Source organism: Populus euphratica, unplaced genomic scaffold (genome assembly GCF_000495115.2).
Source record: "Populus euphratica unplaced genomic scaffold, PopEup_1.0 scaffold120.1, whole genome shotgun sequence".
Classification (NCBI taxonomy): domain Eukaryota; kingdom Viridiplantae; phylum Streptophyta; class Magnoliopsida; order Malpighiales; family Salicaceae; genus Populus; species Populus euphratica.
In genome coordinates, this window is record NW_011499918.1 from 751,309 (window position 1) to 822,736 (window position 71,428).

Below are 71,428 nucleotides of genomic sequence, written 5' to 3' on the forward strand. Positions count from 1 at the left end.
AAAAAAAGAAGAAGGACGAGACAAAATTAGAAGGACTTCGATGTCAATTTCCTTAATTATGTGCGAAATATATTACTGTATGATAATGGAAGCGGTAACACATGGTCATGGCTCCAAAGAGAGAATACATATACTTCATGGTCTGATTTTTAAGCCGTTGATCGCAATGATGTACTATATATAGTAGGCAACTCATGAACAATATGATGTCCTCTTCCTTTCTTTCTTTTTTTGTGAAGAAAGGACTTTGGTAAGGTTGCTCTTCAAATGAAGTTTTTCTTTTTTCATGGGAAGTATTCAAAAAATATATAACATTTAATGACAAGCACATAATTGAAAACTTATGCAAACACCAGTATTTATAATTAATTGAAGTAGCTTCGTCAGGTATTATTATTTAAATTATGACAAGGTACACTTTTTTTGGGTATAAATCCAATGTGTAGTCTTATAAGACTCTAAGTATATTTCTTTATCGGATCATTTAATTAAGCTAGAATTTTGCTAGGACATTTTAAACATATTAGTACTTTTAAAAATAAGAAGAAGACATCATCCATGTTCGGGAATACGACTAAAATCAACATATAAGTTACTAGTGATTTTTTTTAATTTTTATTATTGTATTTGAAATCTTTTTTTCTATTTAATTTACAACTTTCAATTTAATTAGGATTTTAGTAATAATATGGAACTCTATCCATATTATTGTTTTTGGTAATTTTCCAAAACAATATCAAATCATTGTTTTCAAGGTGCTTGAACATATGCAATTTTTTTCCTCGTAACTTAGTTGTGTGGAAGTTAACATAATATTAATTTTCCAATTAACATGAAAAAAAAATTGTTGTTGTCACAATTAATCAATAGAAGTTGCCGATTTTATATACCATTACGAATTGTTTTTGAATGAAAATTGATACCATTGTTTCCCTTCATCCCCCAAACATTTTTTTTTTAGATTAATGTAGGTGTCCGAGCCAGCTTGCGTGCACCACAACTAATTTCACGGGCCCTGAAGTTAACGACCATATAATCCTCCAATGGCCATCATATGAGTAACTAAGGACTCGAGTCTGAAACCATAAAGGGAGTAAACCCTTTAATTCTAAATTCTTACTACTTGACCACCATCTAGATGATTCTATTTCTGAACACTTGTTTACGGAACTAGTGACATCAAGCAATGAATAAAAAGCTTGTGGCCACACTAATGGTCCATTTTGTATTAATCTAGAAAACAATGAATGGAATCATCATTTAATGTTTTGTAATTTATTATTTTATATCAAGTCTTGTTTCACTTCACTCGGCCAACCTAGAGCTCGATTTCTCCAAAATCCTCTATATATTAATTAGGAAGTAGCCCTTCTTGTACCGCAGATGATAGGTTGCTAACCTTGAATGGAGGCTAGGTTAGCAGGCTACTGTCCGCCAGCTTGGTGTGCTTTTAAGTTAAAACCTACCGATCTTGACTTTTTTTAACTCCACCCTGTAAGTTCAGCTATGCTATTTGTTTAACTTTACACTATACCGCTGCTACAATAAATTTTTTTTAATGTAAAAGGAAATTCAAAACTTGATTAATTTAATAATATGATATAAAAATAAATAATAATAATAATAATAATAAATAAATAAATAAATGAATGAAATGAAATAAAATTAGCATGTTAAATTAGATTAACATGTGAAATAAATAAATCAACATATAACATTAGAATAACCTCATATACTATTAAAAATTTGCCGAAAACCAATGAAATTACCAATAGAATCATTATGGTGGTAACTTGTGGTGATAATTACCGATGAACACTATTCTATCTGTAATATCATGGGTATATACTGAAAAAATTAGTTAATTGATATATACCGACAACATTACAGACGGAATAGATAGAATTTGAAGAAAAAAACAATTTGATGACATGGAAGTTTTTACGGGTGATTTTACCAACAGACTGAACGAGAGATTTAAAACAAGATCTCCGTATAATAAAATGACCAATTCTCAACACAAGTCATATTTCTTTAAGTTTTGTAATTATAGCATCCATGTTCTGATTTATTATGGATTTTATCATTTTTTATAAGTAAATCTATCTTTTTAATTTTAACATTTAAATGTTAATTTTATTATCTTTTTAGTATATGTATTTTGTTAGTGTATGTACATGTTTTATTGTTATTTCTGAAATAAATTTGTAGTATGAATGTATAATTTTGTACTTGTAATAATTTGTTTTAGATTTTATAAAATTATATTTATTTGTAAATTGTTGAAACTTTATTAAATTGCTAAATTACATGTGTTGTGATGAAATAATTAATACCTTATTTAACAAGTCAACTTTAATTTCTATCAATACTATTGCAGAGTTGTAATTTCCGTAAATTGATATATGTATGAATTTGTATATAGCTTGTTAATTGATAATGAATATTTATGAAAAGTTTTAATTAGTTCGTTGGATAATCTCGAGGTTAACCAATATTTTTGTAAATTTATTTACCTAACATAGTTAATTAATACATGTTGTCATTATAATTTTTTAGAGGTTCTATAGAATGGATAATTGTTCATGCATGTATCGAGATTCACCTTAAAGATTATAGAGGATAGATTATTGTAATGGGGTTCAGGGGTTTATTAATTTCATAATATCTATTCCTAGAAATTTTACTGGAGGTGATATTGGGTGTTCATACAGGAAGTGTCAAAGTAAAAAGTATATCCATCCAGATGTTATAATGATGCATCTTCTACACAAAGGGTTCATGCAGGATTATCTATGTTGATATGCACATGGAAAACTATTTATTTGTAATAAAAGCATGAGAGAAAGAGTAGTTGGTTCAACTTCTAGTACTAGCAATATGCATAGAGTTGCGAAGTAATCTTTATAGGAATATGGTTATGGATATAGTGAGAATGAATCAAGGTAATGTCAGTCAATATCCAATCGTAGAAGAAGAATCTAAAGTAGAAGCAGCAAGGTTTTTAGATCTATTAAAAGATTCTAATAAACCATTATAGGATGGCTGCACAAACCATAGTAAATTATCAATCGTAGCACAGGTGTTAACCATCAAGTCAAATCACGAGTTAAGTAAGGTCGATTATGATAAAATTATTAAATGAACGAAAAGCATTTTACCTGAAGAAAACAGGCTGAAAGAAAACTTTTATGCTGCAAAGTTTATAATGAACCCCCTTGGTTTAGGATACCAGGAAATTAATATGTGCCTTAACTTCTGCATGTTATAGTACTTTAAAAATGTTAAGCTGATCAAGTACGAAATCTTTCAATTACAAGATGAACAATTTACCACAAGTGGTTTAGAACATATGTAAGTACTATCATAAACACATTATTTCTTGCAAAGTTATTGTATGTCATTACAAAATTCTCGTTTATACAAGGTTTATCCAATGGGAAGGAGTGCTGCTATTTTATTGTCTTTACTAAGCTTAGACCCTAAAAGAAAAGTTAAATGCTACTGAAGAATACGAGCATGGAAGAAAGACATTCAACAACGATGTTTATGTTAATGGATAGACTTGTAGTTAGTTTGAAATTGATTACTTTGATCAATTAGAAGAGGTAGTTGAATTCCAATATCATAGCGAGTAAAATATAATGTTTTTATTCAAATGCTATTAGTATAACACCACTAACAGAGGAATCAAAGTAGTTCCTCATTATAGTTTGGTTGAAATCAACCTAAAAGCTAGACTCCACAATGTAAACAATATTTTTATTTTGCAAAGCAATATCAACAAGTTTATCACATATATACCCCTTCCTTTAAAAAGGATCAATCAAGAGTTGATTATTTATCTATTTTAAATACGAAACTCGGGGGTCGTGTTGAGGTTGTTTAGGTTGAGAATAAATACATAAGTGTGTGGATAAAGTCTTTCAAGTTAGTAAATTGGTTGAACCATATCGAGTTGCTTTTTTAATTGAGTTAGAAGAAAATTCAAATTTTTGTGTTTCTTTCAAGTTAGTAAGTTGATTGAACCATATTGAGCTGCTCCTTCAATTGAGTTGGAAGAAAATTCAAATTTTCATGTTTTCGATTATAATCTTATTGATATTGACATAGAAGAGTTGAATGTTGTTTTAAGCTCTAGCGGAAAAGCAAATGTCAATGGAGATAATGATATTCTTATTAAAGATTATGATGGAGCTGATAACTATTCAATTGACGATGAAGAAGAAGAAAATTCTGACCAACTATTAGAATCACGGAAAGTGCGAAGCATTTTTTTATAGCATAATATATATTATGGATGATATTTTAATAGTAACACAAAATATTTATTTTATAAGTGTTAACTGTTGTTATTGTTTTTATGCGATGATCAGTTTGTAATTTAAGTATTTGCAAGAAAGTAAATAGTTAATACAAACATAATCTTTCATGCACAGTGCATAATCACCGATGTCTATACTGACTGATTGTATTGTCCATCGGCATTTAATAAAGAGTTGTAAAAATATTTACTAGAAATGTCACAATCACCAACGACTTTACAAACAAATACATTCCATCAACATTTTACACAGAATTGCAAAACATCTACTGGAAATGCCATAATAATTGATGTTTCTATATACAAATACTGTTCGTCGGTATTGGTCGGCGCAACTCACAATTACCAACAAAATGACTAACGGACAATACAAATTTCAAAATATGGGTATTAATACGACCGCGTGTATTTACTGACAGACTATAAAAATTATAGAGTGTCATTTAAAAATTTTAGCGTGAAATTCAAAATTTATCGATAGATTTTGAAAAATACACCGACTGAATAATTAAAAAATAATATTATTTAAATATTCTGTCGGTAAAATTGCGCTATAAATCCCAATGACCTCCTTTTAAGTTCATTTTCTCATCTGCTTCCTTTCAAAGCTTTCATTTTCATTTTATTTCTCTCATTTGCTTCAAAACTATTGTTTGTTGCTTGTAATCTCTAATTCTATCTTCAACAAATTAATGATATGTATTCCCATTTAATATGCTTAATGATTTTATTTTTTTATATTTTCTTTGTTTTAGTTATTATTATTTTTATTGTGTTTTTTGTTTTGGTGTATTTTTATAAGATAGATAAAGTCTTGAAATAAACACATTATTAAGGTAAGCATTTTTCATTCCTAAAATCTATATTTTTTTAATTTGTTGAATATATTTTATTGTTTGTATTGCCATAATAATTGAATACTTTGGTGAATTTACCTTGTAATTAGTAATTAAATATATAGGAATAAATTTAATTATTATTGTTTAATTGGTATTGCATGATATGTGTTTAATTATTTGCATTAATTTTAATTGTTATTTATATAGATGTTAGGTTATATATAAGATTTTTGAATGGGGTCAATTCATTGTGGCTATTGTCAATATTTGCAGATTTGAGAACTTTGGGTAGTCTCCAGTATAGGGGAGTGCTGCTGAATTTTTTTAATAATCAAATTTAATTATATAATTATTCGTATAAAATTATATAGATACGTAGAACGAAATCAACAGCTTGTCGCTTATATATGATCACAACTAGTTTTTCTAGTAGTGAGGATGACAAGTCATTAGGTGTCGATCAAGAAGAGGCACCTATACAGTCTTGCAATACTACCTCTTCTAGAGTAGTTTCACAGCGCAGAGGCGGTATGCATTCACAGCAAAATCAATTCACCGGCAAGTACGAGGCATATTGGAAGGATGACCTTTCAATGTAATTTTTTTTTATTTTAGTTTTTTTCTTAATTATAACATAATTTATAAATAACTAATCAATATTCCATGAATTTAATTTATTTTTAGGTTCATAAATATTGATGTCATTTGAGTAATATCATCGGTGTTTAAATCGTCCATAGAGATTTTATTATTTCAATGGAGTCAAGTTTTACGCAGCAACTAGGTAACATCGAAAACAATATGATATTTAAAAAAAAATGTTTTGAAATCTAATTTATCACTATGAAAGTAGGTTGCATGATTTTTGGTATAAAGTACAAAAAAGGCAAAAAAAAAAAAAGAGATAGTGGTCTCCAAAGATGGAACGATGTGGCGGTTTTTAAAGGGATTTCCCACTATACATCTCAGGAGATATGTGGCCATAGTATATTGAGCACGTGATGTTTGATCGGTTCACACAACACTCATAGTCTGGTGTTGGCAACCAAAACTGACAAATTCATGGTTTGATGACAACGCACATCAGTAACTCCATTCTGTTTGTTGCACATGCGAAACGGATAGTAAAATTAATTTAAATGAAATATATCATTTAATTAATTTCTTGTTACTTAATTAATGTTTTTTCTATAGGTTATGTCTTTTGGACTTGAGCCGAGCCCAATGGAACTGTTTGTATATACGTACATGCGAAGTGAAGACTGCTAAAAAGGGGTGCAATAGTTCGTTGACAACCGCACTCAACATTTCATGGTATATTCATTCAACTATTTTATTTTGTAAGTTATTATTTTTCTTAAATTGAATATGATAATTTCTTTTTTATTTTCAAGAGATCTATAATAACCAGTTGAGAGAAAGATATGAGGACGATCCTTTAATCTATCTAGATTTCAATCCAGTTTTATGGATAGAGATAGGATCGTCCGATAGACCTAATAAAAATCAAGTGTACAGGTTCTCTAAAACTACAGCAAAGAACTTGCAGATGACCTGTAGTGTCTCAACTGTCAGGAGCTTCCAATCAGGATCAAGCACCCAGTCTGAGGAGTTTATGGTTTTGAAACAACAATACACTCAACTCTCGATGGATTATCAACACCTTTATCAAATGATCATGGACATTAGATCAAAGAGGGATGATGATACATGTAAGCCTCTTTTTTAGACGTTTCATCTCGGGAATGACCAGCCTCTACCACCTCCTCCTCCTCCTCCCGCTTCGTCATTGTTCTAGTTTTTTTTTTTTTTGAAACACATTAAATTTGTTATAAATATTATTTAACTTTATTTTTTATTTTTTATGTTTAATACAATTTTATTTACATAATTCGTTTTTTACTATTAATTTATATAATTTTATATTATTCATTCAACTTTTTTTTAAATTTAAAAAAAAAACATCACAGATGAATTTCTAGACCGAGTGTTTCCGTCAGTACTTTACAAAGTGTTAAAAAAATATTTATTGAAAATGCCACAATTATCGACGTCATCATAGACAGAAACATTTCATTGATATTTTACCTAGAGTTGATAAACATTTACTACAAATGCTATAATCATCGACATCTTCATAAATTGATGTCATTTGTCGGTATTCACCGAGAGTTGAAAAATATTTACTTCGTATGCCATTATCACTGACGGAATATTTTTGTTGGTATATTTCTAGCAAAAAAAAAATTTTGGTGTCTATTTTTCGTGTATAAAACCATCAATGAATTTCTTTTTTCCAACAATCTTATCAACGGAATGGAAAATTGCCGATGAAAAACATGCCGACAGACACTTTCTGTCAGTGATGATAATGAACATATATGGATGATATTGATTTAATTTGCTTGCCTTTTATTTACTATCATTATTATTATGTAATTTATTTTCCTGTTTGAACTCTTCTCGAGTTTAGCCAGAATTCCTTCATTGTATTTATTGAAGGGTAAGTTTAAAAGGTTGGTTCGATGGAGTTCACTCCATTCTTAACTTTTTTCTTTTACTCGACTCGAAAAATTTAATAAACTTTTCTTAATGCACCATATTGATGTAAGAGGTCTGCTATCAAAATTATTCAAGAATACATTTACTCCCGGCTGATGCTAAATATCTGACCTAATAATATCCTTATATATATATATATCAAAGATACTTTTCGCTATAAATTTCTAAACCAATTTTTCTTAATGCACCATACCTATTTCTATAGTTATCACGTTTTCTAGATACAAATTTAAAATACATTGAACATATGAAGTAGATTTCAATAAATAATGTAGGTGAAATTTATAATACATCTCTGTTAACGGTTGGTATTTGGTACTGGAAGAATCAACTGATCCATATATATATATATATATATATAATTCTCTTTTCTTCTTTTTATTATGTGAGTTAAGAGAACACATGGGATTGTATGTGGAAAATATTCCATCAAAGAGAGAAATATCTATAAATACATAATTCAAACTCAAGAGGTTTTTTTTAGTTTTATTCTTTCATTTTCATATTTGATTGGTTGAAATCTCAGTTTCATTGGTTTTTTTTCTTTTTTTGATCCTTTTCTCAGATTTTTTTTATTTAGATTGGTCCATTTATATTTTTTTATTATTTAATTAAATTCGGGCCCACAAATTCATTACATCTGTTTGTGTATGCGTGTGTGGGTTTTTGACTAACCACATGCTTTGCGCCATTTTATTAAGTGAGATTGGATTGGATTTTTAGGCTTGTTAAGTGGTCCAAAATGGATAAGAAGATAGCTATGGCGATCTAAGGCCCATAAGCAACATTCATATCATGCACAGAGTGCAATTTAACAAATCAGGATCAAATGTCATAGAATTAAAGTTTTTTTTTTTTTTTGAAACTAAGTGATCAAACGTCAAAAGGGACAGTTCAATCCAAGTTTAATTAAACCATTAGATGAATGATGGTGGACTCTATGTGATTAAGAAAAATGAATCGTTTATCTGTTAATATATTGAAAAACTAATCAATAATAATATACTATCTATTAAATCATCATCGCATATAATGATTTTCTCTTGGCATGCATGGAGATAAAAAAAAAAATAGTTCCAAGTTAAAGAATATAAAATTTTTCAACTAAATATATACTTTGAATCACAATTTCATAACATAGATTTATTATAAATTATTTTTACTTAAATAAATTTAAAGCTCACATCATAAGTTTTAATTTAAGATGGGTATTGAATATTTTTTGGATGAAGTACAAAAGCAAGAAAATAAAAAAAAAAATAATCTATTATACTATATCAATGCACATCAAAATCCTTTAAGATCAAATACTTATGATAGTATAAGAGTTGCGTTATATATTATTCGATTCCTTATTAATTTTTAATTATTCATATTTTCTTAATAAAATAATGAAATCAATGGTATAATAGATTCTTTTTTTAATAATCAAAAGTAATTAAGAATTTAAAATTGATATTCACACACACACACACACACACACACATATATATATATATATATATATATGAATTTAAAATTGATATTCACACACACACACACACACACACACATATATATATATATATATATATATTAAATTTTATTGTCTTTTGATTTTATTTTTAGAATAGAAATTTTCTAAATCCAATTTCAATTAATAAAAAAGTTAAAAATTAATACCAAGTGAGAAAAAATAAATGCTATAAAAAATCATAACAATCCCAATTCAAATTGAAGGTTAGTCACATTTCAGAGTTAAGTATAAAATATAATTAGCAATGTTAGGAAGAAAAGTCCTTCTCTTGAAATGAATCTGGTTGGTTAGAACCTCATCGCTGCTTATCTTCCCTTTCTAATAAATCTCATTCTTATTCTAATATTATTAGAGATATTTAGGATTTACATTCCTCTAATTATTCACATAATTTATTTTATTATCATTAAAGAAAAAACAATGTAAAACAGCCAACAATAGGCCGCAATTGTTTTTAAAATGTGATGGTTTTTCAAAATTTATAAATAATAATTATTTAGTATTTAAGATAGTGATTAATCAACAAGCGAAAATAATTGGATTTCTTCTCTTTAGATCAAGGGACACGAGATTAATAATAAAAACTTAAGCACTTGTAAAAATAGTCTTAATCAAGATATTTAAAATGTCAAATTCAAATATCTTGGATGTGATGCATTTTCCAAACTCATATTACCTTGAGTTTAATTTGATTGTCAAATTCAAGTATTCTAAGTCTGACATATTCACCGGACCTATATTGCCTTAGGTTTTGCTGATTTTCAAGTTTAAATGTTTTAAGTTTAATATGTTTGTCAAACTTAGATGTCATAGGTTTAGCATGTTCACTAAATCTATGTTACTATGAGGTTTAGTTGATTATTAAACTCAATTGTTTTGGATCTATATTATATTGGGTCTAATATGTTTTTCAGACCCATATTACTTTAGGTTTGACTAATTATCAAACTCAAATGCTTTTGAATCTAATATGTTTTTAGATCTATAATATTTTAATATTTTTTCAATTTATAAAATTTTTAATAGTGTAAAAATTTTGATAAAAAATGCGTACTCATAGTTTGTTTTCAATTTTGGTTACTATATGCAATCCACTGTAATATTGTGATAAGCTTTCAAATATTAGACTATATAGTTATTTCATTATTAATCCATTGATTTAAGTTTAATAATGTAGATTTTATATAAAAAATACCCATCTATTATATTCCAGTAACGTTAAAGGTCCCATTGTTTTTATTTTCAAAGATAAGAAGTAGGAGATTTATTATTATTTTTTTTTAAAAAGGACATAGTTTTAACTTGATTTAGAAAAAAAAAAAAACGCTTTGTGAAATTACATATTCTAACTTTCTGACAGGAGAACCTTCTCGTTTTTGAAATCTGGCCTCGCCACTTTCTCTGAATTTTATGACAGGCCTTAACGTGAGGAGTGAAAAGAGAGGCTTATCGGCAGTGCATGCTCTATAGTCTGTACACCTAAGCAATCGGTCCAAAACTCTGTATTTTTCATCATCATAGCCGATAAGTGGGACCCATACAAACACCATATAAACCACACGATTATTATACTATTTTTGGAGACCACTTTCCACGCAGATACACTTTGACTTTCCAGTTTCCCCTCCTCGGGAAGAACATAGTTTTGAAGTGTTTGAATTTTGATCTCAGGGTTGCTTTAGGCAGCAAAGTTCAAGACACATTCAATGTTAGATCTTCAATACGGGCTTGGTAACTGATTTCTTAAAGAAGTACGTACGATGTTGATGTTTGGCTAATTTTACCGTAGTTTTAAAACTATATCAAGTAAGGTGCGGTTTTAAAATTATATCAGGTTAGGTTTAGATTATAAATGAATAAAATTAATCTGAATTAATTATAAAATAAAACCTTTCTAAACTTTTTTTTCTAAATAATGAAATTGATATTATTTTAATTAAAAATATTTTAAAAAAAAAATTAATAGTAAATAACTAGATTTGGACTGAGTATAATTGATAAAGCTTTTTTTTTTTTTTCAATTAAAACTAGATCAAGATTGAAGCTAGCCAAATCTCTAGTAAACTCATCAAGCTTAACAAGTTTTGAAACAATGAATTTTATTTACATAGATATATTCTTTATTAATTTTTATCTTGAATATATAAGATTTTATTAAGCCTATCTAGATGTAAAACGACAATGTTTCATATTAGTTATAATAAGTATTTGATAAATCTATTTACATATTTTATTTAATCTTTTTTTTATTAAAAAAATATTTGAAATATATATTGTTCATAGCAATCTTAAGAGCTTGAGATAAGAATTAAATTATATTTATCTCATCGACTTATTTTTGAATTTACAATTAAATTTTCAAGATGTATGTATTGTAAGTTTGGAGGAATGAACACGCTATTGATGAATGCATCAATTGTAAATTATCAGCTCTATATTTTATTAACCAATCCTAAAAAAATATATGTATAAATCTCAGTCTCATTCCTAAGTTTGATTTGATTTTAAAGTGTATTTTAGCCTTAGAAATGGAGTTTGAGGTTCTAAGGATGATTTTTGTATGTGTTTCTAGCTAGGAAAATAAAATAAAGATTGAAAATTTAGTTTTGAAGTTCCAAAACTCATATTATAACTTTTCAATCACCTTTCTTGATCAAGTTTGTTGCAACACAGCAATTCATCTTCCCGAGTAAAAAACATATTATTCATCATTGAAAAGAAAAAAATGACAAGTACGTACACATGCTAGGCATCTCAAACCCAAGCAAGCTCACAGGCCATAGCTACTCTAGTCCTTTTCTGTAAAAAGGCCAAGGGTGCATTAGCCTTCCTTTTAGATCAGCACTCTTGGGCTTGGTTTTTTTATTTTTGATTTTTTTAATATTTTAAAATAAAAATTATTTAAATAAATAATTAAAATAATATTTAAAAATAATTTCATTATGGCATGCTTTTTAAAATAAAATTTGAGCTTTTACTATAATATTTATATATTTTTACATAATTATGTATAAAATTAATATGCATAGTTTTCCAAAATAAATTGCACGCGAATACTCAATAAGAATAAAGTATATGTTCTATATTTTTACTCTGATTAATGATTATTTTTTATATAGTTATATAAAAATATCAGAGACATTATTTTTTATTTATTTTTATTGAGAATTGCTTTGCAAAATGATACGTTTCTATATGATAAAAAATTATGTTTTTTATATAAAAAGACATGCTCTCATCAAAATTTTAAAAAAATCAATACAAAGAGGGATTTTTGGCTAAATTAAACAAATATTTTTTTACCTTGAATTTAAATCGTTGTTACAAATAATTTTTTTAATTTTTTAATTTTTTATTCAAAAAAACCATGTTGTTAATAAAAGAGACATGACTTTATCAAATAAAAATAAATTTTAATTGAAGAAATACATTTTTATTCTAGAATTCAAATTATTGGAACTTTAAAAAATATTTGTTTTCATTGCCACAAAATTAAATAAAACTAGGTTTTGAAAATAACCCCACGGCTCACATAAGTCTATAAATAAAATAAAATGAAATGAAACGATATCTTAAGTTCGGGACAAGTAGTACATCATGTGGAGATCGTGTTCATGCGAAGGTTCGAAATATATAAATACAAGTTCCTAATCAAAAAGTCCTACTATGTTCATGCATCAACTATCTCTCCAGCCTCGGAAGCAGCAAGCACAAGCTCTGGCTGTAGACTGAATGTTCCATCTAGGGCATTTGGTTGCCCCAAAGCCTTCAATGCCAAGTGTGCAGCCTTCTGCCCTGAGATCATCATTGCCCCAAATGTTGGACCCTGCAAAAATTAAGTTAATGATCATCATTAGTTTATGATACAGTATGATTTTCACATGAACTTGATATGAAAAAAAAAATTATGGTAATCGAAGATTTACCATTCTTGGTGCTCCATCAATTTCTGCAACTTCCATGCCTGTAACAATCATGCCAGGCACAATCTCTCTTGTAAGTCTAACAATTGCATCTTCTGCCGCGTTCATGTCAAGTGCTTTCATTCCTGGAACACTGTCAATCATGCCAATACTCTTCAATCTCTTCACTCCAGTGGCACCAAAAGGCCCGTCGTGTCCACAGGAACTAACCACAACCTTAGCCTCCATGACATTAGGGTCCATGCAAGATTGAGTGTCATGGTTCATAGACACTAAAGCCCAGTTAGTAACCACACCAGAAACTCTGCCTCCTTTCACTATTAAATCCTCTGCTGCCACAGCATTAAACAGCTTCACATTAGGCCTAGCCAAGAGTTTGCTCATGATTGTTGAAGTGAACAAAGCTGCATGCTTGATAACCACATAGTTATCTGCCTCGTCATATTCAATTTCGAGCTCATCGAGAAATCTATGAGCTGGTTTACGCACAATCATAGCTGAAAACAGCTGGCCACCAAGCCATGCACCGCCTCCAGGGCTAACCGATTGCTCAATTATAGCAACGCGAACTGAAGGGTTCTTGCTTAGCTCATAAGCACAAGAAAGACCAGCAGAGCCAGCACCAACAATGACAACATCAGTGTCTGCATAAGTAACCATGTCTGTCATGTAACGACGAGTCATTTCCCGAGAGACGATGGATTCTTTGATGGGCTGGAACTTAAAGGACTGAAGATCATATGAAGGTTGTGCCAAGGACATGGTAATGGCAGAAGAGGTGGATTTGATTGGAGTGAAACGTCCAGTAGTTGTGATAGGTGTGCCATGGAAGGATGATTTGTGATCCAGGAAAGAGGATTTGAGGTTTATAGATAGAGAGGAGGTAAGGGTAGAGGCCATGGCTATAATTGAAGGAGTTTTTGATAAGGTTTGCTAAAGGGTTTTTGACTGTGTAAAAGAAATTGGAGAAAGCTACAGAAGAGGGCTTGAGAGATGAGATTTTAGATGATGGGTATTTAAGGATGTGTAGCAAGTGGAGGGATGTGAAAATATCTGGAAAAAAATCTTCAAGAAGCGAGTATGATGGGTCACAAAATAGCTAGATAGAACTTGAACGGTTCATAATGCTTGTAGTTTTGGAGTCTGGATATAAAGACTGCACTAAAATCAAAGTCATAGACAACTTTCCTACAATAATTAAGATCTGTGAGGGATATTTGAATGGCCTAATTCATCGATCATTTTCGACATTATGTAGTAGTAGTCTCATAATTAACCGATACAGGATTAGTTTAGTAATCCAACTGAAGTAGATACGATGGCTGTATATCAGATTTAGCATGCTGAGAGGTGAAACTTAATTACTGCAATTTCTCTTAGGTCATTGCTAAGAAACTATGATCAATCAAATAAATTGAATTAGCAAAACTTTCCAAAAGAAAAACATAGCAACCCACATTTCTATATGCTCATTAGTCACTGTAAAACCAAAATATTTCAGCTACCTACACTAACATCGGTCGTCTTTGAACCGTGATTTTTTTCTTTATACCTTCACGTTTTTTCACCCTTCCTAGTTTCTCTTCTTCAATTCATAAATGAAATGCAGTTTTAATATTTTACAAAAGCTTTGATCAAACTTCCACGTTCACCTTGAATTTTTTTTTCTAGTGTAACATCCTGGATATTGAAAAGGGGACTCGAATCTCGTTGCCAGTACTGTAGCATCCAGGACGTTGGAAAGGGGACTCGAAATTTCTGATATGCACTTTAAGATCTTTTTCTGCTCTTTGCACCACGTTCATACTCTTACTGTACTTGTACCTTTGGTGTTGACTCAAGTTCATACTGCATAGCCTTCTGCTTCGTTTTCCTGGAAGATCTTGATGTCGAAGATGAAGATTTGGGAGAGGAAGAACTTGTCTTCTTCTTCCTAATTTTTGGTTTCTTGGGAACATTTGGAAGATCTGAAGGTGGAATGTCATTGAAAACATTTGGCATAGTTTGGCTTCCCATAGAATGATCAAAATCTGTCACAAAAATAGGATCATGTCATCTGGAGATAATTATGGAAAATCCTAATAGAAAATAAAGAACATGCATCAAGGAGGTATTTCCCAATCGAAGAGGAAAAACATTTCAGAATTGGTTTGAAAAACAAACTCAAAAGGAGCCTAAGGATCTAAGAGTAGCCTTGAAAACTTGAATCATGTGTCACAAGTTCTTTGAGCTGGCCTCCAGCCGATCCCAAATAACTCATAGTAACTATCAGGAAGATTTCGAAGTGGGTTGATATGGTTCCAATTATGTATTACCACCTCATATGGATTTTGAAAAGTATTCCAAACAAATTCAACCAATCCAGCAGAATTTCAGCTTTCAAAACCATGAACAAAGGATCAATGCCTCCCTCTCAACACTACTGCCCAAAAATTCTCAATAATATTCTCCCAAAATACCCTACAGATATTATTATTACACCACTGTATGAATGGCTTGAGTAACAAAATCTATGCATGGTCCACCCAGAACTGTCCTTTACCAAGGCAATCAGTTCCATAATTTGGCTCGTGACACAAAAACCAAACTCCTGCCACTTTGAGGGCAATAATCTCAACTTTCAGTGTACCTTCAAGATTAGCTTTGATAAATTGAGGGAGGCATTCCTATGTGTTGCATTTAACTTCACACGTGAAAAGGCCCTACTTTTACTTGTCAGCTTATGCCATAGACCCCCACATGGTATCAATTAATTATTGTTTAAGGGAACATAATTTTGAAGTGATAAATTCAAGCTTTGGCATTTACTCAAATGGCATCCAAATGGGAGCAATCTTTGCCACATATATGGGTGTGTCTTATTCGTTGCTATGAATCTTGAAAAACTAAAGAAATGTTTCTTATTATGGTTCGCATAAAAAGCAACGTAATTCGTCTAGGTTTTGGCATAATTACAGTGCTCAACAGTTCTCTATTCTGTATGTGGTAGCCGACTGATAGCTAGTTTACCACCACACAAGAATTCATAAGGAGTTTGATGGAAATTTATTTAGTCCAGTGTTTCTCTCCCACCAAACAGTATATGGCTACACAGCAATGGCAAAAAAGAAAAACCAAGTCGCCAAAAAGGAAAAATAATTTGATGAAAAGATTTTGGAAAACAACCTTGAGAGGACCATGGGGAGAGAATAACAGAGCTGGAATCTCTTGGATTAGCAACTGTGGTTGTTGAGAAATCAGGAGGTGTCTTGAATTCATTCATCTGCAATATCGTCCCACCATTAACATATCATTATAAAAATCGCATGATGAGCCATCACTACACGCATTTTGGTGCAATTACTAATTAATATGATCATTTTATTTTTGTATTATTGATAGATGAAGTTCATAGGATTCATGAGATGATGGAAGGCCAAGAATTGCAGATAACATACCCAACTGGGTGCACTGCCAGAATGACCATCCCACCCTATATGGGCCACATGCTTGACATCTGTGGGATACCCAATTTCCATCTCTCGTTCTTTTACCACTGCAAGAAGGTACGTACACCAAACAAGCAATAATTACATTACGAATTTCAAATGATTGTAGTGTCCTTTCTTGTGGGAACTTTATACATATTTTTTAGAGAAAGAAATCATGTAGCAGATTATGTGGCAAAGCAGGGAGTCTATAGAAAAACAGATTTAGTTGCTTGGTTTTAGTTTTATTATTTTCAAAGTTTGGTTTATACGTTGTGAAGAAAAGAAAGATGTAAAGGCTTACCAAAGATTTGGGAGATGTACTTGAAACCCTTATAGATCCCTTTGATTTTGGTTGCCATGGAGAAAATCTTTAGAAGCTAGCCAAATGCAATAGCACTTGATGAATATATTTATTTCGAAAATGAAGGAAGAGGTACCAAACGAACGTGGAGAGATGGTTCTTTTGCCTGATAGAAAACAAAGATGAACTTAGACATGTGAGATTATGCAATCCACACCAGAATCTTACAGCACAACAAGTCAAGAAAAGCAAGGTAAAAACAGATAAAAAAGCTTAGGAGCTTGTCAGAGAAGATCATAAATGCATGTTATTTACAAACTATTTCCTCGTGAAAGAAGTGGAATCTATGAAGGAAAAACACACTGCATTAATCTGAAATCAGAGGAAAAAAAAACAGTACAGCAACTATACCTCAAAGGATTAATGGCCAGGAATATGACGGTCAAAGATTAATTCAAGAGAGAAACAACCTCTCCTCTCTTTTATCCAACCAATATTGCTCCATATATATATATATTCTATTCCTATTCTTGATGAATAGAAAAGGTACACACAAGAATTCTAAATGTAAACTTTATCATGGGAGAGCTTGGTGGGCATCAAAGAGACCTCATTAAAGCCAAAAATTAAGAAGTTGAACCAAAAGAAATAGCTAGAGAAAGTATTGTGTGGATGTCATAAATATAGAAGAAGAAACAAGGCAGGCAAAGAAGGGTTTGGAAGACTAAAGCCGAAGAGAGAAAGAACGAAGAGAGGGTGATAAAAATTGGGTGGTGGCTTCGTTGGTTTTGGTTGATGGGAAATGTTTTCCGACAAAGAAAATTGTGAGGGTAAAGCGCGGGCCTCAGACGCATTTATCTGTCTTATTAGGACCCTTGTCTAAAAAAATGCTGGAGCTCTCTCAAAATGCGGGCAATTTCAGAAGAGAGAGGACAGAGCAATTAAAGATAAAAAAATTATGATTGACTTGTAAAAAGAGTAACTATGCCTTGTAAGCTGGCAGCTTGGACTTGATTGTTTCTTGTAAAACTTAGCTGTCATGATCTAAAGGATTGGCCTACTCTTGGAGAAAAATTACACTAAACTTTAAAGGTTAGGTCTTGTGGTGGGAGAGACTTCTTCTCCCTCCCCCCCTCTCCCTTTTTATTGAGATTTTTTAATTCAAATTTTAGAGTTAATATATTGTTTTTAAAATATATCAATTTCATATAGAAACAAGGGGTATTCACTTTAATTATAGTGATATGGACTTGATAATAATTGACAAGGGGTGCAAAAAGTATTATGAAATGGGCAAATTAAGCAGTACGTACTCTTTTTTATTCCCTTTTTTTATTTTTCTTTATTTTTTTCACTACACATGTATTTTGTTTACCAGTTTGCCATGATTCGGTGTTTTAATAAAAAAAAACATTTTAAAATTGTTTTGATTGACGAGCAAGTAAAATCCTCATAATCATGAATTTCTCTTTTTAGAGGATGTGTATTTGATTAGAATGGGAAAATAGTTTAATTTCTTAGTGCTAGGGCGTGCTACTCAATGATATTGAAAAAATGGGAATTTTTAAAAGGAAAAAATGAGTTGAAATTAAATAACAATTGATCCCAAGATAAAAAAGAAATTGTTATTGATAGTTTTTGCTTAAAAACAGATTATTATTATTAGGACACACAAGCAAATATTGATTTTTATCATATATATATCATAAGCTAGTTTAGAGTAGTAAGATAAATGTGATAATTAGTGTATGCTTCAAATTATCTGTAAAAAATATTGATTTATGTGTAAGTTGATTTTAAAAAATAAATTGTCGACCTAGTAAAATTGAGAGGATTCCTATAATAAACAATAAAAAGAAATTAATTTTGATGTAACACAATATCCATTATTAATTAAATACTTGAAAAATCTATTTACCGGTATCAGAATTTCATCAATTCTAGTCATTTCTCACCAACTCGGGCCCTGAAAGCAGCCAGCTAACCTACAAATATTCTCTCTCTCTCTCTCTCTCTCTCTTTCTCTTTTGATATGATGCAGGTCCTTAATTGCCCAACTTATTTTATCTGTATATCATAAAGATGGCAACAGGTGAAATATCTGTTGCCATACCTAACCCTTCAAGCTTATTGATGATGAGCGAAGGCTAATATTTTAATAACAAAACAACTCGCTTGCAATTGCTTGTCTCTACTTTTATATAATTTGCTTTAATTTCTAAAAGCTCTCACCTAACTATTTGAGTTTTTATTTTATTTTTTTAAGCTGTTAATGCTCTTCTATATATATATATATATAATCATTTTAATTATTTGAGACGGGAGAGGATTAGATTGTAAAATCCTCAACTCTTAAGTTCTTATCCATATATTTAATTTCCTAGATCTTTTCATTATCCAAAAAAAAATTGATTAAAAAACAAGGATATAAATAAATTTTATTAGGTAAAATACATAACAGGAAGAGTTTCGGCTGGTCTTTCGTGCCCCCCACATGGATATTCCCTCACTATCATCCATTTTTATAATGTTAAATCTGATATGGCACCATGTGTGCTTTCTGTTGAAGCTATAAGTAATTCATTGTATGTTCTCAATAGGAAAAAAAAAACACATTAATTATATTTTTTATTATATCTGCAACTACTGTAATGGTATCATCCTGTAATCTACTAGTATTGCCGAAATTCCTATGCTTTTCTGGCAAATCCCACAAAGGGTTTGGGTGTTTTGATGACATGCTAAGTATTTTCTGATAATTGGAGCCACGTTTGTGGCAGCTGTTTCATTGAAGGAAACATAATCATAAAATTAAATCAAGTTGATATATCTACTATTTTTATTTTTATTTTTAGTAAAGGTGATGTTTGACATTCTCTCCAATGTGCTTTGAATAGAAAAATCTTTGATTGCATTTAGTAGTTGGGGGATGATTAGAGTGATTAGTGTTGTGGTAAAGGGGTGAGGGTTTAAGGATATGTTTGCATTCAGGCAAAAGACAAAAAAATTGGATTTTCATTTTTTTTATTTTTTTTCCATTAGTTCTAAAATAATCTTTCAGAAAAAACTTGTTTATTAGTTCATGTTTTATTTTCGAAACATGGTGCATTACATGCATTCCTTAGTTTCAAGAATTTTTTTTTTAAATGTGTATATTGGGATTTTTGATAGCTTGTTATTAATTGAAGAGCAGTAGAGTAGAATTCGACTAGATTTTCATCGAAGAAAAATGGTAGGTGGGAAAGAACTAGAAGGGAAATTAAGTACTTTTCCACTAATAGGAAGTCAATGATGATTTCCTTTTATATATATATATATATATATATATATATATATGATTCAATGGACAATCTATCGAGATAAAGCAGAAGGCAAGAAGTGATTTATGTAAACTAGGAATCTAACATGCTTAATTTGAAAGAAAGTGTTGATCTAGTCAATGAGCCTATGATTCAATTGATAACTTATGTCCTTTCTCCTTCATTATATCTTATAATTGAATTTTAAAAAAATAGTATAAAATGTCTTATAATAGGAATGATATTGAATTTAACATAATATAACAAGTTCCGAATATATTTGTGGATCATATAAATAAAAACATGCCAAATTAATGTAGCTTTAACAAAAATAATTATAATTTTAGATTTAATTATGGGATTGGTTGGGGTTTAAAAGGCCTTCAATTTAGATTAAAAATGCTATTTTATTATTTTGATTATGTCGGTTTTTACCTTTAATTATATAAACTATTGGTATATTATTTTTTAAAAAAAAATATCATAGTTTTTTTCCATTTATTATTATTTTTTTTAAATATCGTAGTTTTTTCCATTTATTTTTCTAGCTACACTTTAGGACTGTAATATTATTATTTAAAAACTGTAATTGCTATTTATGCAATATGTTGTGTGACATTTATCTCCTCTTATAATTATCATAAGATCGAAAACATATTTCTCTTATATATTAAACATAAAAAGCAATATCATTTCGAGATTTGGGATACAAACATGTTCGTTAAAATGGTTGACATCCTGACTTATTTTTTGTTTTAAAAAAAGAAAGAGTACTGTAGATAAAGATCTGCCATCAAATTGCGCTATGAGAATCTATATATATATATATATATATATATATATATGGTAAAACTGAGCTATCATGTAATATAGTTAATGGCCCCTTCTTTTCTCATGTAAGCTTATCGTGTTCAAGTGAATGAACAGGTAGGTATGATTGCATAGTTTTACCTAAACGAACTAAGCTCTTGTCAATATCCCCATCCTATTTTTCTCTACCTACAGTGTTTCACAAGATTACTCATCAATTTAGGATTTATCCAGGATTATATTTTAAATTAAATCAAATAAATATTGACCCGGTTAATTATATTAAATTTCACTTATTTCTAGAAGACATGATAAGTACACAAAAACCCAATCCATTTTCACAGCCCTCCTGTACAAGCAACTCCAGTCACCCTCAGCCATGTCACCTTGTATCAGCTCAGCCACTGTGAATTTCATGGCCTCGTTAGCACTAGTAATGACATGATAACCAGCCCACTTCACTCTTATACCAGCACCAGCTCTGGTCCCTGGTTCAAGTATTCACCGTAATACAAAGTCTTTAATGGAAACTCCCCTTCCCACACTGACCACCCAGCTGGATTCACCATTGCGATTGCATTACAACAGTCCTAGAATACTCCTTCCATGGTCGGCCCAGGTATGATTTGAATGAGCCCTTAACAGGCTGAAGATCCGAACTTGCTATAAAGTCACGTTTTTGGATTGAAATCCCTGCGTTTTGGTTTGGGTCAGTTCTTCCTTGGGCTGTTACCATGTTATTTTGTCCACTCATGGGCTTTCGTGGTACAAGCTTGCAGTTTTGAGCACCACAGAAGTCTACTGTGCGGGTATCGCAGCCATCTCTGTAGAATTGCCAGAGGCTGTGGGCATTGAGGGTGTCTTGGTAGGCATCAATGCGGCATCGGTTGATGACGGATTGATCAGCTCCGACGCGAAGTGCCACGGCTTGATGTTTCTGTGGCCTAGCTGTGTTTGGGAACCAAATATCCTGGGCTATGAATCCATCACCATCAGCAGCTGCATTCATGGATTATAAAACATGATTTCCTTGATGCATTAAGAAGGAGATAGACATAATTTGTATAGAAACTTCCACCAAAAAGAAAGAGATCTTTACCTACTGTTGCAGGCTTGAATGTCGTATAGCCATCAATGATAGTGGAATGCATGCCATTACCACCAAGCATCACATTCGTCTTTTTCTTTCCAACTTCTACGTTCTCCTTGTACATCCCCTTTTTCACATAAACTATGCTATTGTCTCGTAATATGTTGCAAGATAGACTAATTTTTTTAAATATGAAAAACGATATTAAGAGTGAAATTTATTTTAATTGTGTTATTAAAATTAATTTAATAAATCAATTTTAAAATCTCACAACCTTTACCTAACTAAAATTTCCAACTACATCACTCACTAACTAAACCAAAATAAATTAATTGATTTTATGAATTTAAATGCAATATTAATCACTCATAAAAATATGACTTGCTTTTAAAGAAATTTTAAAATAACAACTTTTAAGATAATAATAAATTAAATTAATTTTAACCCCCAACAACCTAACAACCTGTATCATAAACTCTATTAAGTTTAATAAAATTTTTAATTATTTAAAAAAAAAATTATATGATATAAAAATTATAAAAAATATTAATTTAATATTTTTTAAATAAAAAATGCTTTTAAAAAGCTTCTAAAAACAGAAGTTATACAAAACACCCTTTTAATCTATAATATCCTGTTTTCATGTATGTGATAAGAAAAGTCGAGTTACTACTTGCGAGCAACATTAGAAGAAAAGAGAAGGAAAAAAAAAAAACATTAGAATATATTGAGCTACTACTAGTTTTTGTTGAGACGAGAATAGTTACCTAATAACGCAAATTGAAATAAGATTAAAAAAAAAATAGAAAGTATAAATAATATAAAATTTAGTCAATAAAATCTTCACATAAAAACTCAAAATAAAAAAAAAAAACAATAATAATCTTAAACAAAAAAAATCTAAAAAAATAAAAAAACCAATCCCAACAACACTATCCAGATCTAATTTGAAAATCTTCTCATCTCATCTGATTACAACAAGCTAATTTTTTATAAAATTAGAGAGGAAAAATTTCTTGATAAAATTTAAATATAATTTAATAGTTAAATAAAAAATTATAGGCAATTTTATTAAGTTTATGATAATTCTGAACTAAAATCTCAGTGTCAATCTTCCGCACTTCTCTACTCTTGTGCTAAGAACCCCGTCCTGAGCCATCCATATACCCCTTTGATTAACGTGAATCTTTTTCCAAATTCGTGTCCTGCAAGAACACTTTCAAGTAAAAATAAATACCGGGTTCGATGAATGAGTAAAAATCACTTTAAATTTAGTAATGAAGTCCCTATAGAAGTGGTTACTTCAAGCCATTGAAGAAATTCCTATTTGCTGTTTTAACTGGCTCGTTGTACTTTATATTTATTATTTCTTACTATTTTTTCATGAATTAGTTCAATAGTTAATGATTAAAAAAATACAGAGTCCATATAGTCGATTTTTTTAAAAAAAATAATAATTTTAAACAAAAAAATCAAATTTTTAGATAACAAAATCCCAAACAACATCTTAGTTTGATCCCAGTACAGCTAAAGATACACAATCCATTGCTTGCATCTCAATATCAAAGCTTGTCCCTGTTGCTTTATTGGTTTCATGGAGTTTCATTGCTCCTCAAGTAGGAAAGCTTGCACATTGTATTTGTGAAACTTGCAATATGGATTCATCATCAAGTTATTTTGTGTAATCAAACATCCAAACCTCTTCACCAACCTCTCTTCTTTGTTTTTGTAAACCCTAACTTCTTTGACCAACCATCAAGAAGTTCAACCATATGCTGCTTCCTCCAAACTTGTATGCAATTCTCTAACTTACAACATAATGCAAAGGCTTGCTCCATCTTCTTTTGATCTATCTGAAGTTCATCACCTGTTTGTGAGAGGACAAAAACCTGATCTTGTTTACCATCGAGCATCTCATAAAACATGTTATCAGCAGACAATCATGCAGCACTATGGCACTGTATATGCTCATATAACAGGAATTGCATGGTTCAGAAAATAGACCACAACAATATTCTTTAAATTTAGAAAACTGTAACGCTTGGACTGAGCATCATATTTGCTAACTCAAAAAAAAAAAGACGGGCAAAAGTATACAGTCTGACCAGGAAAAGTCGCAGGACAAACACACTGCCTGTACATTCTACTTGTTGAATTCCAATATCAGCCTTTTATATGCTGCTTTATCAGGTTTCAGCCCCATGTGCAGCATTTCATCATGAAGTTTCATTGCTTTCCTCATTTCTTTTGCACGGAAAAGCCCACGGATTGCAATTGTAAAACTTTCACTATTCACTAATTTGAGTCTTTCCATGTAATCAAATACCCTAACTACTTCTTCAATCCTACCGTTTTTTACAAGCCCATCAAGAAGTATATTATATGTTGCAACATCCAAACTTGCTTGCAATTTCTCCATCTTGTTATGCAACGCAACAGCCTTATCAATCTGTCTACTAGAGCAATAATACTCAACTAGGGAGCAACAGCACAGTGAATCTGGCAGTAATCCTTTCTCTAAAACTAACTCCAGCAAGTCTTCCACTTCCCTCCATCTACGTTTTCTACTAAGTAACAAGATAAATTTAGACAACCCAACTGTACCAGGTCTAAAACCTCTTCTCATCATGTCCCCCAATATCTCATAGCCTTCTTCATACTGATCTTCTTCGCTGAGAAGATCCAAAAATGCATGATAAGTACTATCCTTCACCTTGATTCCCTTTTCGGAAATTAAACTGTATAAACCAATTGCTTCCTTTACTCTTGCTTCTTTAGACAATGCCTTTAACATACACCCATAAGTAGCATCTTGTAATCCAATCTTCTCATCACAAGCTCTCCTAAAAAACATTGTTGCTACATTCATCTTACACAAATCAGAAAACTTTTGAATGACTGAATCACATTGAGACAAAGGGCATTTTGGAAGCATGCCTTTCTCAGCCATTATATCCATAACTCTCTCAATCACTTCTTCATTCCCATGTTTACAAGCTCCATCAAGTATCGCACTATAAGTACTAAAACCAGGGTCAAGTTTCCTCTCACGCATCTGATTTAGCCTCTCAAAAGCAGCTTCAAAATCCCCTCTTTTACTACAACAATCAATAACACCGTTATACAAAACTGAATTATAAACACCCATATCTAAAAACTTAACAATTCTCTCAAAGTTCCCTTCTTTACAAAGAATCTGAGCAATCAACGACCAAGTTAATTTATCAGGCAAAACCCCATCTTTAATCATGGCACAATAAAAACACCAAGCTAATTTAATCTCATTTTCTCTTTGCAAAACATCAAGAATAGCATTACAGGCAGTAACAGAAGCAATAAATCCATTACCCCTCATCTTCCTAAACATCTCTAAACCCTCCATAAACAGACCCTTATGCGAGTAACATTCAAGAACAAAACTTAAGGCATCAGACTTTAAACTTTTACCTCTACAAGAATCAACCATGGCCTCTCCAAGTACTGACACATGATGTGTTTTCACCAAAGAATCCATGAGTGGTCTAACAGGTAGAGTGAGACCCGAATTGGCACAAATATTGATGATGTGACATTGGGATTTAAGGTCTGGTTTAAGCTTTAGATTGGTTTGGACCCAGTTGAAGAAGCGCAGAGAAATTTGGGGGTTAGTTTGTGTTTTGTGGAGGATTTGGTTAAAGAGAGGAGGAGTTAGTCTTGTGGAGAGGTTCAAGTTTTGGAGAAGTGAAACCCAGTTGTGTCTTTGTAAGAGGATTGAGGATATTTGGAACACTAACTGGTTTTGTCTGATTTGGATTCTCCATTTCATTGAAGTTGTTGGGTTTGCTCTGTTAAGAGACATTTTTGTGCACAAAGTTGCTCGCTCTTCCCTCCGAATGACGGTATTTTGAGTTATCTTTGAACGATAAGTCATTCAAGTTGTTGATTCATGAATGACAAAATTCAAATCGGATCTTATTTAAATGTTTTTTCATGATTCATAAAAATAAAATTATTTGTTATAAAATTATTAAGTTTAAATTAATTAATTATGAGTTTGATGAATTGATTCAAATTAATTTAAAATAATAATTTTTAAAAAATATTATATTAAAAAAATAAATCAAGTTTTAATTAAATTATTGTAAGTGATTTGTATAATCAATATCCTGTTAAGTTAATTTTACTTGAATTTAATTTGTTGTAAAATTATTAAATTTAAATCAGATTTACTCAAATTAATTTAAAATAATATCACTTTAGATTTTTTTTAAAAAAAAATATTGCATTGAAAAAAATTCAAAATCAAATCAAATTTTGATAAAATTATGAGTAATTTATCTAATTTTAAAATTTATAGGTAAAAAATTATAAATTAAATAGTTACATAATCAATAGAGATCATGTTAAATTAATTTTTATTTAATTTGATTTTAAACTCATTTTGGACTAGGTGATCAAATTAACCCTCCATTAGAGTTAATAAAATCGCAATTGACATGTATTATTTATTCCTAATTATTGAGAACATTTTATTAAAATGTAAGGCTATGATATTAACATGAAAGAGAAGAAAGTTAATCAAAATGAATCTGAAGATTGCTTATTTTATGAATCTAGCTTTGATCTAGTGTACTTGGTTTTCATTTGCTCCCTAAAGCTCCACCATTGCTGCAATGTCAAGTATCCATTTTACATCTTCCATGGAACAAATATGCCACTTCATGTGGTGTTGTTATACTTCACCCAAGCACACTCCTTGCATTTAAATAAACCACCATTTACTCACCTATGTTTATTTTAGAACTAGACTGTTCACAGTCTTTGCACAAGCTTTCCCTGCCTCCTATTCATTTCCAGGTTCTCTCCCCTTCCACTGATGTTGTTCCCCGTTTCATTGACAGTTGACGCTTATAGATATAGGTGGGGTAGTTTATGTATATCTTGTTAATTTTTTGAGATTATAAAGTTAATAACTACGGAAATTTTTAATGATTTTGATATTTATAAAATTCCAAGTAATACTATCTTATAAATAAATCCAAGATCCAGCATCCTCCTTGTTTTTTGATTGCAGCTTGCATGGGTTTTGCTCTTAGCTCTTAGTTATTGAATCTTGATTGGTCTACCATAACCCAATCGAATTATCTTGATGGTTAGATTAGTTTGAGTTTATTAAAACATCATTAATGTAACGACTTGACTAAATTTGATTGATTCATAACTCGGGCGACTCGGATAAATTTCCTGAATGAGACTTAATATTTTTTTTAAAAATATAGTTTTTCTCATATATATATATTATTAATGTAACGACTCGACTAAATTTAATTAATTCATAACTCGGGCGACTCGGATAAACTTCCTGAATGAGACTTAATATTTTTTTAAAAAATATAGTTTTTCTCATATATATATATATATATATATAGTTAGTTAGTTATTAACATTTTTTAAACCCTTTATTGTATATATTCTATGTTTTCATGAAAAGAATTATTTTTTTAATATGAGATTTGAATTTTAAATAGTTTTCGTATAATACTTTATGTTTATAAAAAAAAAAGTTATGTTTTTTTAATGAAGGATAAAAAATGTTTTGGTTTAAATACTTTAATTTAAAAGGATAATATAATATCTTTTCAATATGAGATTTGAATCCTTTTAGTATATATATTCTATGTTCACAAGAAAAAAATTATATTTTTTTAATGAGGGATAAAAAATGTTTTGGTTTAAATACTTTAATTTAAAAAAATAATATAATATCTTTTTAATATGAGATTTAAATTCTTTTATATATATATATATATATTCTATGTTTATAAAAAAAAAATTATATTTTTTAATGTAGAATAATTTTTTTTATTTAAATATTTTAATTTAAAAGTACAACATGATATCTGTATAGTTTCTGGATTTGTAATGATAGATTTTTAAATATTGTTATGAGGTTTTTCTTTTCCACCATCATGGGCTACTGGAGGAAGTTAAATAGATGAAAGCCAGCTATGGCAGCCGCGCGCGATGCCACGAGCCGAGGCAGGGGAACATTAAATTAGTTACATTTATAGTCTATTTATCTATTATATTTATGTAAGAACTACTAACTAGATATATTTTAATAGCTTGTCACATGGACAACTCTTTTTTTTTTTTTCAACTTGTTATTACTAAACCAATTATTGATCGTCTTTTACATATACTAATATATTGATATTTGCTTTGCAATGAATCAATATTATTTTTAAAAAATATATAAAAAAATATTAAAGATATAAAAAATATTATAATTATATTACTAAACCTAATAAAACGAGTTAATATTTAAACCTTTATTTATCTTTTTACTAGATCCAAGTAATATAAATTTAATAATAATATCAGATTTAAATATCTTGAGTTTAAAAACTATACAAATTCAGGCACCTGAACTTGACAACCATACCAAGTTCAGAGCCTTAACCAACTAAAAAATAATTAAAAACAAAAGTCTTTAGATAAGGAAAAAAATATTTGAAGCTAATATATTGATATGTGTTCTGCAATGAATCAATATTATTTTTTAAAAAATATATAAGTAAATATTAAAAGTATAAAAAATATTATAATTATGTTATTAAACCTAATAAAATAATTTAATTTTTAAACCTTTATTTATCTTTTTACCATATCCAAGTAATATAAATTTAATAATAATATCAAATCTAAATATTTTAAGTTCGAAAACTATGCCAATCCAAGCAACTAAGCTTGACAACCATATCAAGTTCAGAGCTTTAACGAACTAAAAAATAATTAAAAAAAAAAAGAGTCTTTAGATAAGGAAAAAAATATTTGAAAACAAACAATTTTAAAAAAATATTATTTATAATTTTTTTTTTAATAAAACTAATTAATTAATCTTTAAAATTTTAAAATATAGAAACCCGAGTAAGGCCCCACACGTCTAGGTCCCGAGTCATTCCACCATCCAAGTCCGGGTTTATATCCATGCCTCTGTCACCGTATAATCACTTCAAAATTGCCTGGCATGTGCTCCATTGAGATCCACCGTTTGAAGCATTTGACTTGTAATCATCAAACAGTTAATAAGATTCCATCCTTGAGCATCCTAAAAGGTATACCACTGGTTGCCCACATGCTCTGTCTGAACCACAGTGAAGAGGATAATGTTTCGTCACTGTATAGTGTTAGCCTTCCTTCTCGGTCATTGCGATTAGCATGTTGGTCTTGTTTATTACCGGGAAAGCAAGCTCTGCTTCCTAGTAATGCTGGTCTTGTTTATTACAGGGAAAGCAAGCTCTGCTTCCTAGTAGAAGTTCTCTCTTTATAGCTTGATATTTGGACCTCCTCCATTGCTACGTTAAAGTGAAGAGATTGCCTTGAAAAACCTGTCGAGTGCTCTGTTTTTCTAGAAATGCTAAGGCATTCGCAATTCATATAACGGTTTAATCTCAAATCTTTGTGCTTCTTGCGAGTGTTTATGATCTTAAAAGCATGTGTACATGTACATTAGCATTTGAAATTCAATTCCAGTCTTGCAATAATAATAATAATTATCATTTGATAATGAGATATAAGTTTTATGATTATGTATTTTATAACCTTTTTCAATAATTTTTTTTAAATAACCAATGTCAAATTTAATTGCAATAGATAATAGATAGTATGTTTGGTAATATAATTTGTTTTATTTTTAAATTTTTTTTTGGTAATAATCCATGTCAAATTTAATTGTAATAGATAGTATGTGTGGTAATATGATTTAATTAATTTTTGTTTAAAAATATTAAATTAATTTTCGTTAGAAGTATTCTAAGAATTTTAAAGTTTAAACATTAAAAATATAAAAAATCTTATAAAAATTGCAAGTGGGCTGTAATTTTTTGTCTGTTTATTTTTGTTTTGAGATTTCATATTATTGTGTGCTTCAAATTACAGTTGTCAAATCCAAGAACTTTCTGATTATTGTATGGCAAATCAAAATCGCTCAGCAACATATGGACCCCACCTTAAAATTCTCTGTCGAAACCCAGTGGAGGGCAGCCTGGCTTTCTCAGTCCCCCATGTATCTTCTATGTGATTATAATTCTACTCGCACCATTTTTATCAAATGCCTATAATACCCATGTCACTTTTGTATTTTGAGCCAAAGTAACTACATTTTTTATTTTAAAATATATTAAAATAATATTTTTTTATTTTTAAAAAATTATTTTTCAAATCAGCCATCAAAATAATTCAAAACAAAAAAAAACATAATTTTTAATAAAAAAATAATTTTTTTTAAAAACACAAATTAGTTTGCTTTTCTAAACACTCTTCAAATCATAAATTAATTTACTTTTGCTTTATATATATATATATATATATATATATAATTTATTATTGATTATGAAAGAATTTCAAATACAATAATTTATGAAAGTTTCGGAATTGAATTCAATTCATAAAATTCATAAAATTCCAAACATATTATAATTCAATAACTTATCATAATTATTAAACTTATTTAACTTAGATGTTAACTTAAGACTCGAGCTCTTAATTTCACCAATTTAAAAAAAAAAATCTACAAAATTGATAATGTTTGACCTAATTTACCCAATAAAAATCCATTTTAACTCTTTAAAAATAAATTCTTCAAAATAATATATTTTTAATTTTTTAATTAAAACCATATCATTATGAATTATTTTTTTCAATCAAGATTAATCCGCCTCTCTCAGTGCTCTAAGTACTTGGATTAGGTTTTATAACTTTGTAATTTATTCTAATCTTCCACGTCAAAACCCTAATGATATGATTAACATATCTAAGACGGGTAAAATTGTACATTCCATGATCATGTCCAAATAATTTATCAACGTTGACATGTCAACTTGGTTTTCCAGTTCTTACCTTCACAGTGGAAGCACGGCATTATAAAGTACTAATCATTAAATGCACATCACCTCTCACAATGATCCAGCTAGCTGCCCGTTGAGAAAGCTCCTTATCTGCCTTCTGATCCAAGCAAAACTGAGAGAAGGTTTCTACAATGGCAGCAGCTCTTCTCTTCATTGCAGCTCTAATGGCTGCTTCTTATACATCATCTGAAGCAGTTCAACCAAAAGCTTCTTTTGAAGATAACTTTAGTATAATGTGGTCTGAAGATCATTTCAAAACATCTGAAGATGGGCAGATCTGGTATCTCTCATTGGACAAAGAAACAGGTACACAAATTTATGCATTGATGCTTCAATCAAAACCAGCTGAAGTTCTTTATCAGTTCATTAATTAAATCATATAAATATATATACCTTGCTTAATGTTCAAGATTGGTATTCTTTTTAAAGTATTAATTTGGTCTCTTGAATATATAGGCTGTGGATTTCAAACCAAGCAGAGTTATAGATTTGGATGGTTTAGCATGAAGCTGAAATTGGTTGGAGGCGACTCTGCAGGTGTAGTGACAGCTTATTATGTAAGTCTTTCCTCTACTACCCCACAGGCTCAAAATGCCTTGAAATCTTATGCCTATGAAGCTTCACTAAGAAATTGTGCTTGTAATTCGATAGCAAGAACAGAAAATTAATGGGGAAGGAGGCTAATTAAAGAGGAATAACGTATGTTTGCAGATGTGCACAGAGAATGGGGCAGGACCAACAAGAGATGAGTTGGATTTTGAGTTCCTGGGGAATAGAACTGGAGAACCCTACTTGATACAAACAAATATATACAAGAATGGGACTGGCAACCGTGAAATGAGGCACATGCTTTGGTTCGACCCTACCGAAGAGTATCACACCTATTCCATTCTCTGGAATAACCATCAGATAGTGTAAGTCCTTCAATCTTGTGTTTATATATATATATATATATATCTCGGTTTTCGAAATAGAGATCAATGTTGGGATTTTTCAAATGCGTTAACTTCGAAGTTTTCATCTTTAAAAGCAAAAGCAAAGAAGAAAAGGCCAAGAAAGTAGATTAAAGGGACTGTTTCATGGACCAACTGTGTAAACATGGGTGCTGTTTTCCATGTTTTGTTTCAATTATAAATTTAACAAGTATTTGATTAATCAATATATATACATTATAATTTTGTATATTCTTAGATCTTGCTTGGAGTGAGACCATAAACCTCCCTTTTCAAATTACGAGACCTTAAACCTACCTCCTGAGATTCAAATGTGAAACTTATACCAAGCATAACTTTAATTCATTGGACTGGATACGAGGATGTCAGCAAATGATAGTTTCAATTTATCCTAACTGCAAGCCTGTGAAAGTTTTTCACTGAATATTGATGCAAACTGCAGGTTTTTCGTGGATAAAGTTCCAGTAAGGGTGCACAAGAACAATGGAGAAGCAAACAATTTCTTCCCCAATGAGAAGCCCATGTACCTATTCTCTAGCATCTGGAACGCAGATGACTGGGCCACCAGGGGAGGACTAGAGAAAACAGACTGGAAAAAGGCTCCATTTGTGTCCTCTTACAAGGACTTCAGTGTTGAAGCTTGCCAATGGGAGGATCCCTACCCTGAATGCGTATCAACTACGACTAAGAATTGGTGGGATCAATACGATGCCTGGCATCTCTCCGATGAACAAAAAATGGACTTTGCCTGGGTCCAAAGAAATCTTGTGATCTATGACTATTGCAAAGACACTGAAAGATTCCCAACATTGCCAGTGGAGTGCAGCTTGAGTCCATGGGATTGATGAGCAAGTGACTGTTTAATTACTATTCTTCAGCATCATTTGTTCTTTTTTCTTCCTTTTTCTTGAATACCGTTTTGAGATGGGTATAAATCACAAAGTATGTATTTTTATTGAATATCTATTTAATTTATTGAATTATTTATATTCAATTAGAGCAATTTTTTTGCACCTTGGCTAGAAGTTCTCTATCTGTTTTTATCTATATGAGAGTAGAAAAATACAAGAAAAAATATATAAAAAACATCTTAACTATAGGAAATACCATATAAATTGCATAAACACAATAACATACATCAATTCCAGCAGTAGAAATATCAATCTAGGATTATTCACTCTTGGTACGAGTATCTATTTAAAAATAAAATTTTATTTTTCTATTTATATAATTACAAATTGTATATTTGAGAAATTGAAAGAGAATTTCTTTGTAAAAGTACACTAGTGTTGTATGGTTTAGGTGTTGATAATAGATTACTTATTTTAAGGTATAAGTATTGTATTTTTTTTTGAAATTCAATCATGCTTTTAAATGTTTTTTTAAATTTTTTCGTATGATGATCATTATTTATAATTAGGAGCAATTTGTTATATTAATAGATAAAAAAAATAATTGATGGCACAAGCATTAAACATGACAACAAGTCAGCCACCTCACCATGCTCCAACGACACGTGTGGCGACTTCAAGCAGCCAAAAAGAATATTTCATGGTATTTTCTAATTACTCACAACAGGGTCTCTATTAATAAAAACCAAATGATGGCTTCTTTTTTTTTTCAGCCAGCAGGGAAAAAAAAAGAGCCAATCCAAAAAATAAAAAGATGGGCTTGAAAGTGACTCTTGATTACGTAGTTCTAAGATCTGGTCTGGTGGCCAGCCGATCCAAAATTTAGGTTTTAGATTTAAACTAAATTATGAAGGTATTCTAATTATTTTAAAAAAATCAAAATAAAATATTTTAATAAAAAAATAAAAAATAATAAATTATAATCAAATTTTGTTGGGTTACTAGATCAATCCGTCATGTCAGCTAGATCATATAAAATTTTTCTTTCACTTATTTTTTCTTTAACCTAACTCGGTTTTAGTTCTTAATCGATTAGATCTAGATTAACTCTTAATTTTAATAATTATTTTTTTTTTTTAATTAACATCGTATCAAAGAATTCATGTAAATTTTTAATACAAATTCATAAAGCCATACTTCATACAAGTGCTTGGTTGGGGAGAAATTCTTGCTTAATTGAAGAGAAAAACTCCCACCTACCTTCCTTTCAAGAACAAGTTTGTGTCTTCTCCTGGTGGAGGAATATGCATCGTCAAGAGCACAAGCAAATATTAGACGAAGGTTGAATCTCAGTTTTGAGGAAGCACTAATCCTGCTTGGCAGAGGAAATCACTTTGGATTGTTGGAAGTTTTTGAAGCACTAATTCTAGTGTTATGACTAATTTCCTAGCAAACCAATTCACTAAATAAATTAAGCTAACAAATTCTATATAAACTTAACGATTAAAAAAAATATTACAATATAAATACTAAACTTAAACCATCTCAATTTTTTTTACATGTTATTAAAATTAAAAAAAAAATACAAAGTTTATCTAATTACTATGTAACAGAATACCTAAGTTCTATTTTCTAGCAATGCATGACTCCTTTTCTAATCCTCTCAATATTAAAAAGGAGCACTATATGATTATATAATTTTGAGGCTTATTATATTACACCTTCTAGATTTTTTTGAGTAGCCATTAAATAATCTAGATTGATGGCCACTTTATTTGATCATTTGATGACACTTGAGCCAATTTTTTTTTTCTCAAAGTTAACGACACGGCTTCATCTATAACCATCTTCGATCATCATATTCTCTCCATCTCTAATTCAAATTTGATTATTTTTTCACTCTAAAATTATAAAAAAATCATATGAATATCTAAAATTTTATTTTTAACAACAAAATACATTTTAATTAAAATAAAATAAAATTTTAATTTTTTTAGCATCAATCAACTTTTTTCAATGCCCTTAAAGGTAAAAATCATCTCTATTAAATTCCTTTATTAACTTGAATCTATAAACACCAAAATTGAATTTATTGATGGGTAAAATCTTGTCACCTGATAGTATTCTCCCTCCTCTTTCAACATTCAAGGATTAAAATGTAAAAAAAAATAATCCAAGTTTATAAACAAAATGTAATAACTTAAAAGAATAGGGATGAAATTTAAAAACATTAAAACTTAAAGGATCAAATGGAACTCTTGCATGCCAAAAAAAGGTTCTGCTTCCTCCGTCATGTCAATTTTTGTCTTTTATCTCTCAATTTGTTTTCTAATGAAAAAACTAAAACTCTATTTCCAAAAAAAAAAAAACTAGAAAACTATTTATTATTTATATAGCTGATGAATATATTCTTGGAAGGCTTATTATGACCGGTTCTGGTCGGGTTTTCTTCAATCAACTGCAATAATCAGTATCTGTTTTCGATAAGGGAAGTAAAAAAGATTGAGATGAACTGGGAAATTGGTTTGGGTTTGCTACACAACACACATGTAGGCGTTATAATTATTTCTTAAAGATCCAGCAAATTGGGCTGCGGCTGCGCTGTGCAAGAAGGACCTGACTCTTTCGCCAGCATGCTTGTAATGAATTATATGAACACAAAACTACTGTATCAACGACATAGATCATCTTTATTTAGTTTTCAGAGGTGCTTTATTTGACTGGATCATATCAGACAAAAAAGAAGAAGAAGAAGAAGAAGAAATGACCATGAACAGAATATTAACAGTTAGTGATCCTTTCACACAGCATAGCCATGGAATTCCTCCAATAAATACCACCTCTACTTCTCTTTTGTCAGCACCACATACACATTCCTTACCTACAAGTTCTCTTCCCCTTTTCAATCCCTTGTGATCTTTGAAAATCCTAAGTTATAATGGGTGTCATCACTTTAGAAAATGAGTTTGCCATTGCTGTCGCCCCAGCCAAGCTTTTCAAGGCATATTGTCTGGATACAGATACTCTACTGCCTAAAATTCTGCCAGAACATATTAAGAGCTCTGAGATAATTGAAGGAAATGGAGGGCCAGGAACCATCAGGAAGATCACTTTTACTGAAGGCTAGTATTTATAATATTTTTCGTTATAACTGTATACTTGCATTTAACATATCACATGCTATATATGCTTGCATGAAGAAGTAATAAATTATTTTTTCATTGTGCAGGCAAAGAACTCAGTTATGCCAAGCAGATGATTGAAGCCACTGACGAGGAGAACTTAACATACAGCTTCAGCCTGATTGAAGCCAATGTCTGGAAGGATGCAGTTGAAAAGGTGACTTACGAACACAAGTTTGTGCCAACTCCCGAGGGAGGATGCATCTGCAAGAGAACCAGCACATATTACATCAAGGGTGATGCTGAGATCAACAAAGATCAAATCAAGGATGTGTATGGCAAAAAGACTGCAGGCTTGTTCAAGGCTGTCGAGGCATATTTCTTGGCAAATCCAGATGCCTAGATATAAAAATTCCTTTGCTTGATCATCTCTTTGTGTGGCTGTTTCTCTTCCTTTTGTTCTTAGCCAAAAACTGGCTTTGGCGTGGCAATAAATTCGTGCACATTTTTTGTTACGATTTTCTTCCTTGTGAGAGTTCTTTTGAAGCTTTCATAAGAAATAATAATAATAAATAAATAAAACAATGTATTAAATAATATGTCGACTCATATACTTTTTATCATATTTATTATATTGTCTTTTAAAATTAAATATAACTGAGCAAAGAATAATGTTAATTCAATATTTAAACAGGGTAAAATAATAAAATTTGATATTATTTTTTAATAAAAGATATGCCTTTCTGGGATATCTAAATAGAGAGGAAAGATTCTATTTATTAGATTTAGAAAATATTACTTATTTAATATTTCTTGCTGTGGTCATTTCTAGTCGAGAGGACGTCATCGTCTTGTTCCAAAATACATGATAAAAGGCACCTCAAGTGAAATTAAGCAAACTAATTATAATTAATTCTAATTAAATATTAAGAAAAATAAAATAAAATTATGACAGATTGTTAAAAAGAATGTTTTTAATATTATAAAAAATATTTTAATCTTATGCGAAAACAAACCAGGGATTGGAATCTGCAGGGTAGCCCCTGTTCCAAAACAGAGATGAACATGTAAATTTTTATTTATTTAAATTTGGTAGACGTCGTTCACCTAATTTTTTTTTTAAACAAGAACAAACTACTTGTCATCCCAATGCCAAATAACACGTCGTCTATTGGTTCAACACCGGCTAAGTAAAGCGTAGTCTATTGGTAGACTTTGATTACAGACTTCACTATGTTTAAAATATTACTTTTTATTTAATAATATAACATGCAAAAATTAGATGCCTGCAAAAATTAAATATCAATTAATTATTAGAATGTTTATTTAAAATTAGGATAATCTTATAAAAAATTAAAATAAATTATAATAACCAATTCCAAATCAATAAAGTGTAAAAGAATAAAATTAGAAAAAATAATAATTTGGAAAGTATAATTAAAAAAAGGAAAAAAAAGTAAAAAAAAAATTGAGGTGCTTTACTGTTTATATATTTTTTTTTCGAACAGTAAAGCATCAATTTGTTTTCATTTCTTGAAGTAAAGAGAGTAATTGTCTTTTTTTTTTCAAATAATTAAATTTATCTTGTGATCAAGTGTTTACTTACAAACAATGTATAGAAGCAGCTTTTAGTTTTCATGTAGTCGAATAACACACACGAGAAGAATATTTATTTATAAAAAAAATATTAGGGAAAACATTAATTTAATCTCATTATTTGTGTTCTATATAGGAAAAATAATAAGGAAAATATTAATTTAGTCCCAAGACTATATACTCATTCTACGCTAAGTTCTAAACTTATAAATTTATAAATTTGATCCAAATATTTCAAAAATATTAATGTTTATTAACGTTTTCATTAGATTTTATTCAGATTGATGCTATGTTAGTTCATAAATAAGCATTTTAGACTGAATATGTTGATCTTCATTCACTTTTCCATCAATTGTTTCTCAAATTGACCCCATCTTGTATATAAATTTCCAAAATAGGGTTAAAATATTAAAAGAAATTTATAAAATGATGCAATTAAAAATATAGAAAACATTTAGGACTTCATTGATAAAATTTATAAATTTGGGTCCAATTGAGGATGGGTTTACAAGTCTGAGACTAAAATTGAGGTTTCCCAAATATCTAAACACAATAAAACTCACCGACTCTTCGGTCAACATAACTTGCCGCAGTTTGAAATTTCCTTTCAGCAGTAAGGATACTTTAGTCAATTCAGCAGTCCAATCCAAAACTCTATACATGCATAGCAACGACTTGTCTCTCTAATCCCCCTCTTCTCCAGGAAATCTCAATTTTGGGCAAAAATCCCCAAAAATCAGAGCAAAAACAACAAAAATGGTGTGCGAAAAGTGTAAGTCTCTTAATCTCGCATCCAAATATACTTAATATATGATTGATTAATCTAATTTTGTCTCGATTTTTGAGATTTATATTTTGATTTTGATTTTTTAGGTGAAAAGAAGTTAAGTAAGGTAATTGTTCCTGATAAGTGGAAGGAAGGAGCTAGCAACACCACCGAAGGCGGTGGACGGAAAATCAACGAGAATAAACTCCTTTCCAAGAAAAAAAGGTTCTCTTATTCTTTCTTTTTTCTCAGCTTTTTGTTTCTTCTTGTTTTTTTTTTTTTTGTTAGTTCCTGGCTGTGATCGTTAACACAGTGAAAAAATAATTTTTTTTTTTAGTTTGCGTTTTGGGATTTCTCAGTAGTGACTAGATAGTGTGAATAACATGTGGTAATGCTGTTTGATAGTGTGATTTTTATGGTATTTTCTGAGCATATGAATGAATTGCGATGCGGATGAATACCTAGGTTCTTGCTTATTGTGCAACTTGCCCGTTCTTGGATTTGTGGTGTGGATGTGTTAAAATATTTGGCAGAGTATGATTACAGATTAGCTTCGATAGTATTGCTATTTGTTTGGATTATATGTGTAGAGGAAAAGAGTTTGTGAGCTAGTTTTAGGGTAAATAAAGGGTATGAAAACAAACCGTGGGAGTTGGAGAAGTTTCAGACTTGTAGGATCTGAATGCCCGCAAGGGTTGAAGCTTCTTTCTGTAGAGAGTATGGAGTTCCTGTGCTCCATGAGGAATTAGAGCTATTGTGCTAGAATTTTAGAAAAAAATGAGAAGGCTTGTTGGCTTTGCTAAGAAGGTTACGAGCAAGTTACTTGGCGGTGTTTGTGTTCTAACTTAATGTATCTGCTAGAAATTTTGTTACGCCTTTTGCCGAGTGAAGGACATCTAGATCTTAAGTAGCAGTAATAGCCAGTGGGTGATTAGGGAATTAGAATGCAAGGATCAGGATGGGTTTGGTATAGACGCAGTAGTTGTTGTTGGGGTAACTGATTTCCGTATTATTTTTATAGTCCAGGTTGAATGAAAGTTTGTCTTTCTTCTAGTTTACCTCGTGTTCTTGTATTACACTTTTGCTGCTCTTTTTTTTTTTTTTTTTTTTCATTAGACATTATAGTTTGTTGACACTAATGGTGTTTCACAGTAGCAATGGGATTTCGCATTTGTAATTCTTGTGGTGTGATTCTGTTTTAACTTATTTGGAGTTCTATTTCTTGCAGATGGAGTCCTTATGGAAATACCAAGTGCATGATTTGCAAGCAGCAAGTACATCAAGATGGCAAGTACTGTCACACCTGTGCTTATTCCAAAGGTACTGTTGTTGATGTTCTGACTTCAGTTCCGTGTTCTGATTCAGATTTGTCGAGTTTAACATATTAGTAATTGTTTTGCAACAAGTTCTAATTTTGCTATTAATGTTGCAGGAGTTTGTGCTATGTGCGGAAAGCAAGTACTTGACACCAAGCTTTATAAACAAAGCAATGCATAACACAACTGAGATGCTATCTGGTACTTCTGGTCTGAGTGTTATAACTGTTGACTTGTGACTGCTTCTCAGCTCGATCGTCAAGCTTATGAATATGTAATCGGATCTGTAACAATCGCTGACAGTCATGTAATATACTAGAACGCTTGGTTGGTTTCTTTATTGCTTATCAACAAATTATGTTACGAGTACAGTATACAATTTCATATCTATTTTCTTTTTTGATTCACCCTCCAATGCACACTTGTGAACTTTTAGAATGATACAACTTTTGAAGTGATAATTTTTTTTAGAATGATGGAAAATATGCTGAAGTGTGTGGTTAACTATAGGGTTGAAAAAGTGAAGTTATATTGAAATTGATAATAAATTTATATAGTAGATATTATACATATATCATATAATAGAATATTACTTTATCATTAAATATAAGAGAAATGGCTTTACATACCTTTATAACAGGGCACTATCCTTGCATGTATTCAATGTATCTTTAAAATGTTTTTACATCTTCAACCTATCATTTTGTTATGTTTTCATCGTCAAAACTAACATAAGTACATAAAATGTTAAAAAATATGATGAAAATCAACGAAGGACATACCAGTCAGTCAACATGAGGAAACATGATGAAAGGAAGGATTAAAGGCAAATAAACAACCATATTTTTAAGATAGATTGGATATAAGGATGAATTAGACACAAACTCGTGTGCGTGTATTTTCATAAACAAAAAGCTGGAGAAGCTCTAGGTTTTGCCATCGAGTTTGGGACGTTTCGAGCTAAAAAACTCAAAAGCCAAAAGTTTGGAAACGGACCCCTAATCATTGCTTTCCCTGGTTCTGCATTGTTTTTATTTTCCATGGTGATATTTTCCCCGAGAAAATGACATGGTGGTTGCCTGTGGGCTCCAAACAGTGAAAATACTGAGCAAATATTGATGCAAACAACAACAATAGTGGCTGCCAAACTTCTTGTTTTTTTTTTCAAAAAAAAGAAAGATAGGTTAGTAGGAGGAGGAAAACTCTGAAAAGGAGATCTTTCGGATAAGCACAGGGGACGAATGGCTGACAATTACACGGACAGAAGAAATAGCCATCGAATCTCAAGCCATTTCTTGCAACAATATTTAGTACACGAAAACGTATTGGAGCACAAGGAATACATATATTCGGAAAAGACAAAGAAAAGCATAGAGACATGGGATATTCACAAGGAACATTATCCTCATTTAAGGTATAGCAGCTAATAAATGATCACAATAACCCTTCATGAAACACAGCACAGCTACAGAACCAGCTTAACCCTTCATCTTCTGCTCATGAATGACAGAAGCACAACTCGCTCTAGCAGACGTAAAGTAAGAAAGCTTAAGATGCCTTCATTCACTCGTAGAGCATCTAGTGTTCCAATACTTCTCTATTTCCTCAGCTGTTCTTCCTGGAATCCTTCCAGCAATTAGAGACCACCTGATGATTAAGATTATTACAACTTGGGTGTTAGATATTTTGAATCTGAAGGCTAACAAAGCCATTGAAATAGAAAAACAAAAGGGAAACAGACAAACCTCTCTCCAACTAGATTAAACATCCTAATTATAAGCGTCTCCTCATCCTCAGAGAATTCAAGATTTGATTCCTGACTTGTTTCCTCTGAACAAAACACCCCAAAACCAATAAACTCTACACCCTTTGGAGAACAAACAGTTCATACATAAAGCCGGAAGGGTAACGAACATAGGAGGGGCGAAACTAATACCGTGTAAAAACAAGCAATATTTCTTACCAAGATGACGTGTAGGTAAAGGAAAGTGCTCATAGAAGCGAGTGTACAGTACCTCTAGAATCCACAGAAGTTTCGTCAGAAGAAGAATGTTCAGTGTCAGCCATAGCGAAAAAGACTAAAGATACTGAAGGATCACAGAGTCACCAATAGGAATTTAGTGAAGAAACAACGGAGGTAAAGCTTTTGGACAATATTAAAGCCATTCAAGGACTAATATACTAATAGCAGAGGGTGTGAAGACTGGTAGTTGTGCATTGAAGGACATATGCAGCACAACTGCTTTGATAGTTAGTAGGAGCTATGACTCTTTCGCATTTAATTTTGGTGTCATGTAATCAATTATTGGAAAGTTAAACCAGGACCACATACAGTAGGCCAAACTAGGATAATCAAGGATCGATGCCCTCCCTTTCTTTTTTCCCTTTTCCCCACCTCATATATATTGTAGTATAATATTACCACGTCTTTCCATCTCAAAAATTCACATGGTTATTGGGCGAGATTGCTCATTACATTTGTTTATATTCAAAGTAAAAGTGGGAAAACATTATAATGAACACGCATCGACAAAATATGAAGATCTTTTTACTGGTAATGTAAACTTTTATGATGTTTAAATTATAATTACTTGATATTTATAGCATAGAAAGGAAACATATTTAAAAAAGAAGAAAAAATCATATCCGATCCACCAAGTGTTAAAACAATCTTCTCTTTTATTAAAATATTATTTTTAAACTTTTCATTTCTTGTGTTTTTTCTTGGAAGTTAATAATTATTGTTGTGTAAATAGAGAACAGAAAATGTTATTATTTAATGTTGAATTATTAATTCCCTGATCCCATATTTAATTGGGAATTTTATCATATTTCTTATAACTAAAGGTGTTTAGGACGACATTGCTACAACCTGCATCGATGGAGGAGATAATGTCCAAGTATATGATCTAAAATGAAAAATCAGTCGAACCATACAAGAGAAAGGTTCTCTAGAAGACTACAACACTAATTTACAATCTTCTTAGTGAGAGATCGACTACAAATGCCTAAATCCCATGACATGTGATGGGGACATACAAAAATATAACACATTAGTTTAAGAAGATTGAATTTATACCTTATTAAATGGTTTAGATTATTAATTTGATCAAACTGACCAAGACATTCTTCAATAGAACCTTCTATCATTGATTGAGCAAACCTTGGCTTAAGTAAGAAGAGAAAACACCAAACAAACTATGATGATGGAGGAAGAAGGGGCAGATGATTTCAGTTTATTAACAAGAGACAGAGATATAAACTAGGGTGAGATGAAAAGGAGAGACATGATAAATCTAGAGTTGCAGAAAGATAAAGTCATAAAAAATGATGAGAATAACAAGATGACTAATGAGGGCTAGAATGATTTCAGCAGCCTCACTCTTACAAGCCCGAACAAACGGGTTAGACCTAGTGGTAACTTGTCCAAATCAATTTTTAGCCCATCATCATCTAATAAACAGTCTCTTCAGCCTAGGCCTGGTCCACATGGGCTGAATTCTAGCAAGCTAATTTTTTATAAAGTAAAAGCTCATGAGGGCGGGTGCACATATTATGGCAAAAATAAACACACCAAAGACACTTGTTTTCAGCTGCACGGGTATCCAGAGTGGTGGTATAAACTAAAAGGAAAAAAAGATGAATGGGATGACCTAGCAACATTTGTTACTAATACAGATTCAAACACACTTATGCCACTTGACAGTCAACCTTAGCCTTTAACTTAATACCTATGTATTATTGGTTTCACAAACTTATTATCCAATGGTGAACATATAAATAATTGGATTATTGACTCTAAGGTGACAAATCACATGACATATGATAATAATAACTTTAAAACGAAGTTAGTTCCTCAATGGAAGGCCATATCAAATGGTAACAATGATATTTATTCAATACTAGGGGGAGGAACAATAGAATTATCAACCATATTCACTCTTTCTAATACTCCTTTTGTTCCTTCACTCTCTACTAAATTACTATCAGTAGAGCAGGTAATAGAAGATTTAAACTGTTGTATACTGATGTACTCCTCATTTTGTTTGTTTCAATATATTTTCATGAAGAAGATTTTTGATCGTGGTATTAAGAGTGAGGTTATATTACGTGGATGATTTAGACTTTGGAAAAGTTCATTTTGCCTAATTATCACAACGATAAAGACAAGACATTTGATTATGACATTATCAATTAGGACATCCATCATTCAACTATTTACAACTTTTATTCCCTACTTTATTTGAGAACTGCTATCTAATTTCAAATGCAAGAATTGTATTCTAGGTAAAAGTCATCAAACAATTTACTCTATCAATTATAATAAATGCAATGCATCATTTGAGATTATTCCCTTCAATTTATAGGGTCTTGCACCTGTTCTGACTACTACTGGCTTTAGATGGTTTGTCACCTTTATTGATGACTATACAAAGGTCTCTTGGGTTTATGTGTTGAAGTATAAAAAAAATGTCACTTCTTTATGGCCAATAAAACTCTTTAATATGATAATAAAGGCGAATATATTAGCCAAGAGTTTAGATAATTTTGTGATAACAAGGGCATTATATATAAGACTATATATTTATATACTTCTTAACAGAATAGAGTTGTCAAATGAAAAAATAGACACATATTGAAGACAATACAGACCATTATAAGAGTTGTTTATATGCCTCAATAATGTTGGCCTGATGTCGTGGGTTTATCTATTTATCTTCTTAACTGTATGTCATCCTACATACTTAATTTTCACATATCACTCCAATCTTTGGAATGGTATGTTAAACTACCTTCAACACTCCATATACCTCTAAAAATATTTAGCTGTGTTGCATTACCAATGATCCAAATTGGATTTATGTGTTGTTCGTTGTGTCTTTCTCAGTTATGTTTTTATAAGAAAAGATATTGGTATTATGATCTCCTTTCACGAAAACTCTATGTTACTATGGATGTAACCTTTCTTAAGACCAAATATTTTTTTAATGAACCATCCTCATCTATTCTTCAATAAGGGAGAATAAACAAGAATAATAGAGATGAGATTGGGTTTATTTTAACTATACTTAAACAACACTAGTGATTACTAAACAAATTGAATATACCAACTTACATACTCAAGCCACATCAAATAACCCCCTCTCTAATATACAACACAACCAAAATTAGAATTGTGAGGACAATCCTCACATTACAACTTATGTAAAATCTCATGACTTTCCTACATTACTTGATTATATAGCATACAGTTTACCTCATAGACATAATTGGGGAGTGCCCCCAAAGCGGTACTCATTAGAAGTAAAAAAAAAAAAAGTTTAAATACTTCATTATGAATTTTATCTAGCCCATAATATGTCAGATGTAATAAAAGTCTTTATAGAAAAAGTGTCTTCAAAATAGGTTCCATAAAATATTGAAGAAACCATGCTAGATGAACACTAGAAGATGTTTGTTTATGATGAAATGAAGGTTCTCCAGAATAATAATACTTAAGAACTAACTACATTACCAGATAAGGAAAAACATTTGGATGTAAATAGGTGTTTATTGTGAAATATAAAGCAGATGGAATGGTAGAACGATACAAAGCAAGACTAATAGCTAAAGGATACACACAAATATATGGTATGGACTATTAGGAAATGTTCTTACCAGTAGCCAAACTGAACACAGTTCATATACTCCTATCACTTACAGTAAACCTACATTGGCCTTTACATCAATTTGATGTAAATAATATATTTTTTATGGAGATTTAAAAGAGAAAGTATACATGAATGTTTCCCTTGGTTTTACTAGAAGAAAGAAAATATAGTATGCAGACTTATAAAATCACTTTATAAACTGAAACAGTCTCCTAGAGCATGGTTTGGAAGATTCAGTATAGCAATGCAAAAGCATGGATTTAACCAAAGTATCTCCAACCATACACTATTTCTAAAAAAAAATGGAAAAAAAATAACTTTGATTATTTATAATGATGATATAATAGTCACAGAAAATGATGAAGAAGGAATTTTAGAATAACAAAAGTATCTAGCAAGTGAATTTGAAATAAAAGATCCTGATGGATAGAAGTATTTTTTAGGAATCAAAATACACGGATAAAAAATAGGCATATTCACAAAGAAAGTATATATTGGACCTATTAGCTAAGACAAGTATGTTGGACTGCAAACTATGGATACGCCAATCATACAAAATCATTGTTTAGTAGAATATCTAGATTGGGTTCCAAACATAGAGAACAACATCAAAAATTGATGGGAAAACTCATATACCTTCCGCATACACATTCTAATATTGCATATGAAATCAGTCTAGTCAGTCAATTCATGCACAACTTAATTGAAGTACATTTGAAGGCAGTATTACTAGTGTTTAGATACTTAAAATTCTCTTCGAGAAGAGAAATTCTTTTCTCAAAGAATGATCACTTTAACATCATTAGTTATATTGATGCAGACTAGGCTGGGAATTTGACTAACACAAAGTCTACTTTAGGATACTTTATCTTTGTTGGAGGGAACTTTGTGACCTAAAAAAGTAAGAAGCATAATGTTGTTGCTCTATCTAGTGTTGAAGCATAATTTAGGAGGATGACCAAAGTATTATGTGAAATACTATGGATAAAAAAGCTATTTAAGGAGCTAGGTTATCCTATGCAAACTAAGATCATGATGTATTATAACAACAAAGCTGTAATTGCTATCGCCAATAATCTAGTTCAACATGACCGAACTAAATACATAGAAATAGATAGATATTTTATCAAGAAGAAACTCCATGAGAAGACTGTGATTTTTACTTTTGTCAGATCAATTAGCGGATATACTTATTAATACACAATATCAAATAAAGTGTTTCAGATGTATTTACACTTGTCGCACGTGTGCAGCGTCGTGGCGAGTTTTCCACTTTTATCTGGAAATGTTGTATATGTATCTAGCAAATATATGGAGATAAGAAAATATTGTCTTTTGTTGGTGGAAAATGGATTGGGAGTCGCCATCTAGTGTTTTGGTCACTAGAAACCCTAACTAGTCTTAGAGATTGGGTACGGAGACTGGTTGCGTAAAGGGAAGGTATTAGCACCCCAAATACGTCCTACCTAAGGTAAGCTGCACTGTTTTATTGTCTGATAGAATCTAAGGTTTTGTCGTGTTTCTTAGTTATTGGCATGATTTAAGAAAAGTCCTCCTCGGAGGGGAGACCCTTTTTTTCTCGGGTAACTCTGACCTAAACACAAGAATTTAATTTCTAGAATACGTCTTACGTATAACATCGTAACCCCAGATATTAAAAGAAAATAAAATAATTTTTTTGGAATTTTTGAAATATTGGCCTAGTTGTCATGGCTTGAATAAACTAGTTATTAAAGTCAAAATGCATGCTAAAACATATATTTTTTTGAAATTTTCTTTATACTATGAAAATATGATGAGATGATTTATATATATATATATTGAAGAGACTACGCCGTATGCACAAAAACAAAACATTTTTATTTTTGTGTTTTTTTTTATGACTTAATGAAAATCGAGTATTTTAATACCGGACTTGTATCTTTACAGTATAAAAATACAAACTGATATTGATCAAGATGAATAACAAAATTGTAGAAAATTACATATTCTTTGAAGAAAATTCTTTGAATGGGCCGAACCCGACCCAAAGGAAACTGGGCTGAAACGGGCCCAAAAAATAAAACGGACCTACTTCCTACAGGCTGGACTCAGCCCAGCCGCATGGGTTGGGCTAATATTCTAGCCTGGAACAATAGTAACCGGCTGTACATGTGTACAGTACCAGGTTACTGTACACGCATAGTAACCGGGGGTACTGTACATGTGTACAGTGCTAGCCTGCACAGTAGCTAGTTAATTAATACTGTGCATCGTCACTTACCTGGATGAGAAGCTGACAGTGATGCTCGTGTCTGATTTGGCGATGACAGATGACAGTGATGCTGGTGACCGGTTTGGTGGTGGTGTTGCTGTGACGGCTCTTCCTCTTCTCTAATGTTTCGACGTTGGTTTCTCTCCTCTCTTTCTCCTCTATTTCCCTTTCTCCTTCTGCTCCCAACTGTGTTGTTGTCGACTAGGAATACAATGGCAGCTTGTGGTGGTGGAGAGGACGTGCTCTGTTCCTAGTGGTGTTGTTGCAGCTGGCTGTGGTTGCTCTTCCCCTTCTCTACCGCTTTTGTGTTATGTCTTCTCCTTGTTCAGTCACCTTGCTTCTTTGTTTCTTCTTCCAAACGACAGTTCTAAGGGCAAGGTGGGCAGTTCCTGGTGGTAGTGTTGTTTCAAACGGTGAAAAGAGACGAGAGAGAGAGGTTATCGTTCTTCTCCTAAAAAAAAATCATCCCCCCTCCCCTGTTGCAGCTGCTAAGAGCAGTATTTATAGGCGAAGGAGGAGCAGGGAAGGCGTCGCTGAGCAGGGAAGGCATCGTTGCACATGGGGAGTAGGCGACGTGGGGCTCTAGTTTTGGGAGCAGCATGCAGTCATTGTTTCTGGTTTTAAGAAGGCGTGGGCCTCCAGTCATTGTTTCTAGTTTTAAGAAGGCGTGGGGCTCCAGCAGCATGCGGGAAGAGGAACAGTATCAAAACAACACTGTTCAATTTATTTTTTTAATTATTATTTATTTATTTTTATTTTCATGGGGCCGAAAATAGGTTATAACAACACTAACTTGAGAAAAAGTGTTAACAATAATTAATTTATTAATCAAATATTACAAATCAAGAAAACTAAAAATCAGGAATAAGTTTAGGAAATATTTTGATATATTTCTATGTTTAGTTTTCCACCCCTAAACATGATTGCTATTGTACATGTATATATACAAGTTCTATGCAATAAACAAAAATAGTCAATTAATACACACAATTATCTCTAGATTATCCTAATACTGTTAACATTGTATTTTATATAGGGTTACGCTTCTAGATGACGCGTTCTATATATTCATGTGGTAGTTGAACTTTTGCAATCATGGGCAACTTTTACAAACACATTAACCTCGTAAACTCAAGGGCATGCATTTTCTTTTGCAATTCTTTAAAATATTTATATGTTGCTTCTCACATTGCTCTAAGGAAATCGATATATCCGGGGTCGCTATTTAGAAGCCAGCTGGACCATTATGGAAGCTGCAGACACATGAACATCGTTTTGAATCCTATTTATGGCAGCTAGCGAAGGTCACTATCTAAAATTTGGGCGAGATATAGTGCATCTGCTTCAACTCATTATTTTCACTGTTGAGCCTTCCATATTCTGTGATTAGCATGACTTTTACACCCCCCCCCCCCCCAACAGTGTCATGCTGAGATTTCTAGGCTTCATGATGATGGGGAAGAGCAGCAACCAGTTCTCTACTTTCATGTAATTATTGAAATTACCAGCTACGTCCTTGTAAGTGTTTTTTAATATCGTGTAAAATACTTTCTATAATATATTAAAATAATATTTTTTAAATTTTTTTAATATTAACACATCAAATCATTAAAAATACTTAAACGAAAAATATCCTGAATAACAATATAAATCCATTATATATTGGTGTGAGATTGAGGTTAATACAACTTCGTTATCAATCCATTTGCATATCAGCATGAAAAGGAGGTTTATGCAAGTTTCATATCAGTAAATAAGAAAGAGATTATATATATGTTAGATTTAGATTTATCAGGATTTTCTTATTAATATAATAGTTTAATGCGCATAAATATTTTACTGAAATCGATATTTTAAACTTAACGATTAGTAAAATATAATGTTTATAGTTAAATAATGAATCTAAACATCAGATTATTTTATCTGACAACAGTATACATATATAATTGAATGGAAGAGGTAGTTGAAACATGCTGTGGCCGTACTTCAGTAGTTGAAACCTCACTTCAGTAGTCGTGCCGCAACTGGGAAATCGCCTTGTTTGGGACCCAATTGAGCCCATCAAAAGCAACACAAATCTTGGCTTGAATTCTGCTAAAATCTTATCAACTCATACTCCTATAAATCGTTTGGAGGAGACTTTTGATTCTCACGTGGAAGAATGGAAGAGAAGATGACAAAGCCAACAAATTCATTTGGCTGGCCACTAGCAAATGACAGATCGCCTGCACGGTGCAGAACAGGCTGGCAGCTGCCGTGTCGGCATGTCCAGAGTCGATAAACTCAGCCCGGGACACAACAGGCGACCACGATGGCTGGTCCAGCTTCGACTGGCTCAGGGTGTGAGCTCGTCCAACATCGGCCGCCAAGTTTCCTTACTTTTTTCCTAAAATCTTCAACATGTTTGTCCTTGGCCAAAAAACTTCATTTGATTTCAATTTGGTATTGACAAGTTCTATTTTCAGTGTTCTTGAATTTTATATGATTTTTAGATTGCATGTTATCACATGTCCATGATTTTAGAGATGATTCCGATGTTAAATGACCGGTCAAATTTTACATGCAAGAACTTTTAATCATTGTGAAACCTAAAATTTAAAAAAATGATGACGTTGACAAAAATTAACAACTTATTTTCAATGTATAATACTGCTTAGGAGGTGCCTAAATCTACATTTTAGTCTCTCAAACTATAATATATATTTTTTTTGTTTTTGAATTTTGTTTTTGGATTTTTTTATTTAGATCTCAAATTTTATTTTTATATATTCCAATTCCTAGATCTTGAAAGAAAAAAAATTTATTAAAAAAATTAAAGAAAGATAATGCTTTTAATCTAATGGATTCAAACTATCAATACACTTCTATTTTAGTATCTATGGCTTTGATTTTCATAGACAAATTTAATGGAGGCATGTTTTATTAGAAAATAATATAAATAATATCTTGAAATTTTACTTAATAGTTTAAATTATCGAGTTGAATTGATTCTTTAATATGATATTAAAGTATTGATGACCAAAGAATCACGACTTCAAGTCTTATTATTTTTATTTATTTAATAAAAATTAAGCACAATATAAAATGAGTTTATACAAATTTTAAATTAAGCACAGTATAAAGTGAATCTATACAAATTTTAAACCTAAAGAGCTTTCACTTGAAATTGTGTGTTAAAAATAATATAAATAACATCACGAAGTCTTACCTAATAGATTAAATAATTAGGTTGAATTGATTTTTTCACAAATTTATCCTTCAATAATGCCAATAAAAATGGATTAGAGATTAAAATTTTTTTTTAATTTGATTTGATTTTTAGTTTTTGAACTAATTAAAATATGTTTTATTTTTTAAAATAAAATAATAAAGATTTATAAGATTTGTTTTCATGATTTAGGTGAAAAAAATATACTTAAATCTAGGTTTTTTTAATAAAAAAAATTGAACCTTGGGTCGGTAGCAATAGCAGCCATAAAAGAAGGTAGATGAACAATGCATTATTTATCCAAGTGCGTTACATATTGTCCATCCAAATGGGTCACATGTCATATGCCTACTTAAAAAAAAATAGTTGGGAACCACATGTCATGCGTTTTTTTAAGAAAAATAAAAAAACGTGCACCTGGGTTCTAACGTGCTGTGCCAGGCAGGCTTGTGTTTGCTTAGCCATTCATTTTTTTTAATTATTAAATTATATCATTATTTTTAAATCATGTTCATATCTTTTATGATAATGTTAAAAAGTACTTTTTGAATAATATGTGAACCTCATAATTTTCTAAATATAGATAACATATCTATTTTTTATTCAATTCTTCTCAAATTTATTATTCTTATCTTTTTAATATAATCACATCAAAATTATTAACTCATTATTTTTTTTATAAAATTTTTCTTTTAAGATTATAATAATTTCTTATTTAAAAATAATATTGTTAATAAAACTATTTTTCAATAAAAAAGAAGAAAAAGAAAAAGAAGATAACATTAATAAGGGAAGGGTTTTTCTATTTTGTTTTTGATAAAAGAGATAATTTTTTTATACTTATTTTAATTTGTTTTTGGTATATTGATTTTAATTTCTTTTGCTCTTTATTCAATGAACAACATAGCTTAAAAAATATATTTTTTTGTTGAAAAATATTTTAATAATAAAATTAGAACTTTCACTAATAATTATATTTTTTCAAAAAACTTAAATTATTACTTAAAAAAATTTATTTTTATTGCCATATAATTAAATAAAAAAAATTCAAATAACTTCCTACATCATGAGATCAATTATCTTCACAAGTGTTTATTTTTTAGCTTTCCATTTAAGTTTTTAGTTAATATTAACAATTATTTTTTTATGATTTATCGATTTGTATAATATTCAATTTATTTTACTAAACACAAACATCAACTTTCTAATTACTAATTAATTTTTTTTGTATATATAATTACAAACATTGTGTTCACAATGCATGTGCATTATTCTCTTGCATGAAAGATTAACTTGGAATCTTAACCTCAACGGAGCACATGTACTTGACTGGAAAGAAACTAAAACTAAATGTAGTTTAATTTCATTAATGTAGATAAATCCTCTACAATAAACTAAAACCATATCAATTTAAATTTCTTTTGGGATGAAACTACTCCGTTTTATAGAAATATTAACTGATTTTATTTTTCGGATAATTTTTCTCATTTTAATTCTTAAAGTTGTACGTATATTTATACGAAATAGTCTTTGAACTTTATTGGTATTACAATAAGGTCCCTGAATGTAGAGGAAAGAGAGAAGGTAGGAGAGAGAGGAGGGGAATGGTTTTTTTTTAAGTTTCTAACGTGTTTTAAGGTTTAAATGAGTGTAGAAATTAAGTACGAGGAGCAACAAACAAGGGGCCTCATTTTATCGTCGGAAGTTGTAGCGCCGTCAACTGCAATTTCTAGACAGACGACACGTAATTCTACATGAAAGACCCATCGTTCGCCTCTTTTTTAAGCATCAGGGCCACGTATACAGCCTCGGTGGCGTTTCACAATTTCTATGTTATTTTTTGTTAGTTTTCCTTTTCTTTCCCCTACTCTTCTTTTTTCTATGTTCACTACATTCTCATTTTATTTATTTTTTCAATTTAAATTTTGTTCCAAATAATTAATGGTTTTTTTATATTTTTCAAACAACCTCATAAAGAAAGAAATTGATACATTTATTAAGATTTGAACTCATCTCATAAAAGCAAAATAAACCCTTCACCACCTAGTTAATTCTACCAATGTGATGTATATCTCATTCTAACACTAAATAAAGGTAATATTAGAAGGTAATTTCAATATATATATATATATATATATATATATATATATATATAGAGACTACAAGGTTAGGATGTAAAAAATTAAAATCTGAAATTAACGAAGTTAATTTATTAAGTGTATCATAGTTAATACCTATTCTTTCAAGAAAATTATTTGAGGTTATGATTCTTATTTTAAATCCAGGAAATAATATTGAAAAACTGGCCCCAGAAAGCCTTTTATTTATCAGAGGGTTAAGAACTAACCTGCTGATGGGCAATGTGAGAAGCTACTAGCCCGTCCTTTTATTGAATTCCATAACCTTGGACCATGCTTGTATCCGGCACATTAATTTTTATTTGGGCTAGCTATAAATCACAAAGCTATTTAGTTTGATGAAACAAATTCCACTACATATGCTAAATCATACGAAGGTGACAACCAGGTATTATGTCACAATCCCAGATTTTTCTGCTATCTTCAAGGTTATCATTGCCCATTTTTAATTTGATGATTCTAATATCAATTCCATACTCAAAATTAAGCATCTGCTTCAAGTTTGCAACTGTGTTATACTCATGGACAAATAGCTCATACTCTTTGGATATTCCACGCCGGTTTGGTCGTCCATGAACCAAGATTTTATAGCGGAGACTGAGAGTAGTATCATCAACAATTCCATAACTTAGCAATGTGTTGTAGTCATTTAGCATTGTCGAGCCATCGATAAAGAGTCTTTGGTTCGTAGCTAGGAACCCGAGCTTCTTTTGAACTTGCACTTTGAGGTCAAAAACAGCTGCATCATCTTTTACAGTAAATTCGTGGTTTAAGCCTTCAAAATGAATGTTGATCTTCATTGTTCTGTCAAAAAGTAGTAAGCAAACGTTTGAGTAATCAAAACTAGCATAAATCTTATTGTTAAGTAATTACGATATGTAAATTGAAGACAACAGACGCATGTCATAAGAAGGAAATAGAGGTATAATCATGTAATAATCAATAGACGCTGCGGAGAATCTTGAGATATATGCCTCTTAGTTTTTTAGCCCAGTCTTTTTCTTCAGTACTTTTTTCTGTTTAAACTGCATAATCATGTCATCAATGCAAGGTTAGTTTAATTTAAAATATGATTTGGATGCTTAATTTTCTTTGGTATATAAGCAGGGTAGCTAGAAAAGATGTGTTTGACTGCTAAATTCTTTCCAGATTCTTGCAAATTAATCAGTTCTCCAGTATTAGATAGCATGAAATTAACATGACAAGCCTCCTCTAACCCCATGCTAATATCCTTGAGTCTTGACGTACGAAATAAATTAAGCCCAGAGAGATTGACCTGCGTGTTAGCATTAGATGAGTTTCATGAAATTAGTAAGATCAATCTAATAATGGTATATATTAATTGTATCGCCAGCCTTTTTATCGACATCCGATCAGTCTAACCTCTAGATTTGAGAAGTCTGGATTTCACTGACACCACAAAATGCACTCAAGAACTTATTGTTAATTCCCACACCAAAGGTGAGAATTGAACACATTCTTCTTCCAAACTTACGTAGAGAGATCCCACTCCTTGATTTGAGCTTCTCTTGTGATTTCCCTCTTTTATAGTGCATCAGAATTCTTGTCACTAGCATAACTTAGGATCTTCAAAACGAGTTACACTCAAACTTGAACGATACACATACACACATCTTCCAAAATAAATAAATAAAAAAGGTTTTGTTTGATGATTATCAAGGGGTGTGAGGTTATCGATTCCATAGAAGAAATGAGTATTGCAAATTGGACAATATGAAGGATTTACGAAAAAATCTCGGAAAGAGACTCGAGGACTTGTAGTAACAAGGCCATGCAAAAAGATTAAACTCGGCTATTTGTATTTTTTGAGAAAAAAACTTATTATATTGCATCCAATAACCCAATACACTAGTTAGCACATGCATCCATGCTCCTAATGCATTTTATTCAATTTCTTACCCCCAAAATCATTGTATTCCTAATGATCATAAGATAATTCACCAAACAAGTAAGTGCTTAAAGGTGATGAACATACAATTTAATTAGTGCCATGATTAATATCATAATAGCCAAGTGTTGCACCATAATTCAGTTCAGGAATCTCACTGTTGCTAAATCAAAGCCCCATGTCACTAGCATCTGCTTCAGGCCCCCAATTGTATTATCCTAATGGACAACCAGTCCACATTTCTGATGGGGCAGTCCAAATTCCTGTACAGTAATGTAATAAGAAGAAATGGAAGTGTATATCACCATTGTTTTTAGCTACTGAAATGTTGAGATATAAGCCTTTTCTTACATAATATGTGATACAAATAAGATTACATGTTATTATTCCCTGTAAATTAATTATGTGCTATCATGGGATCGAGATGTAAGTGTTATGTGTGTGGACACAAATGGACGGTGGCAGCCATGGTAGGTGGCAGCCATGTTTGGTGGCAACCATGGTTGAAATTATAGTCAAATGGTAGGTGCCTAACTTGCCCACCATTGTTGAACAATCATCTCCCTCCTCAGCTATAAATAGAAGATGTATTGATAGCTGAGACAGACCACGAGATAGAGAGAAACACAGAGAGAGAGCTAAGGGTGAGAGTTGAGTTGAGTTGAGAAGTTTTTCTCCTCCTCCTTGTTTTGTTGTTTGTATTGCTTTTGAGCTTGATTAATACAAACCAGTAGCTCCGTGGAGTAGGCAAGTTGCCGAACCACGTAAATTTATGTGTGTTTGAATGTTTGGATCTCCTAACAACTGGTATTAGAGCTTGTTCTTGAAAGTTCTTGAAAAAAGAGGGTGTTTGATCCAAACTCAAAAATCAAAGTTCTCAAAACGTGTTTTTGAACATACCACCGTGAAGAGGACGACGAGCGGAATCCACTGGTGAAAACCCGGCGAAATTCCGACGTCCTGCATGCCCGCACGCGCCACCACCAGTACTGCCCACGCGCACAGACGCGCCGTACGCGCGTCACGCGTCTTCCTCGCCAATTCCTGCAAATCGACACTGCCACGTCAGCAGACACGTCAGCCGTCCAGCACAGTCAGTAGCCGCGCGCCCCTGCCACATCATCCTTCTGACCGGTCAAGCAGCCACGTCATCCCTGCCACGTCAGCACCACGTCAGCACTGCCACGTCATCCACAAATCTCCGCGGGTCTGCCACGTCAGGCTAGGTGGACCCCACATTGCTTACGTGTGTGACACGTCATCCTGACACGTCAGCATACCTGGGTTTTGATCCGGTGTGGCGCAGCGACTATTCCTCCTGACACGTGGCTTCATCTGCATCGTCCAGTTATCTCAAGTTTTGATTGTTTAAATCGGAGCCATCCGAAGTCCGATTTGGGTGATCTCAGTGTCGTTTCCAGCATTTTTGGCCATTCCGGACACATCTGTAAGGTCAGATTTTTGAGATTCAAATCCGAGAAAGAGTAAAAATGGCTGATGAAATAAAGGCTGCAGGAATTGAAAAATTTGATGGAACTGATTTTGGATATTGGAAAATGCAAATTGAAGATTATCTATATGGGAAGAAACTTCATCTTCCTCTGTTGGGGAGCAAGCCAGAAAACATGTCAGAAGAAGATTGGCAAATACTTGATAGACAAGTCTTGGGCATTATCCGGCTATCATTGTCAAGAAGAGTTGCTCATAATGTTACAAAAGAGAAATCCACAGCAAGATTGATGGAAGCCTTGTCTGGGATGTATGAGAAGCCATCAGCAAATAACAAAGTGCACTTGATGAAGAAGCTGTTCAACCTGAAGATGACAGAAAGCACCTCTGTTACACAGCATCTTAATAATTTCAACACCATCACAAATCAATTGTCATCCGTTGAAATTGAGTTTGATGATGAGATCCGAGCACTTATTTTGCTAGCTTCACTTCCAAGCAGTTGGGAAGGTATGAGAACAGTCGTAAGCAACTCAGCTGGAAAATCCAAATTAAAGTATGATGATATCCGAGACCTGATTTTAGCTGAAGAAGTACGAAGAAAAGACTCGGGTGAAAGCTCAAGTTCAGGTTCAGCTTTCAACATCAACACTCGAGGAAGGAGACAAGACAGAGGCTTATCCAGAGGCAGATCAAAATCCAGGTACAGAAGCAAAAGCAAGTTTGGACCCAGGAAGCAGGTTGAATGTTGGAATTGTGGCAAACCTGGCCATTTTATGAGGAGTTGCACAAAACCAAAGAAACCTGAAGCTGATTCTGTAAATGCCACTACAAACGAGGTACAAGATGCTTTGATCCTTGCTGTACATAGTCCTATTGATGATTGGGTTCTTGATTCTGGAGCTTCATTTCACTGTACTCCACACCATGAAATGATGCAAAATTACACTGCTGGAAATTATGGGGTAGTCTATCTGGCCGATGGACAACCATTGGAGATTGTGGGTATAGGAGATGTGCAAATCAAGACAATGAATGGATCTACATGGAACTTGCAAAATGTAAGGCATGTTCCTGAACTAAAGAAGAAGTTGATCTCGGTCGGACAACTTGATGATAGTGGCCATTCAATCCTTTTCTCTGGAGGAATGTGGAAGGTATCAAAGGGAGCAATGGTTTTGGCTCGTGGAAAGAAAACCGGCACCCTGTATATGACCACAAGATCAGCAGATATAATTGCCTCTACTGAAGCAGAAAATCAGGCACAGCTATGGCATTGCAGACTCGGCCATATGAGTCAAAAGGGGATGAAGATACTTCAGTCAAAGGGAAAGCTGCCAGAATTAAAAAATGTTGATCTAGACATTTGTGAAAGCTGTGTTCTCGGAAAACAGAAGAAGCTCAGTTTCTTAAAGGTTGGCAGGACCTTAAGACCAAGAAAACTAGAACTGGTGCACACAGATTTATGGGGACCAGCTCCAGTAGCATCTCTTGGCGGTTCTCGGTACTATGTCACTTTTATTGATGACTTTAGCAGAAAGGTATGGGTCTACTTTCTGAAAAATAAATCTGATGTGTTTGACACATTCAAGAAATGGAAGGCTATGGTTGAGACTGAATCAGGTTTGAAGCTGAAATGCTTACGATCTGATAATGGAGGAGAATACATTGATGGAGGTTTCAAGGAGTATTGCGCTGTCAACGGTATCAGAATGGAAAAGACAGTTCCAGGCACACCACAACAGAATGGTATTGCTGAACGGATGAACCGGACCATCAATGAACGAGCTAGAAGCATGAGGTTGCATTCTGGGCTACCTCAAACATTCTGGGCTGATGCAGTTCATACTGCAGTTTACTTGATCAACCGTGGACCATCAGTACCTTTGGAGTTCAGACTGCCCGAGGAAGTCTGGAGAGGAAAAGAAGTACAGCTTGCTCACCTAAAAGTCTTTGGGTGTGTTTCCTATGTGCATGTAGACTCTGATGCTCGCAACAAGCTGGATGCCAAATCAAAGAAATGTTTCTTTATTGGCTATGGAGATGAAGAATTTGGATTTCGGTTCTGGGATGATCAAAACAGGAAGATTATCAGAAGCAGGAACGTGATCTTCAACGAGAAAGTTTTGTACAAAGACAAATCAAGTACAGAACTAGAGATAACTGATTCAGATACGAGTCCACAGAAATCTGAATTCATACAATTAGAAGGGCTTCCTGATGTTACCACTCAAGAGTCCACACAAGATAGTTCAAGCACTTCAGTACCCACCACTTCTACACAAGATAGTGCAGAGCCAAGTGAACCAGCTGTTCGCAGGTCTTCAAGGACTATAAAGCCTCCACAACGGTTCACACTTCTACTGAATTATATCTTGCTGACCGATGGTGGTGAACCATTAAATTATGAAGAATCCTTACAAGATGGAAACTCGAGCAAGTGGGAGTTAGCCATGAAGGACGAGATGGAGTCATTGCTGAAGAACAAGACTTGGGAGTTAACCAAACTGCCTGAAGGAAAGAAGGCCCTGCAAAACAAGTGGGTTTACAGAGTAAAGACCGAGCATGACGGAAGCAAACGGTTCAAAGCAAGACTTGTTGTAAAAGGGTTTCAGCAAAAGAAGGGGATCGACTATTCTGAGATATTTTCTCCAGTTGTGAAGCTTACAACAATCAGAGTTGTTCTGGGGATAGTAGCTGCAGAAAATTTACATCTTGAACAATTAGATGTAAAAACAGCATTTCTTCATGGAGAATTGGAGGAAGACATTTACATGCAACAACCAGAGGGGTTTGCAATACCAGGAAAGGAGAGTCAAGTTTGCAAACTAAAGAAGAGTCTATATGGTTTGAAGCAAGCTCCAAGACAGTGGTACAAGAAGTTTGATAACTTCATGAGTAGTACGGGATACACAAAATGTCAGGCTGATCATTGTTGCTATGTCAAACATTTTGACAACTCCTATATCATTCTACTGCTATATGTGGATGATATGTTAATTGCAGGTTCCAGCATGGAAGAGATTGACAAGCTAAAGCAACAGTTGTCAAAACAGTTTGAAATGAAGGATCTGGGAGCTGCTAAACAAATACTTGGCATGAGAATCATCAGAGACAAAGACAAAGGCATACTAAAGCTTTCACAGGCAGAGTATGTCAAGAAGGTTCTCAGCAGGTTTAGTATGGATAATGCTAAGCCAGTATGTACACCTCTGGGGAATCATTTCAAGCTCAGTAAAGACCAGTCACCAAAAACTGAGCTAGAACGTGGATACATGGACCAGATCCCATACGCCTCAGCTATCGGCTCCTTGATGTATGCCATGGTCTGTACTAGACCAGATATTGCCCATGCAGTGGGAGTTGTAAGCCGATATATGAGCAATCCTGGAAAGCAGCATTGGGAGGCAGTGAAATGGATCATGAGGTACTTAAAAGGCTCATCGGAGACATGTCTTATTTTCACAGCTGGCGGTTTGAAACTTGAAGGCTTTGTAGATGCTGATCTAGCAGGAGATGTTGATAGCAGAAAGAGTACTACAGGTTATATATACACTCTAGGAGGCACTGCTGTTTCTTGGAGTTCTACCTTGCAAAAGATAGTTGCTCTTTCAACGACAGAAGCTGAATATGTCGCAGTTTCAGAATCCGCAAAAGAGATAGTATGGCTACAGAGTTTCCTGCAAGAATTGGGCAAGATGCATGGAAAGGGTACTTTGTATAGTGACAGTCAGAGTGCAATCTTCCTTGCCAAGAATCCAGCATTTCACTCCAGAACAAAGCACATACAGATCAAATATCACTTCATCAGGCAATTGCTCGACGATGAACAACTGTTACTTGAAAAGATCTGTGGAAGCAAGAATCCAGCCGACATGTTAACCAAAGGAGTTACTCTCGATAAACTGAAGCTGTGTAAAGCTTCAGTGGGTCTTGAAGATTAAAAGACAGACCTAACACCATTTGTGTCCAAGTGGGAGATTGTTGGGTGTGGACACAACATGGTTGGTGGCAGCCATGTTAGACATGGCTAAAGTCAATGGTGGTTGCATGGTGGGTGCCTAACCAAAGAAAAAGTTGCCGAACCACGTAAATTTATGTGTGTTTGAATGTTTGGATCTCCTAACAGGAATGAATAACCTGGCAGGCAACACAAGTTTTAAACAAGCAAGCATATGGGGGAGGAAGTATTTCAAGAACAACTTTGACAAGCTGGTACGCGTGAAGACGGCTGTTGATCCTGCTAATTTCTTCAGAAATGAGCAGAGTATTCCGCCTCTCTCGTCCCGGTGATCGGAGGGGGATAACACATGACAGGGTTGGACGAAGATTCATCACACTAATAATATAATTTTTTGTTTTAGATGTCTATAAAGTTCACTTCATCAACAATTATTGCATGGCATTTCATGCACGATCCAATATTTTGATCATTGTAATAAAAATAAATGTGGTCAATGGAGATATTTGAATTGAATGAATAAAATTTCCTTCTATGATGATCTAAATTGTGAGATTTCATTCAAATTAAATATGATATGTTGCTCTTGTATTCTTATAATTCGATCTTCTCCCTTGGCATAACGAAAAATTGGTCTTGGTCAATGCTCGTGCTCTTGAAGTGAGATATGCATCAAAGGCTCAAATTCAAGAGAAAATTCGGATGTGTCTAATGAGTCTTCTGATAAAACAAAAAAAGGAACATAGATTTTAATCCTATTATTGGATAGGGCTAAAATTTTATGAATGTGTTCTACACGTTTCTTATGAGGTTAGCTGGCTAGCATTAACTGAGGTCAAGAACATGCCCAAATTAAACCTAGAAAATGGTGTTTCGAAATTTTCTCTGGTTATTTTAGGATTCCTTTCTTAATCAGGTTTCAAAGTTTTATTTGATTTAGGTTTTTTAGGCTCCTTTTTAAATAGTTTTATGTATCAGTTGAACATGATCATAGGGTAAGCATCAGCAGACACTATTATCTATATTTTTGAGGAAGAGAAACAGAGAGGCAAAACCAAGAAAACAGAGTAGTTTATGAGAAGAAAACAGAGAAAACAGTGTTTTTTTAATATAAAAACAGAAAAAACAGAGAAATTTCAATACTTAAAAAGACAAAGATCACCAAGGGCAGGTGTTGAAAGATCATTCTCTCTATTAAATATTTTTGAAAATGACATAAAGTCTATTCATTTACATGTCTAGAAATTTCAGAAGCTTCCTTCAATGGTTGAATAAGCGTGTTCATCTGATTGCATGGTCGAAGATTACGACACACAAGGGCTTCTGAAGCCATCATTGAACAGTGTTAAGAAGTTTAAGTATTATTTATGAATCAAAATCCAACTGCTTGGACATTGACTAATCAAATTTGAAATAGAGAACGTCGAATGCTAGAAAAGTAGTGCATATGAGCGGAAGAAAGTACTGTTTTGGAAAGCTCCATTCGAAGGTAATGTGATGATAGCTTAGGTTACACACATATGTATAACCAAGTTTAGATAAACGGGTAGACTGCTAACACAAACCATCTGATCAGCTAGTTTAGAACAACCCATAGAAACTAGTTAACTAGTCGACTGTGTAAGAATTACGGACACCACCTATCTCCATATTGGTATGATATTGTTCACTTTGGGACTAAGCTCTCATGGATTTGCTCTTGGGTTATACCCAAAAAGCCTCATACCAATGGAGATATTTGTCCATCCTTATATTCCCTTGATCCTCCCCATTTCTAACCAATGTGGGACTTTGGTCGCATACCCAACAATCCTTCCCTCGAACAAAGGACCACCGAGCCTCTCCTCAAACGATCATTTATCCATCCACTCTCTGCCAATCAGGATTTTTCATCCTCTACTTCTCTCTATTTCATCGTGTTGGGGTCAGGACACGTCCATGAAGCATCCGGAGAGCACTACCTGACTTGAGAGTTTTTGCTCTTTCTAGGTCAACTCCTCTTCATCGTGTTGAGATCAGGACACGTCCATGAAGCATCTGGAGCACACCGCCTATCCAACAGAGTTGATCCATGGATTACATCGTGATTTAATTAGGGCTCACCACCTTTTGTTCGGCATTCCGAGGATTCATCCATCATGGCTAACTCGGGGGCATGGCTCTAATACCACTTCTAAGGATTACGGACACCACCTATCTCCACATTGGTATGATATTGTCCACTTTGGGACTAAACCCTCATGGATTTGCTCTTGGGTTATACCCAAAAGGCCTCATACCAATGGAGATATTTGTCCATCCTTATATACCCTTGATCCTCCCCATTTCTAACCAATGTGGGACTTTGGTCGCATACCCAACAGTTGTAACACCTTGGTTCCAATACTCTGGAATCAAAGCAAACCCCCAATTCGCCCTTCATCTACCATCACCACTCCTTGGCTGGAATGACACAAATCCATCATCATCATCATCATCATCATCATCATCTAAGCATGTAGACCTGAAGTATAAGGGATGGTTAGGATACTTGGATGCGAGTGCTTTTGTGGATGCAAACTGCTCCTTCTTTCATCATTCATGTAGCTCCACAAGTCATCAACATCAGTTGTCTTGAAATGAAGAAGTCTAGTTCTTGGAGAGATGTTGTCCTCCATTTTTTGTCTCTAACTATGGAGACCACACAACATCTATAAAATGATCGATGCTGCATTTAAGTGATAAAAAAAAATAAAAATTGTTTAGATGCAGAATTGAGACCATTCCATGTAGCTGGTGAGCATTTCTCATGGCTTGTCCCTTCTTGCATATATAAAAATGGATATGAAGATGAGTTGATCAGATATCAAGATGCTTCTTCAAGATGACTCCCATTTGGTTTGGACATTTTCTTAAGAAAGTGGTTTGTTGATTTTAATGTCATTCCCAATTTACTATGAGATCTCGATAATAATTCATTAAGTTAATAAAATAATAGTTATAAAAAAATATTAAAATTTGTAGGGTCCTGATGCTGTAGAATAATAGAAGTGACAATAAACTTAATTAACATTAGGATCCTACAAAAATATCTGTAGAAGAATTGAACTCGTAGAACTCCGAAAACAAGGTATGATTTAGAACATGAGTGATTATTTTTTAAAGTATTTTTTATTTAAAAATATATATTAATAATATTTTTTTTATTTTTAAAAAATTATTTTTAAGATCAATATATTAAAATGATTTAAAAATATTAAAAATATATTAATTAAAAAAATTTAAATTTTTTTCAAAGCATTTTTAAAATGCTAATAAATACTATAATTTTATATGAATATCACTAAGAAAATTACTCTTAAAATCTTAATTAAAAAAATATAATTTATAACTTTCTTTAATATTATATAGTTTGGAGTTCTTAATATTTGATTTTTCTAGAAAATTAAAGTTCAAAAAAGAAAAAATGAAACTTCTTGTTGAAATGTAATATTTCTCCATACGTAATTTTTAAAATTTATAGTGAGTTTGTAAAACACATTCTAGAGGTTTTTCATAATTATTTTTTTATAAGTTTTCCACTATTTTTACAAATGAAGAAAAGAAATGAATAGTGCAAAAAATTTCTTCCTTTGAACAACGTAAAGGTATAATTTGTTTTCTTATATTTTTATATTCAATTTATCTCATAACTTTAATTTTCTTATTATAAATCTCATATAAAGTTTTTTAATTAACAAAGTTTTCATGATAATTTTTTTTAATTTGAATGAAACAAAATTAATATTCTACAATTAGAATATGACAAATATAAAATATCAAAATAACTATTGTAAATTATAATTTTGATTTTTTTAATAAAAAAATAGTTCTCATCTTATTGTATGTTTTAACTTTTTTAATATAAAAAATTGTTTTTGTTCTGTTTGATTGGGTTTTTTTCTAATTGAAATGATAAATTACAGCTTCAAAGTATTTTAACATTTCATTGCATAATTTAAAATATTAATTCAAGTTACATTATTTCAAATAAAATATAAAAATAAAATAATTTCAAATTATAAAATACAAAACAATATCAATGTTAAAGACAATAGCATAGCAAACCGCTTGATTAGCATTCTACTGCCCTTCAGAATATTCAGGCGTTTATGTATGGGCTATTTTTCATTGGATACGTATATGCACTATTTGTTTTATGGTGTAAAAGTAGATAATACTCGTTTTGAGGATTCAAACAACGCAAAAATCAAGCATATCGGAGCTAAAACAAAGCCACACGGTTTGATCAAGCATATCGGAGCTAAAACGAAGCCCGCGACTGAACCTCCACTTGTCAAGTCATCACTGGGTGCGATCCTGCGCAAGCAGCTCTGCCGGCACCCGCCTCTGTTGTTTGATCAGAACCAGATTTTGCATGTTCAGATTTAAGCCACCCGGACTCGGAATCTTGTGATTTCTGAGTCGATCCCAGCAGACTTGATCATTCCAGACACAACCACAGAGTCTGATTTTGAAGATTCACACTTGAAGTTTGCGAAAGAAATGGCAGAGGAAATAAAGTTGTTGGAATTGAAAATTTTGAATATTGAAAAATGGAAATTAAAGGTTATTTCTAAGGAAAGAAACTTCACCTTCTTTTGCTAGGAAGAAAGCCAAAAAAATGTGGATGAAGAAGAATGAGCCTCTCTTGATCGACAAGTTCTTGGTTTGGTTAGATTAACCTGAACGAGAAACGTTGCATATATAGTGTCATCAAAGAAAGAAGCACTACGGGCCTAATGGTAGCAATGTACGACATGTATGAAACAAGACATGTGTTTTACAAGACAAGAGATAGTAGGAAGGGAAGCCACTTTGGTAGCAGCATCTTCATACAAAGTGAACAGCACTTTCAAATTCCTTACAAGAGAAGATGGGGCAGTCCTGGGTAGCAAAGGAGAAGTCAGAAAACACATGAAAACAAAAATGGCAGATTCCAGCACTAATGAATAATTTCGGCAGCTTCGTGTGATTCAAATTTCAGTTTTTGTTGTTTTTATTTTAATGCAATCTTTGTATTTTATTAAGGTCGTGTCCAGACCTTAGTTCTTTAAGTTATTAGTTTAGGGAAGTATAAATACCCTTTTAAAAGGGAATGTAAGGCTTGGAAATTACAGACTTTGTTGAATGAATTATTTGTCTTTGAGAGGATTTTCACACTTTGATTCTTAAATAAACTAAAAATCAACTTGCTTAAAAATAATTATCTTCGTAGTGTAATTTTTTATACTTCTTGTTTATAATTTGTTATAATTATTGGGTGAGAGTTTTATTCTAATAGTCTAGGTGAACCAACTGATTAGGTATTCATTGTATTAAATTTTTATTTTTAAATATAATTTTTAGTTTTTTTAAATTTGTGTTAATTTTTGTTATAGATTATGTAACCGAAGTGATTACAAAATTCATATTAATTAATTATTATGCATTTTAATATCAATGGATGAAAAACCCCATTTTGTCCCCAAACAATTTTACAATACCAAAATGGTCCTAGAAGAAAGAGAATTTTATTAGCTTTTTTTTTTCTTTTCAAATAACAGAAAAAAGGGAAAGAAGGTGAAAACATTGTTCCCATCCACAATGCCATGTGTCGATGTGAACACCCCTCTCTTTTTTTAATTTTTACAGACGTGGTCATTTGAACTATTGACTAGTCCTAAATTTTGAGCAACCATGTTCAAATAAAAAAGTGCACTGCTTTTATGGATATTGGATGACATTTCTTTACTATTAAATGCTGGAAACAGCTCCACTTAGACAATGAAAGCTTTTACATAGAAAGGTATATCTCTTTTGATTAAAATATCTCTTGATTTGAACTTTCTAGACATATCTAGATGCTTGAGTTGGTGAAATTCTTTTCAAGATATTTTCTTTTTTCTTCCAAAGCAAGCATTCTCTTCATAGCTAGAGCATAAGGGAGTGAAAAATGTGATTCAAGAATTCATCGATCCTAAAAATAAGAAATGAGTAAAGTTCCGTCATTGATCGAAAGTTACAATCTTCATAGATATACACCAACAGGTCTTCATGGACAATGATGTCCACTTAACAAAATAATATAATATAAACAAATGCATCAACCAAAGTCAACAGAAACCTGCCTCAAAAGTAGCCTTGTCAGAAGGGACACTTGACAGTATTACAGATGGAGGGTTGAGGTTAAGCAAATTAGTTTTCTAAAGCTTGAAAATCCTGGCCCCTAAACTTAGAAAACTATTCCTAATTGCGCAATATTAGATCATATATTATAAGTTTATTAGAACTACAAGCTTAACAATATTCAACGTTCTGGATAAAATAATAATTACTTGAACAAGAGGTTTAACATATGTTTAGAAAATTATTTTTACTAGAGTGGTCATTTGAGCTATCTACGAGTCCTAAATTTTGAGCCAACAGACAGATTCAATGCTAGGGAAAAAACCTGCCTTTGTGGATATGTCTTGATTTGAACTTTCAAGACATGTCTAGATGCTTGACTAGTTCAAATTCTTAACTGAATGTCTTTTTCTTCAAAAGCAACCATTCTCTCAACAGATGTAGTATAAATAAGAGAGTATGTTACCAAGTTCCTATGCTCAAATCAAGTAATTTTAGAGATGACTACATGTCTAAGCACTACAACAATGTTGCCATTTCTGTGTTTCCTTCTCTTTTCCTTCTTATGTTCAGCTTCAGCTCACACTCATGAGGATTTTCTACAATGCCTTTCCCTTTATTCTGAAGACTCCAATTCCTTTTCCAAGCTCGTTCATACCCCAAACAACTCTTCCTATTTACATGTCTTGCAGGGCTCTATACAGAACTCCAGGTTTAATACAACTGCAACCCCAAAACCTCTAGTTATTGTCACACCAATGAATGTATCACACATTCAAGCAACCATTTTCTGTTCCCAAAAACATGGCATGAATGTTAGAATTCGCAGCGGCGGCCATGATTATGAGGGTCTTTCATATGTTTCCGTTCTCCCTTTTGTCATCATTGATCTAATCAATCTTCGAGCAATCAATGTTGATGTAGAAAACAGCACTGCTTGGGTTCAAGCTGGTGCAACTCTTGGCGAGCTTTACTATAGCATTGCTGAGAAAAGCGGAACTCTTGCCTTTCCTGCAGGTGCTTGTCCTACTATTGGTGCTGGAGGGCACTTAAGTGGAGGTGGGTATGGAGGGCTGATGCGGAAATATGGCCTTGCTGCTGATAACATAATTGATGCTCAATTAATCGACGCTAAAGGTAGAATTCTTGATAGAGCATCAATGGGAGAAGATTTGTTTTGGGCCATTCGAGGCGGTGGAGGAAATACTTTTGGAGTTGTTGTTGCATGGAAATTGAAGTTGGTTCCTGTTCCACACACAGTGACAAACTTCTCCGTCTTAAGATCTTTGGAAGAAAATGCAACCAAGTTAATCCATCGGTGGCAGTACGTTGCAAACAAGCTTCCCGAAGATCTCTTCATTACAGCATATATAACCAAAATTAATTCTAGTGAGGAAGGAATTTCAACAATACAAGCTGAATTCCCTTCTTTATTTCTTGGTGGGGCTGATAGGCTTCTTCCATTGATGCAAGAGAACTTCCCTGAGCTCGGCTTAGTGAAAGATGATTGCACCGAAATGAGCTGGGTAGAATTTGTCCTCTACAATTCTGGATATTCTAGTAATTCTTCCTTGGATGTGTTGCTCAACAGGACTCCTCAATACATAACAAATTTCAAAGCAAAATCTGACTACGTCAAGAAACCTATTCCTGAAATTGCGTTCGATGGGATATGGAAAAGGTTCCTTAAAGAAGGTATCGAGACGCCTAGATTGGTCCTAGTTCCATATGGAGGGAAAATGGATCAGATTTCGGAATCTAGCATCCCATTTGCGCATAGAGCTGGTAATTTATACAAAATTCAATACTTGGTGCTTTGGAATGAGCAAGGCAAGGAAGCATCAATGAGACATATAGCTTGGATTAGAAGGCTTTACAGTTACACGACTCCTTATGTTTCAAAAAATCCTCGAGAAGCATATATTAATTACAGGGATCTTGACATTGGAATGAATAACCTGGCAGGCAACACAAGTTTTAAACAAGCAAGCATCTGGGGCAGGAAATATTTCAAGAATAACTTTGACAGGTTAATACAAGTGAAGACTGCAGTTGATCCTGATAATTTCTTTAGAAATGAACAAAGCATCCCACCACTCTCTTCTTCGTGATCATAGCGACCAGATGATTTTTTATATTTGAAAATGATTTGATGCTGATAAAGGTATTTTCTTCTGTATTAGATATTAATAAAAGTTTGGTCAGTGATCATTTATGGCCAGAGTTTTTATGTATTAGTCCAATAAAAATGGAGAACACATGTCATTTGTTTTTTAAATAAATTAGCATAGATCATGCGTTTGAACACTACAATTTTTGTTTTATATACAAGTTTTTTTTTCTATATTTTGTGTGTGTTAATGACTTGATACCATCCAGCATTGCTGCTCATTGTGCTGAAGACGGATACATTAATGGATAGGAAGCCAAAATAAAAGGACTTGAGGAGTTTCAAAATGAAAATAACAGAGTTACAAAGCCACATAGTATTGGTCAGGAATTTAATGAAATATACCAGCAAGTTTTATCATAAAAATACATAAATTATGGTCTAATTTCAATAGTAGCATGCAAGATGAACGAGTTTATAGGGTAGCTAATCAATTTTATTATAGCAATTGAATTTTTTTATATAATGAATTAATACTGCCTATAAAAATTACAAGGTGACTTTGAAATATTACATATACTTAAATCATAAAATATTTAGGATTACTTTTTCGGAGTGTTGGCCATATACAATTAAATGAAAGAAAGTGTGTGTGATATAAATTCCATTTTATGGTAATCACAATAGAAAAATTACAAAATATGAATTTTTTTGATAATTCAAGGTTTCATGAGAAAAATACAAGCCATAAAAAAATGAATAAAATTTAAGAAGGTATAGGAGCATAAACACTTTTTTTAAAATTCTATACAAAAAAAAAAAAACAAGATGACTCTGGATATATCCAAGAAGGTAAAGGGCATGACCAAGATAGAGAAAGAGAAACAAGAGATAGAATGAGCTGGATTTATTCCAACTCGCTGCGGAAACACAGCAAAATATGTGTGAGAAAAACACTAGGAAGCTAAACACCAAAAGAAAGAGAGAGTGTTGTGAGTGTGAGAGTTTGAGTTGAGTTGAGAAGAGAGTTTCTCCTACTCCTTGTAATATGTATGGTTTCTCTAGTTAATGAAAATAGCAGCTCCAAATTGCCGAACCTAACTCTTGTGGGCATCCTTTTTTTATCCTAACAACCAGTATCAAAGCAAGGTTCATGAGTGTTCTTGATTTTCCCCCAGAAATCAAAGTGTTCCAAACTTTGATTCGAATATAGCACTGGATAATACTCATTTTGAGGATTCAAACAACGCAAAAATCAAGCATATCAGAGCTAAAACGAAGCCACACGGTCTGATCAAGCATATCGGAGCTAAAACGAAGCCACATGGCACAGGTTACAGAGATCAAGCCCTGATAATTATGATCAAGCCACATATTAAATTTGAATATGATAAATAATTCTTTTAATAAAAATCTTCGAAAATGACAAGAAAAATTCAGAACTTCAAATGACTAATAGCATTTAAAACTTCTTTAATATAATGGGTTGAATAGTTGTGCTTATCAGAAATTGGTGGCAAGTTCGAATAATGACATGCAAGGAAATCTGAATCTGCTATCGAATTATAATAAAAAAATATATAATTTCTAAAGCCAATTTTCAAATCAAAATCGAAATAGAAAATGTCGAATACTAGGAAAATAATGCTCTAGTAAAACAAAATAAGAAAGAGTTATTTTAATAGTTACATTGGTAGACAACATGATCAAAAAAGTTTTTCCAAGAAATTGTGGAAATCTTTTTTATTTTAACAATCAATTTCTTACTTCAAGTTTCTTGTGTGGCAAGTTTTTGGTGAAGTTATTAATTGATTTGAAATCTTTATTTTTTTTTCATAGTTGTTGGACCTGTCCAAAGAGCTAACCATGAAAAAAAGCTTGGGTTTTAGAGCTATGGTATCAACTTATGAGTCATTAATTCAATATAAATCAATTGTTTTTTTTAATTAAAATGATATTATTTAATTCTTATTTTTTCTTAAATATTTTTTGTGGTTATTAAACTTTTATTAAATTCAATTAATTTTTTTTTAATTGAGTTCTTCAACATACAATCTTGAGTTTTTCTTTTTAAAATTAAATTTTTTTTATTAATAGAATCTTCATTAGTTAAACATATGCAGTTCAATTTTTTAATTTTATGTATTTTAATCTTTCTCAATCAATTTTTAGCAATTTCCTAGGAAATATGATATGTTCTTATATATATATTCTTCCAAGAATTTTTTTTTTTGTATTTTTATGTTTATATGAGCCCCAAAAATAATAACAACACTACATATGAATATGAATTGTAGACATAATAACTAACATGATTGGGTAAAGTCGATATCTTTGAAATTTCAACAATCAATAAAATGCAAATAAGCTTTCTTTAACCCAATTGGTTGACTTCAAGGCTAACTTGAACTTCGTGGTAACTTCCAACTTTGAAAGATTTTGTTATGCTGAGGAGATTTGAAGCCGCTTTTGACTTGTAGCAATAAGTTAAGGATTTTTCATGGCACAAAATTCAAAAGTTGATGCATTGACTAATATAATATGACAAATTCTTGATCTGACCTTTCCAGCCTCACCCTTGCTAGATTGACTACTAGGCTTCCAATTAAATAATCTATATTTTCTTTGCCACTTTTGAAGGAGGAAGTGTTCCAAACACTCTGTCCCACAATGATGAAGTGATTCCAAAGCCCTTATCTTGCACCCGGAAGTGATGATTCATGTGATATTTCTGCAAAAACAAGCACAACCTTTATTAGAATTGACGAAAATAACAACATTCTTAAACACTCATGGGAAAAACTTTAAGGTAAATCATTGATGAGTGCCAGCTTTAATCACACAGACAAATTTTGTGATCAATGATCAAGCGAAACTACTTCCGGTTACAAATCTCCTAGGAACCAAAGGCATTTATTTATGGGGCTGACTGTAACCATTTAGAATTAATAATAAGATTACTGTAGTGATTCTAAAAGATTATATGATTGCTAATT

General features: G+C 32.0%; 9 protein-coding genes across 9 annotated transcripts in view; 4 read left to right on the plus strand and 5 right to left on the minus strand.

The window, feature by feature from the left end:
* Nucleotides 1-12,786: 12,786 nt before the first annotated feature.
* On the minus strand, nt 12,787-14,171 carry LOC105134848 (thiamine thiazole synthase 2, chloroplastic-like). Its single transcript, XM_011039410.1, has 2 exons — nt 13,168-14,171; nt 12,787-13,067 (listed from the first exon to the last, which is right to left on the minus strand). Exons 1-2 carry the CDS (start codon nt 14,062-14,064, stop codon nt 12,912-12,914), a joined length of 1,053 nt encoding a protein of 350 aa, XP_011037712.1. The 5' UTR covers nt 14,065-14,171; the 3' UTR covers nt 12,787-12,911.
* A 391-nt stretch (nt 14,172-14,562) lies between these two features.
* LOC105134850 (CRIB domain-containing protein RIC10-like) lies at nt 14,563-17,911 on the minus strand. Its single transcript, XM_011039412.1, has 5 exons — nt 17,347-17,911; nt 16,936-17,101; nt 16,602-16,699; nt 16,330-16,426; nt 14,563-15,194 (listed from the first exon to the last, which is right to left on the minus strand). Exons 2-5 carry the CDS (start codon nt 16,991-16,993, stop codon nt 14,974-14,976), a joined length of 474 nt encoding a protein of 157 aa, XP_011037714.1. The 5' UTR covers nt 16,994-17,101; nt 17,347-17,911; the 3' UTR covers nt 14,563-14,973.
* Nucleotides 17,912-24,063: 6,152 nt separating this feature from the next.
* LOC105134851 (Tetratricopeptide repeat (TPR)-like superfamily protein) lies at nt 24,064-26,027 on the minus strand. The gene has a single exon (XM_011039413.1). The coding sequence runs from the start codon at nt 25,970-25,972 to the stop codon at nt 24,278-24,280; it is 1,695 nt and encodes a 564-aa protein (XP_011037715.1). The 5' UTR covers nt 25,973-26,027; the 3' UTR covers nt 24,064-24,277.
* Nucleotides 26,028-31,053: 5,026 nt separating this feature from the next.
* Nucleotides 31,054-32,986, plus strand: LOC105134852 (probable xyloglucan endotransglucosylase/hydrolase protein 8). Its single transcript, XM_011039414.1, has 4 exons — nt 31,054-31,328; nt 31,479-31,579; nt 31,734-31,936; nt 32,418-32,986. Exons 1-4 carry the CDS (start codon nt 31,154-31,156, stop codon nt 32,818-32,820), a joined length of 882 nt encoding a protein of 293 aa, XP_011037716.1. The 5' UTR covers nt 31,054-31,153; the 3' UTR covers nt 32,821-32,986.
* Nucleotides 32,987-35,673: 2,687 nt separating this feature from the next.
* On the plus strand, nt 35,674-36,463 carry LOC105134853 (major allergen Pru ar 1-like). Its single transcript, XM_011039416.1, has 2 exons — nt 35,674-35,948; nt 36,056-36,463. The coding sequence occupies exons 1-2, from the start codon at nt 35,765-35,767 to the stop codon at nt 36,349-36,351; spliced, it is 480 nt and encodes a 159-aa protein (XP_011037718.1). The 5' UTR covers nt 35,674-35,764; the 3' UTR covers nt 36,352-36,463.
* Nucleotides 36,464-38,187: 1,724 nt separating this feature from the next.
* LOC105134854 (cysteine-rich PDZ-binding protein-like) lies at nt 38,188-40,033 on the plus strand. Its single transcript, XM_011039417.1, has 4 exons — nt 38,188-38,316; nt 38,418-38,535; nt 39,539-39,630; nt 39,743-40,033. Exons 1-4 carry the CDS (start codon nt 38,301-38,303, stop codon nt 39,805-39,807), a joined length of 291 nt encoding a protein of 96 aa, XP_011037719.1. The 5' UTR covers nt 38,188-38,300; the 3' UTR covers nt 39,808-40,033.
* A 777-nt stretch (nt 40,034-40,810) lies between these two features.
* Nucleotides 40,811-41,898, minus strand: LOC105134855 (MYB-like transcription factor ETC1). Its single transcript, XM_011039418.1, has 3 exons — nt 41,642-41,898; nt 41,372-41,456; nt 40,811-41,273 (listed from the first exon to the last, which is right to left on the minus strand). Exons 1-3 carry the CDS (start codon nt 41,691-41,693, stop codon nt 41,186-41,188), a joined length of 225 nt encoding a protein of 74 aa, XP_011037720.1. The 5' UTR covers nt 41,694-41,898; the 3' UTR covers nt 40,811-41,185.
* Nucleotides 41,899-66,788: 24,890 nt separating this feature from the next.
* On the plus strand, nt 66,789-68,543 carry LOC105134856 (cannabidiolic acid synthase-like 1). The gene has a single exon (XM_011039419.1). The coding sequence runs from the start codon at nt 66,823-66,825 to the stop codon at nt 68,431-68,433; it is 1,611 nt and encodes a 536-aa protein (XP_011037721.1). The 5' UTR covers nt 66,789-66,822; the 3' UTR covers nt 68,434-68,543.
* A 2,266-nt stretch (nt 68,544-70,809) lies between these two features.
* The window catches only part of LOC105134857 (fatty acid 2-hydroxylase 1-like), a 3,059-nt gene continuing 2,440 nt past the window's right edge, over nt 70,810-71,428 (minus strand). Inside the window, exon 7 of the mRNA XM_011039420.1 lies at nt 70,810-71,163. Coding sequence (XP_011037722.1) covers nt 71,047-71,163 — 117 coding nt within the window. The 3' untranslated portion in view covers nt 70,810-71,046. The remainder of the gene's footprint in view (nt 71,164-71,428) is intronic.

What these genes read in the sequence shown, in the direction of transcription:
- LOC105134848 (XM_011039410.1), bottom strand. Translation starts at nt 14,064, where the DNA reads ATGGCCTCTACCCTTACCTCCTCTCTATCTATAAACCTCAAATCCTCT. An exon ending in TTGATGGAGCACCAAGAATG is followed by an intron (nt 13,068 to 13,167) that starts GTAAATCTTCGA and finishes TAATTTTTGCAG; the next exon opens with GGTCCAACATTTGGGGCAAT.
- LOC105134850 (XM_011039412.1), bottom strand. Translation starts at nt 16,993, where the DNA reads ATGGCAACCAAAATCAAAGGGATCTATAAGGGTTTCAAGTACATCTCC. An exon ending in GTACATCTCCCAAATCTTTG is followed by an intron (nt 16,700 to 16,935) that starts GTAAGCCTTTAC and finishes ACCTTCTTGCAG; the next exon opens with TGGTAAAAGAACGAGAGATG. An exon ending in CTGGCAGTGCACCCAGTTGG is followed by an intron (nt 16,427 to 16,601) that starts GTATGTTATCTG and finishes ACGATATTGCAG; the next exon opens with ATGAATGAATTCAAGACACC.
- LOC105134851 (XM_011039413.1), bottom strand. Translation starts at nt 25,972, where the DNA reads ATGTCTCTTAACAGAGCAAACCCAACAACTTCAATGAAATGGAGAATC.
- LOC105134852 (XM_011039414.1), top strand. Translation starts at nt 31,154, where the DNA reads ATGGCAGCAGCTCTTCTCTTCATTGCAGCTCTAATGGCTGCTTCTTAT. An exon ending in CTCATTGGACAAAGAAACAG is followed by an intron (nt 31,329 to 31,478) that starts GTACACAAATTT and finishes TTGAATATATAG; the next exon opens with GCTGTGGATTTCAAACCAAG. An exon ending in GTGTAGTGACAGCTTATTAT is followed by an intron (nt 31,580 to 31,733) that starts GTAAGTCTTTCC and finishes GTATGTTTGCAG; the next exon opens with ATGTGCACAGAGAATGGGGC.
- LOC105134853 (XM_011039416.1), top strand. Translation starts at nt 35,765, where the DNA reads ATGGGTGTCATCACTTTAGAAAATGAGTTTGCCATTGCTGTCGCCCCA. An exon ending in GAAGATCACTTTTACTGAAG is followed by an intron (nt 35,949 to 36,055) that starts GCTAGTATTTAT and finishes TTCATTGTGCAG; the next exon opens with GCAAAGAACTCAGTTATGCC.
- LOC105134854 (XM_011039417.1), top strand. An exon ending in CTCCTTTCCAAGAAAAAAAG is followed by an intron (nt 38,536 to 39,538) that starts GTTCTCTTATTC and finishes TATTTCTTGCAG; the next exon opens with ATGGAGTCCTTATGGAAATA. An exon ending in CACCTGTGCTTATTCCAAAG is followed by an intron (nt 39,631 to 39,742) that starts GTACTGTTGTTG and finishes TTAATGTTGCAG; the next exon opens with GAGTTTGTGCTATGTGCGGA.
- LOC105134855 (XM_011039418.1), bottom strand. Translation starts at nt 41,693, where the DNA reads ATGGCTGACACTGAACATTCTTCTTCTGACGAAACTTCTGTGGATTCT. An exon ending in AACTTCTGTGGATTCTAGAG is followed by an intron (nt 41,457 to 41,641) that starts GTACTGTACACT and finishes TGTTTTGTTCAG; the next exon opens with AGGAAACAAGTCAGGAATCA. An exon ending in TTTAATCTAGTTGGAGAGAG is followed by an intron (nt 41,274 to 41,371) that starts GTTTGTCTGTTT and finishes CTTAATCATCAG; the next exon opens with GTGGTCTCTAATTGCTGGAA.
- LOC105134856 (XM_011039419.1), top strand. Translation starts at nt 66,823, where the DNA reads ATGACTACATGTCTAAGCACTACAACAATGTTGCCATTTCTGTGTTTC.